Genomic DNA, 72,089 nt, shown 5'->3' on the forward strand with positions numbered 1-72,089 from the left:
AGTAATATTCCATTGTATATATGTACCACATCTTCTTTATCCATTTGTCTGTCGATGGGCATTTAGGTTGCTTCCATGACCTGGCTATTGTAAATAGTGCTGCAATAAACACTGGGGTGCATGTGTCTTTTTGAATTGTGGTTTTCTCTGGGTATATGCCCAGTAGTGGGATTGCTGGATCATATGGTAATTCTATTTTTAGTTTTTTAAGGAACCTCCATACTGTTCTCCATAGTGGCTGTATCAGCTTACATTCCCACCAACAGTGCAAGATGGTTCCCTTTTCTCCACACCCTCTCCAGCATTTGTTGTTTGTAGATGTTCTGATGAAGCCCATTCTAACTGGTGTGTAGAACAATGCAAATCATTGTAGTTTTGATTTGCATTTCTCTAATACTTAATGATGTTGAGCAGCTTTCCATGTGCTTCTTGGCCATCTGTATGCCTTCTTTGGAGAAATGTCTGTTTAGGTCTTCTGCCCATTTTTGGATTGGGTTGTTTGTTTCTTGAATATTGAGCTGCATGGGCTGTTTATATATTTTAGAGATTAATCCTTTGTCCATTGATTCATTTGCAAATATTTTCTCCCATTCTGAGGGCTGTCTTTTCATCTTGTTTATGGTTTCCTTTGCTGTGCAAAAGCTTTGAAGTTTCATTAGGTTCCATTTGTTTATTTTTGTTTTTATTTCCATTACTCTAGGAGGTGGATCAAAAAAGATCTTGCTGTGATTTATGTCAAAGAGTGTTCTTCCTATGTTTTCCTCTAAGAGTTTTATAGTGTCCGGTCTTACATAGGTCTCGAATCCATTTTGCGTTTATTTTTGTGTATGGTGTTAGGGAGTGTTCTAATTTCATTCTTTTACATGTAGCTGTCCAGTTTTCCCAGCACCACTTATTGAAGAGCCTGTCTTTTCTCCATTGTATATCCATGCCTCCTTTGTCATAGATTAGTTGACCATAGGTGTGTGGGTTTATCTCTGGGCTTTCTATCTTGTTCCATTGATCTATGTTTCTGTTTTTATGCCAGTACCATATTGTCTTGATTACTGCAGCTTTGTAGTATAGTCTGAAGTCAGGGAGTCTGATTCCTCCAGTTCCGTTTTTTTCCCTCAACACTGCTTTGGCTATTTGGGGTCTTTTATGTCTCCATACAAATTTTAAGATTTTTTGTTCTAGTTCCATAAAAAATGCCTTTGGTAATTTGATAGGGATTGCATTGAATCTGTAGATTGCTTTGGGTAGTATAGTCATTTTCACAATATTGATTCTTCCAATCCAAGAACATGGTGTATCTCTCCATCTGTTGGTATCATCTTTAATTTCTTTCATCAGTGTCTTATAGTTTTCTGCATACAGGTCTTTTGTCTCCCTAGGTAGGTTTATTCCTAAGTATTTTATTCTTTTTGTTGCAATGGTAAATGGGAGTGTTTCCTTAATTTCTCTTTCAGATGCTTCATCATTAGTGTATAGGAGTGCAAGAGATTTCTGTGCATTAATTTTTTATCCTACAACTTTACCAGATTCATTGATTAGCTCTAGAAGTTTTCTGGTGGCATCTTTAGGATTCTCTATGTATAGTATCATGTCATCTGCAAACAGTGACAGTCTTACTTCTTCTTTTCCAGTTTGTATTCCTTTGATTTCTTTTTCTTCTCTGATTGCCGAGGCTAGGACTTCCAAAACTATGCTGAATAATGGTGGTGAGAGTAGACATCTTTGTCTTGTTCCTGATCTTAGGGGAAATGTTTTCAGTTTCTCACCATTGAGAATGATGTCTGCTGTGGGTTTCTCATATATGGCCTTTATTATGTTGAGGTAGGTTCCCTCTATGCCCACTTTCTGGAGAGTTTTCATCACAAATGGGTATTGAATTTTGTCAAAAACTTTTTCTGCATCTATTGAGATGATCATATGGTTTTTATTCTTCAATTTGTTAATATGGTGGATCACATTGATTGATTTGCGTATACTGAAGAAACCTTGCATCCCTGGGATAAATCCCACTTGATCATGGTGTATAATCCTTTTAATGTGTTGTTGGATTCTGTTTGCTAGTATTTTGTTGAGGATTTTTGCATCTTTATTCATCAGTGATATTGGTCTGTAATTTTCTTTTTTTTGTAGTATCTTTGTCAGGTTTTGGTATCAGGGTGATGGTGGCCTCATAGAATGAGTGTGGGAGTGTTCCTTCCTCCACAATTTTTTGGAAGAGTTTGAGAAGGATGGGTGTTAGCTCTTCTCTAAATGTTTGATAGAATTCACCTGTGAAGCCATCTGGTCCTGGACTTTTGTTTGTTGGAAGATTTTTAATCACAGTTTCAATTTCACTGCTTGTGATTGGTCTGTTTATATTTTCTATTTCTTCCTGGTTCAGCCTCAGAAGGTTATGCTTTTCTAAGAATTTGTCCATTTCTTCCAGGTTTTCCATTTTATTGGCATATATTTGCTTGTAGTAACCTCTCATGATCCTTTGTATTTCTGCAGTGTCAGTTTTTACTTCTCCTTTTTCACTTCTAATTCTATTGATTTGAGTCTTCTCCCTTTTTTTCTTGATAACTCTGGCTAATGGTTCATCAACTTTATTTATCTTCTCCAAGAACCAGCTTTTAGTTTTATTGATCTTTGCTATTGTTTCCTTCATTTCTTTTTCATTTATTTCTGATCTGATATTTATGATTTCTTTCCTCCTGCTAACTTTGGGGTTTTTTTTTTTGTTCTTCTTCCTCTAGTTGCTTTAGGTGTAAGGTTAGGTTGTTTATTTGAGATTTTTCTTGTTTCTTGAGGTAGGATTGTATTGCTATAAACTTCCCTATTAGAACTGCTTTTGCTGCATCCCATAGGTTTGGTTTGTCGTGTTTTCATTGTCATTTGTTTCTAGGTATTTTTTGATTTTCTCTTTGATTTCTTCAGTGATTTCTTGGTTATTAAGTAGTGTATTGTTTAGCCTCCATGTGTTTGTTTTTTTTACAGATTTTTTCCTGTAATTGATATCTAGTCTCATAGCATTGTGGTCGGAAATGATACTTGATACAGTTTCAATTTTCTTAAATTTACCAAGGCTTGGTTTGTGACCCAAGATATGATCTATCCTGGAAAATGTTCCATGAGCACTTGAGAAGAAAGTGTATTTTGTGGTTTGGGATGGAATATCCTATAAATATCAATTAAGTCATCTTGTCTAATGTGTCATTTAAAGTTTGTGTTTCCTTATTTATTTTCATTTTGGATGATCTGTCCATTGGTGAACGTGGGGTGTTAAAGTTCCCTACTATTTTTGTGTTACTGTCAATTTCCCTTTTTATGGCTGTTAGCATTTGCCTTATGTATTGAGGTGCTCCTATGCTGGGTGCATAAATATTTACAATTGTTATATCTTCTTCTCGGATCGATCCCTTGATCATTATGTAGTGTCCTTCTATGTCTCTTCTAATAGTCTTTATTTTAAAGTCTATTTTGTCTGATATGAGAATTGCTACTCCAGCTTTCTTTTGATTTCCATTTGCATGGAATATCTTTTTCCATCCCCTCGCTTTCAGTCTGTTTGTGTCCCTAGGTCTGAAGTGAGTCTCTTGTAGGCAGCATATATACAGGTCTTGTTTTTGTATCCTTTCAACCAGTCTATGTCTTTTGGTTGGAGCAATTAATCCATTTACATTTAAGGTAATTATCTATATGTATGTTCCTATTACCATTTTCTTAATTGTTTTGGGTTTGTTATGGTAGGTCTTTTCCTTCTCTTGTGTTTCGTGCCTAGAGAAGCTCCTTTAGCATTTGTTGTAAAGCTGGTTTGGTGGTTCTGAATTCTCTTAATTTTTGCTTGTCTGTAAAGGTTTTAGTTTCTCCATCAAATCTGAATGAGATCCTTGCTAGGTAGAGTAATCTTGGTTGTAGGTTTTTCCCTTTCATCACTTTAAATTTGTCTTGCCACTCCCTTCCGGCTTGCAGCATTTCTGCTGAAAGATCAGCTATTAACCTTATGGGGATTTCCTTGTTGTTATTTGTTGTTTTCCCCTTACTGCTTTTAATATTTTTTCTTTGTAGTTAATTTCTGATAGTTTGATTAATATGTGTCTTGGCACCTTTCTCCTTGGACTTATCCTGTATGGGACTCTCTGTGCTTCCTGGACTTGATTGACTCTTTCCTTTCCCATATTAGGGAAGTTCTCAACTATAATCTCTTCAAATATTTTCTCAGTCCCTTTCTTTTTCTCTTCTGCTGGGACCCCTATAATTTGAATGTTGGTGCATTTAATGTTGTCCCAGAGGTCTCTAATCCTGTTCTCAATTCTTTTCATTCTTTTTTCTTTATTCTGCTCTGCAGTAGTTATTTCCACTATTTTATCTTCCAGGTCACTTATCCGTTCTTTTGCCTCAGTTATTCTGCTATTGATCCCTTCTAGAGAATTTTTTATTTCATTTATTGTGTTGTTCATCATTTTTTGTTTGCTCTTTAGTTCTTCTAGGTCCTTGTTAAACGATTTTTATATTTTCTCTGTTCTAGTTCCAAGATTTTGGATCATCTTTACTATCATTACTCTGAATTCTTTTTCAGGTAGACTGCCTATTTCCTCTTCATTTGTTTGGTCTGGTGGGTTTTTACCGTGCTCCTTCATCTGCTGTGTGTTTCTCTGTCTTCTCATTTTGCTTACCTTACTGTGTTTGGGGTCTCCTTTTCACAGGCTGCAGGTTTGTAGTTCCCGTTGTTTGTGGTGTCTGTCCCCAGTGGCTAAGGTTGGTTCAGGGGATTGTGTAGGCTTCCTGATGAGGGGTCTAGTTCCTGTTTTCTGATGGATGAGGCTGGATTTTGTCTTTCAGGGGGGCAGGACCACTTCTGGTGGTGTGTTTTGGGGTGTCTGTGACCTTATGATTTTAGGCAGCCTCTCTGCTAATGTGCGTGATCGTGTTCCTATCTTGCTAGCTGTTTGGCATGGTGTCCAGCACTGTGGCTTGCTGGTTGTTGAGTGGAGCTGGGTCTTGGCGTTGAGACGGAGATCTCTGGGAGAGCTTTCACCTTTTGATATTACGTGAAGCTGGGAGGTCTCTGGTGGACCAATGTCCTGAACTCAGTTCTCCCACCTCAGAGGCTCAGGCAAGACACCCAGCCTGAGCATCAAGACCCTGTCAGCCACACAGTCAAATTTGCCTCTCTAGGTGAACTTCAGCAATTCACTTAAGCTCTCTGGGACTCCATTTCCTCACCTGTAAATATCTGAGTTACAGAAACACAACTGGAGAGTCATGGTTTTCTCCCATTCCACAGTCTTTCCCATGGTTAAAATCAGCAAGTGTCTAATGAGGCCTTAAGGAAGCCTTCAGCCAAACAGAAAACCTGCTACTGTTGGAGGGTCTCCTGCAGAGGCAGGGCATGGCTGTGGCTGACCACGGAGACAATGACACAGGCAGCAGAAACTCTAGGAAGTACTCCTTGTCGTGAGCCTTCACGGAGTCCCTCTAGTGTATACTTTAAAATTTGCTAAGACAGTAGATCTTATCTTAAGTGTTCTTATCACAAAATAATAATCATAATAATAGTAATAAATAAAGAGGGTGGTAGGAAACTTCTGAAGGTAATGGATCTGTTTATAGCATAGCAAGAGATTTATGATAAGGTATTGACCCACACGATTTCTTTTATGGATGCTAAGCATTCCCGCAATCAGGAAACCTAGGAAACAGCGGTGTAGTCCAGGGCTCAAGAACCAGGGAACTTGACTGTGTAAATCCCAGTCCAAGTTCAGAAGAAAACTGCTGTTCCAGTTCAAGCAGTCAGGCAGAGGAGAAAGAATGAATTCCCCTTTCCTCTGCCTTTTGTTCTATTCAAGCCCTCAAGCTTGGGTGGCGCCCACCCACACTGGGGAGGGAAACCTGCTTTACTGAGCAGATGCTTATCTCATCTGGAAGCATCCTCACACCCAGAAATAATGTTTAGCCAAATATCTGGCTCCCCATGACCCAGTCAGATTGGCACATAAAATCAACCCTCCTAGGATCCCATTTTCTAAAAGATTATGTATAGAATGAGGCCTGTCAATGAGATAAGTGAAAATTCCTGGCACAGAGCCTGCCACACATTAGGTAATTAATGAATGTTTTCATTCATTTATTAATATATGTAAGCGGAAATTCAACATAAATGTCATTTCCTCTGCTCCCTTCTCTCATCACCAGAAGATGGTCCCCTAAAACACACTAAAACTTCATTTTATTTTTATTCACTTGGTGCATCCCTTAAGCAATTGTTTATACATCAAATACTGTATCAAAGGGCATTCATTTATAGGCAAAGTTTGTTGCCACTCACCAAGTAGAAGGGTTGAGAAGTGTGAGGCAGCTCCCACCACAAATAAAATAGCACACTCATTGTCTAGTGTTTTCCCCATTTATTTATTTTTTTAAGTAGAAGGTTTCTCCTGACTTAAAAGAATTCCTCCAAGGGACACAAGAACTCCTCCAAAGGAGGATTTCTTCAGCCCATTAACACAGCCTGGCATATAGTAGGAGTCACTGAAAATGTGTTGCCCTCTTAAGAAGTAGTTATTGGTTATTTTGATGAACAGACACAGGGTGAATACCTGAACGTATCTTAGTTAGGTGCTCAATTCAGGGAATTAAAGGTATACCAATGAAAAAGTATACCAAAATGGATGTCTCCAAAAGTACATTTCCCCAATTTCACCATTTTTCCAAGAATCAGTCCTCTACCAATAGCATGGTCATACACCTACCTGTTAGCTTTCTCTGGCCTAATATGTGTTCTACAATGAAGCATACAGTATTGTGTGGCAATCAAGCACCTTGCCTTGGGATACACCATTTGTTGTTTCTTAGATGAAGTGGGCCTGTTTCCCTCCATCTCCACTACCAAGAACCCCCGTTCCGCCATCACACTGCAGTCAAAGGGATCTTCTTAAAATTCAGATACAATCATTTCATCCCTTGCTCTTGGAGTGAAGCCCACAAGTCCCTAAATGAGCCTGCAAGGTTCTCTGTGACCTGGTTTCTCTTGAATTCACCAGCTGCCTTTCACACTAATCCTCTCACTCCTTATGCTGCAGCCACTCTGGCTTCTCAGTTCCTCAAGGCATCCTGTTTCACAGACCCTTGCATTTGCAACTCTTTCTATCTGGAATGGTGTCCCCATCCCATGATTATGACATATTTACTCTTTAAGCCTCAGTTTAAATGTTAGTTCCTTAAGGAAGGCTTTCCTGACCACACCAAACTAGGTCAGAACCCTACCATTCAGGATAACAATACCCTGTGTGCTTCTTTTCTTCCACTTACCAAAATCGTACAAAGAAATCAATTAGCTATGTAATGGTTCAATATCTGTCTATGCCCCAGGTTCTAATCTCCATAAAGGAGGAACTGTGTCTATCTTACTTATTACTATATTCCTGAGCCTAGTGTTATTTCTGATACATAGCTGATCATCAGTAAATATTTGCTGAATTGATGAATAAGATTGTGGAATCTCCATGGAGTTGTTTCCCAAGTAATATTTCTAGCAGATGTGAAGGTCATTAAAAGGTGGAGGTCAGATTCATAGTTATCTGTCTTCGGGTAAAGTAAATGTCCTACAGGAGATGGAAGTAGATAGTGGTTTTCATTACTGAAGAATAGAAAATAACTTGAGTTAACTGAGGCAGGTGGTCCATGAACAATGCTTCAGAAATAAAACAGAGATTCTGAACTTTGGTGATCAAGATATATTTCAAAAGTTATATATCGGGCTCACTTCAGCCCTACGTCAAGATCAAACTCTTTTCAGTAATTAATGCATATCACTATACCTTTCTTTCGTTCTACAGTGTCTCGGTCCTCTACATTATCTCAGGAAATAAACTAACTTTTTCTACTTGAACATTTCCTAGTTCATATCTCCTTTTCCTCTATTTTTTCTTCCTCTCTTTAGCTACTTGTATTTTCCATGACAAATACCTAAATTATATACGATTGAATGTTGAGGAAAGTTTTCTTTGGTCAAGGCTGATTTCTACCCCACTACCCACAACCAAAGAAGGTGCCTGCCCTTACTATGTAAGCAACAAGCTATTGTTTTGTAATTATTCAAGATACAAATATTAGCTTAGTGGGAAAAAAATATGTAGCTGAGAAAACACTAAACAATATCCAGGACAGGTCAGAAAAATGAATGTTACATTTTATAGCATGTTATTACTTATAAAACCCTTTGCCATTCCATCTCTCTTGATCCTGGATTTAATCATAGCAAGGCAATTTTTACTGATGTGATAACTGAGGAAGGGAATATCTGGCTCAAAGTCATAGAGCTAATAAAGAAATCCCTGGAAACTAAATCTACATTTTTTTGCCTCAGTATGTTTTTGTAATTATGAGATCTGGTTCCTGGGTTAAGAGGACAAGCCAAAAGCCCAAAGGATGATTTACAGGAACTTCTGAATTGATGGAGCTCAAGTCTTACTCTACTTGGGAAACCTTCATCCTGTTGAGAACTCTCTTCAGAGCCTCCTTCACTTCCTTGTTCCTCAGGCTGGAGATCATTGGGTTCAGCATAGGGATGACCACAGTGTAAAATGCTGATGCAATATTGTCCTCTCCAAGGGATTTTCCCATGTTACCCTTCAGGTATATGAATATCAGTGTCCCAAAGAAAAGAGCCACTGCAGTTATGTGAGAAGCACAGGTAGAGAAAGGCTTGGCTTTGCCACCAGCTGAACAAATCTTCAGAATAGCCTGAATGATGAACAGGTAGGATATAAAAATCACTGAAACGCTGGTTGTAATGACCAAGAAAGCTAAGAGGTAGATCACCCGTTCTCGTGGTCTGCTCTCACTACAGGCAAGCTTCAGCAGAGGTGGGAGGTCACAAAAGAAGAAATCCATATGGTTGGACTTACAGAAGGAGATGGAAAAGGTACACCCAGTGCGGATGACAGAATTGACCCATGGCACCACCATATGCCCTAGCCACCAGCCGCAGGCGGGCCTGAGGTGGCATGGCAGTGGCATAGAGAAGAGGGTTACACACGGTCACATAGAGGTCATAGCCCATCACGGCCGAAAGGAAACATTCAGTACTAGCACAGAGTGTGAAAAAGAAGAACTGGGTGGTACAGCGCTCAAAGGTGATGACCATCTTATCAGTACCCAAGGTCTCCAGCAACTGAGGGACAATAACAGAAGAGTAGCAAATGTCCAGGAAGGAAAGGTGGCTGAGGAAGAAGTACATGGAGGTCTGGAGGCGACAGTCACTCTGAATCAACACTATCATCCCCAGGTTACCTCCTATGGTGATGAGATAAATGACCAGAAACACAAAGAAGAGACCCATCTGCAGCTCTGCCCACAGCGGGAGCACCATCAAAATGAATTCTGTCACCACAGTGCCATTTTCTGCCATGAATCCTAAATTGCCCACTGAAATAAAAAAATTAAATCTCATTGAAGATAAAATAAGGTGAGCGTGGCTTGATTTGATCATTTTCAGTAATGATAATAATCTTTGAGATTTGTAACTCATTTTACATTTTTTACAAACTTTATTGCATTTGATCTTTCAGAGATCCTTGGAAGCACATATTGTTAATCCCACTTTTGAGAGAAGAATATGAGGGTCAAAGAGGTAAAGTGACTAGTGCATGACTTCATAGTAAAGAGGCAAAGTCAGAGCTAGAACTCAAATCCTTAGACATTTTCTAGCTTCTTACAGGTGGCAAATTGGAAACCTTCATTAGTCTCACTGAAAAGCCAGAAAATACCACTTTGTTGGAGAAAACCTAATGGTATAGAACTAAGGACATGGGCTTTGATATCAGACCAAGGTTCCCACCCCTTGAGACCTTGGGCAAGTTAATTCAACTTTCTGAACCTCAGTCTCCTTGTTGGCTTAATGAGAATGTCAATGCCAATGTCACAATATTACTGTGAAGGACATCACTTATATACTGTACCTAACACTTGGTCCAATTCACACACTTAGAATTATTTTTTTCTAAATTCTGCAATAATGTAACATGCTTCTAGGTTCATGCATACTCTGGAATCTTCTTATCTCCAAGTCCACAGCCCCCTGGAGTCCCAATATCAACTCTTTCTTTGTGGTTGTTTTGATGTGCACGTGAACCCAATGGGCTTGGATACAAGACAGAGCTGTGAAGAGCAAGCACTGTTGGAATTTCTACAGCCTGTTGCCTGCCAAGTGTCTTCTTCCTCTCTCTTTCTGCCAAGCAACATGGCCTGGTTTCCAGGTTCACTTATTCCAAAGGAACAGTCCCATTATTTTAAAATGCCAGATCATTATCAGTCAGTAAGAATCACGAATCAAGCCATTCCAGAATTAGCGGACAAAGCTCCTTAAGAGACAAAGCCATCACATCGAGTTTAGAATTCTAATAGAGATGAAGCTCTTGCCAGGCATTTAGACAATCTTGTCTCAGTACCTTTGGATGCTGATCAGTTGGGGTAATGGAAATACTGAATGTGGACTTCAAAGGTGATTGTTTTTGTCCTCCTTCCATCCTTGAAACAAAAACTGAATTTGAGAAAGATCTCATAGGATTTTAGATAAATAAGAAAATGAAACTTTCACCAATGTTTGGCAAAACCTGATCTAATGATGAAATAAACGTCAACATCTGGTGTTTACCCCTCCCCCACTGAGTTCCTGATAATGTAAATATTTAGGAGTTTTTTTTTACCTTAGGGCCCAATATAATACTGACTTTCAACCACAACAATAACTCGCTGTGTTCTTGGAATTCACACAAATCATCTTGACCAAAGGGGGAGAAAAAGAGACAGAGAGTATGTTCATTTAATTATTCAATAAGAATCTGTTGAGAACTTACAATGCATTAGGCACTCTTCTGGTTGCTTGGAACAAAACACAAACAATGATCTTTCCCTTGTGGTGTGGTCATTCTAGCAGAAGAGCAAGGCATATACAAAATATGTTTGCTTTTTTTTTTAAAAAAGAAGTATATTTTTTACCATGATAGAAGATAAGTGCTATGAAACACACACACACACACACACACACACACACACACACACACACACAGAGCTTTGGGAGATCCAAAGTATGGAGAGGGGTATTAAATAGGATCATCAGGGAAGGTTCATTGAAAAGGTGATATTTCATCAGATATGATAGGGATCAGGTAACTATTCATGCTTATTTGCACACATCATTTATCCACAAACAATAGAAAATGAAGACACCAGCAATGGATCACTCCACTTCCATTACACAACCTACAGAGTTCTTCCGGTCCTTGTGAAACACTCTCAAGGCAACTTTGTTCAGAAGTGTCAACCTCCTAATACAGAGAGAAGTCCCTAAGGCGTTAGAGGCTCAGTAATCAGCCTACCATCACTCAATGTAAAGGGAAGACTGGAATCCCAACAATATAGCACAGTGGCTAAGAAAATGGGCCCTGAAGACAGACAGAGCTTGTTCCAAACTCAGTCATTTCTGTTTGTATGACCTTGGGCAAGGTGCTTGACCTCTAGCATCTTAGACTAAATACCCATGCAACAGCAATAACAGTACTGCTGTGCTATGGGAGGTAAAGAGATAACTCATGGAAATACAAGCTGTGCTTAGTACAGGGTAAATACTCAATACATGTAACTGTTACAAAAATGAGCTTTCAGCCACTAGTTTGTTCTGACATTCAGAAATTTCATTGATGCTCATTTTGTTACCGAGTCCAATGAGGCTCAAATGGTTAAACCAACTGTCCCAAGACCGCACCAGGACTTTGGCTCTAAATGCATTGTGCTTCCATGAACCGACATACGGCTCATGACCCTGACCCAGGAAGTGAGACACTAGCCGAGTTCCAGGCAACCCCAGCTAGAGAGGCACAAGCCGGGAGACCCACCTCAACCTACCACTCCCCTAAGAGACACTTTTAGATCTCCTCTGAAAGAGCGGGACTAGTCTCCTTCGGAGCAGAGTGTCATGGTGGGGGAGGGGCCGCTGATTATGGTGAGCCAGGGAGAGTATATGGTAGGAAGGCTGGAAGCAGCACCTGGAGGCCCGAAGTTACATCTGCTGTCTGCCACTGATGTACTATGTAAACTCAAGCAACTATCTTCCCATCTACGGGCCCGTGTCCTCACGTGAGAAGGCTGCGCTCACCAACCTCAAACACTGCATCTTGCTCTACAACTTGGTGGTTCTCTTCTTTTCTTAAAAGTCCCGTGAGAGAGGGAAAGGGCATGTATTAATAACAATAATGAAGAATGGCACTAAAACAGCACTCCCTTTGGGTGAGCTACTGTTCTAGGCGTTTTACATAAACGGCCTCATTGACTTTTCACAATCCCCCAATGCCAGATATTGTTATTATCCTTATTTATAGACTGGAAAATAGAGGCTTGCAGAGGTTAAGTAATTTGGTTAATCAAATTACTTAATTTGTAATTTGGTGCTAGGTAAACCACCAGGCTGGGATTTGAACCAAGGTCTGTTGGACTCCAAGGCCATGCTCCCAACAGCTATCGCACTTCTCACAAGTATGGTAATAATGAGTTAACTTCTAGTGAGTACCAGAAATTTTTCAAGGCTTTAGATACATTACTCTCTGTGTTTTGGCAAAGAGGAGAGTAAACATAAGTTAAATATAGATTTTGGAAAATGACCCCAGTTCTGAAAACACTGCACATGTTCTCCTTTTTGCAGCGTCATCTTTATTGGTCTTGTCTCACCTGCAGGGATGGGAGGGTAGAAGAGGTGCACAGGGCTACCATCAGAATCAAACTCTAATCAAGAGTGTACATGAGGTGGATAGACCTAGAGTCTGTCATACAGAGTGAAGTAAGTCAGAAAGAGAAAGACAAATACCATATGCTAACACATATATATGGAATTTAAGGGAAAAAAAATGTCATGAAGAACCTAGGGGTAAGACAGGAATAAAGACACAGACCTACTAGAGAATGGACTTGAAGATATGGGGAGGGGGAAGGGTAAGCTGGGACAAAGCGAGAGAGAGGCATGGACATATATACACTACCAAACGTAAAATAGAGAGCTAGTGGGAAGCAGCCGCATAGCACAGGGAGATCAGCTCCGTGCTTTGTGACCGCCTGGACAGGTGGGATAGGGAGGGTGGGAGGGAGGGAGATGCAAGAGGGAAGAGATATGGGAACATATGTATAGGTATAATTGATTCACTTTGTTATAAAGCAGAAACTAACACACCATTGTAAAGCAATTATACTCCAATAAAAATGTAAAAAAAAAAAAAGAAAAAAAGAGTGTGCAGCCAAGAAGGAACCATCACCTCCAGTACAGGTTTGAGTGTCAAGACAAAAGTCACGTGAAACAACCTTGCTCCTGGTTCCTCATCATTTCCCATCTGTACTTTCCCTTTGTCCAAGTCTCACTCCTCAGTTTTTATTTATTTTATCTTGTTGCATGTCATGCATTTTTATAAGCCACTTGAAGTCTCTTTTGGAAAGAGATATCGATGAATAAATCAGGACAAAATAAAATCACCTGTTTGCCCAAAGCCAGGATCATCTGAATGATCAGCCGTATCCGCATCAGACCAATCACAGTGCTGCCAGAGGACTTTGCCAAATGGGTTCAGGAAAGGCAGCGCACGAACAGTGGGTCAGCCTAAATCAGACCCATCTGTGGATGATGAAGGAAGGCAGATGCTCAAGGGAGAAAGTGGAAAGCTCGGGGTGGGGGGGGTCTCAAGGTCTTTGCTACTGTAGCCAGTTCCTGAAATCTTCATAAACCCAAATTCTAAGTTAGTGACCTGGGACTGCATTTTGAGGCACAGTGAGAAGCGTGCAGGGTCTCCTAACCCATAACGCACATTAACGTGATCCTTTTTAGCATCAGGTACATCCATTTTTCAATAGGCAAAGGAAAATGTTAAAGAAAATCAAGGTTGCCAAGTGTTCGCTGATCTTCAGAGGAGCCGGAAAATTCGTTCTCTCCAAGAAGAGTTCCAACTTGCCTTGTGATACCTTGTCTAAACTCCTGAACTGGTCCAAAAGAATTGATGATTCTAGATAGAACAGCCAATCAGCTTCCTAATAATTATGATTAAAGAAAACCAACAGTGGCTGCACAAAGTCTCTAGGCAGGGAGAAGAACCATGGAGATCGGTGTGGCCGCAGAGGAAAATATTTAGTCCCAGGCAATTTAGATAAGCTAAGTTGCTGGGGAAATATGAATGGGACACTGAAGCAGCAGTTTCCTGTTTTTGAAGCCCACAGAACAGTTGAAATTGCTGGGTTTTAAGGATGCACAGGAAGAAAGGGAATCCTTAATGGCATCATTAATGCCACAGTACTGATCAATGTCAGCATTTCGCATTCTCAGTGTTCTGTTATCCAACTGTCATGTTTTTTTAAATAAATTTATTTATTTTTATTTTTGGCTGCGTTGAGTCCTTGTTGCTGCACGCGGGCTTTCTCTAGTTGTGGCGAGCGGGGGCTCCTCTTTGTTGTGGCGCACGGGCTTCTCACTGCGGTGGCTTCTCTTGTTGTGGAGCACGGGCTCTAGGACATGCGGGCTTCAGTAGTTGTGGCACGCGGGCTCAGTAGTTGTGGTGCACGGGCTTAGATGCTCCACAGCACGTGGGATCTTCCAGGACCAGGGATCGAACCCATGTCCCCTGCGTTGGCAGGCAGATTCTTAACCGCTGTGCCACCAGGGAAGCCCTGTTATCTAATTGTTGATTGGGCACAGAAATATTTCACTTCCAGACACTTCCTGGTGAACCACTAACTCTAGGTTATCTTTCCCCCACATTAGTCATGTCTGCTCAAGACCCACAGCTTCATTTTTATGTCAGTCAATAGTAAACACACATAGACATCTAATTCACACATTCCAAAGCTGAAGGAGAAAGACCATGAGACTGTTTGCTCTTTGGGATTTTATTAGCCTCCCCAAAACCACCACTAAATTTCAGAAAACTAAGGAGGGTTTCAGAAGAGAAGAAGTCCGGCAGATGCTCCACCTGTATCTCAGAGCAGAGAAAACACTGGACTAGGGGCCAAGAGGCTAAGTATGGATTAATCGAGAAAAATCTATGGGAAGATGATTCTCAAAGTAATAAGTTTGCACTTGGAAGGGATTGTTATAAGGGCCCAGACACCAGCTTTATCATAGCACATACTGTGGAAAATACAGAGCCATGGATCTGAAAAGTATTTATATAGCTCCACAAAACTAATCCACTTAGATCCTCCAAGTCAGGGTTAAAGATATTTTAAAATGGTAAGATATAAAAGTTTGTATGATGTGCCTAAAATTGTGTAGCCTTTGTTCTCAGCTGGAAATATGCAACAAAGGTTTCTGAAGGACCTGCCTTTATATTCTGTGCCCAGCATTACACTGTCCACTGGGGATGCAGTGATGTACACATAGAGCTAAGCAGACATTAGATGACAGTGATCCTCCCTGTGCCCCTAGAACAGAGCCAGCATCATCTGTCTGTGGTAACTTGAAGAGGAAAAAGGAATAAAGGAACGAGGCACAAGGTGCTTTGCCACTCCAAGTGTCAGGGTGGACTCGGGTCCTAAGGATGCTTGAGTGGTGAAAAAAAAAAAAAAAAAAGTAGTTTCTTCCACCAACACTCTGTGTTCAGGTAAAAAGTAGCTCAATGTAGAGATAAAAATAGACTATTCAAGAGCTCCCCTTTTCCCCAGAAACTTGTTTGGCGGAAAACTTTAATAGGTCATTTATTAGTTGAATTTAAACTTAGAAATACATAGGAAAGTATTCTCCAGCAAGGCCCATTGAAAATAGCAGAAAGGCAGGACCAGCATGGTGTCATGGAACCAGAATATTTTGAAGTTCTAGCACAGTGAGGTCAAGTTCCAGCCAGCCATGTAAATTATCTGGACTTCAGCTGTTTCACCTCTAAGATGGACATGACTACTACCCAAGTCACAGGAGCGCTGCGAGGACGAAATGAGAAGGCCTGTGTTCTCAACAAACATTGGTTCTGTTGCATATAATGGAAGGTGTGAACTCCTCCCTCCCCCGAATTACACATGACTTTCATGATCCCTCACTTTAAAACATTGTACTCCTATTATCCCATCTGACTCTCACATAACCCATTTTGAGGTGAGGAAAGTGGGGACTCAGAGAGGTCAACAGATTTGTCCAAAGGTCACATAGCTAGAAAGAAAAGCAGCCACAACTGAGATCCAGAGCCCTTTCCACCGCACCACCCAATCCCTCAGCTTGGGGGTTATAGTGATACAGATGCCCTGCCTGAAGACGGGAGGTGGAGGCGTGGGGAGATCTGAAAAGTTGAAATCTCGAGATCATCCTCACTTTGTGATCCTACAAGAAACTTCCAGAATGGCATATAAATTCTGTCCAAACACTGACCTCAAATCTTTTACTCTTCTCCTTCACCAACGCCTGCTCACTCGGCCTCATCTGCTCACTGGACAGAGTGTGCGGTAGAATCCTGCAACTTGAAGGTGTTTCTAAAGGTCACGGTTCTGCCCTTTTGCCTTCAGGCAGATGAAGTAGAGATGGGGGAAAAAAGGCCCCAAGGTGAGGAGGGTCTTTCCCAGAAGCAAACACCAATGCAAAATGTTGGGAGTGACGGATCTCCTGCAGCCTGACAAGACACTCTTTCTACTGCTCAAGCTGCTTCACCTTTTTGGAGTCTTACACAGCTTTTCTGTCGCCCAGAAGTACTCAAGCCCTCTGCCTCTCAGACAGTGGTGAGAATAGGTGAACTGTGCCCGCCCCCTTAAAGGGATTGGGAGGGGAGAGGAGTTCTGGTGACGGGAATGCCTGGACAGAACCAGCCTTACAAAGCGTGAGGTCTCTTTAGCTCTGGATGGGTTTTTTTTTGTTTTTTTGTTTTTTTGTTTGTTTCTTGCGGTACGCGGGCCTCTCACTGTCGCGGCCTCCCGTTGCGGAGCACAGGCTCCGGACGCGTAGGCTCAGCGGCCATGGCTCACGGGCCCAGCCGCTCCGAGGCATGTGGGATCTTCCCGGACCGGGGCACGAACCCGTGTCCCCTGCATCGGCAGGCGGACTCTCAACCACTGCGCCACCAAGGAAGCCCTGGATGGGGTTTTTACACCTCCTAACATCCTTAGAGCTTCTCCCAAAGTCAGTGCCCAGCTGACCAGTCCTAAAAGAAAGACCTCAGTTCTCTATGCTTTCGTGGGGCTTAGTGAGCACTCATAGAAAGTAGTTTCACGATCTCTCAACTGCAGGAATCTGAGATTTACCTCCCACCCACAGCAGAAATCCTGTCTCGGGCATCTCTGATGGCTGGCCTTTGAGCTAATGGTGACCCTTTCTGACCAATCTTTATGGAGCTGGAACAATTCCAATGATGGGGAAATTATTCTCCCACAAAGGAGCTCATTCTGTTTTAGAGCCTACCTGCAGTTTCCAACTTTCTCTGTAATGTCAATACCATCACATTCCAAATACCTGCCAGAATTTTACAAATTTCTTAGAGATTCAACAAGAGTTGCTTCTTGCTCTTTCCCTTTTCTCAGTGTAAGCCCTTACTTGAAATAGCCTCCATAGTCTTCCATATAGTCTCACCTACCTTGTCTCTTCTGATCCTAAAAACAGTCACCTGAAGCAGGTATGCGATGCATTTTCAGTGCCATGGTATAAATGAGGAAACTGAGACCCAGAGATGCTAAGTGTCTTGCATCACCGCAAGAGGAAGCAAAACTAATAACTCCCGGTACATTGTGCTCCCTCACAAACCACACTAGCTTTGACCCTACTGTCTAAAGAAAAAAAAAGAGATAAACCCTTTTTAGATGAGAGGAAACCAACGTTCAGCTTGTCAAGTACTTTTCGAATCTGGACTGTGGTTCATTTTCTGTCTGATCTAACTTGGCCACACTTACCTTCAGCAGAGCCAAGAGGTCCCTCCCTGGATGACTAGGCTGGGTGGGAGTACATGCGATGTCCAAATGGTGCTTTGGGGGCATGAGAGGAATAAACAGCTTCAGCCCCTGCGGCTCATAAGCTCCAACATCCACAGCAGCACCCGTTCATAGGTGCCTGGATCTCTGTCCTAGGCTGGGTGCTCCGTGAAGGCAATTAGAAAACCGGGGCAGGGGGATTAGCCACTGACTGAGGTGCTCTAATCGGGCCCTAAGCTTCTAATCAGTCTTCTCTGAGTCCCAGAAGAGAGAAACCTTCGGAAAAGGGCCCCTGCAGAGTTAGCTTTCTCAGTTTCTTCCCACTCAAACTTTGTCCTGTCTGGCAGCTCCAACCATAATTTAATCTCATTCGGGGGATGGGAGTAGATAGTTCTATGTTCTTCTCTCTGAAAAGTTGTCAACCACCCAAGGAGATCCCTTCTGAACAATCTCATTTATGGGGCACAAGTGAAGTTAGTGATTGTGTGAAGTCTCGGCAGCCTGCTTACTCATTTACTCAACTAATATTGATAATCTGCGTATAAAGTACTTAGGGAGTACCTAGCACACCATATTAGTTTTATCCAAGTTTAACCCATTGGCTCCTCACAACAATCCCGTGAGGTAGATAGTATTATTATTCTATTCTACCAGTGAGGAAACTGAGGCCCAGAGAGGTGAAATAACCACCCATGGTCACACAGGTAGTAAGGGGAAAAGCTGAGTTTGGAACCAGGGAAGCCTGGCATGACATCTCCAGACACCTCGCTCTTAACCAGCATCCTGTACTTCTTGATGTCAGTTAGCTGATTATAAATACGGCTTTTTAGGGTAGAAAATTTGGGCAGTGTCCAAAAACCGTAAATGAAGACATTGAAACCACTATAATCACACCACTCCAATAAGTGCTGTTAGCAGTTGGAGGGAAACGCACTAGACCATAGTTATTTGGCACATAAACTCCGGCAGTAGACTGTGTGGGTCTGAACCTCCTTCTCTACCTTTGGAATTTAAGTAAGTTATGTCACTTCTCTAAACCCACCTCCTGAGATGGACATGGAGGTTAAAGAAGATACATATGAAACACACAGAACAGGGTCTGGTACTATTAATATCCTTCCTATAGACATTTATATACATTTTTTAAAAAATCAGGATTGAAGTTCATACACTATTTTTATACTGTTCCACTGGGGCGAGTTAACAAGAGAAATGTAGCTATTGTAAGTTACTCAAGTGGGAGGAAACTATTCCACTGGAAAGCCCTGGAAAATGGTGAGACCTCTTGCGGGACAGCTCATGGTGTTGGGCCATCAAACACTATACACCCTGAAAGCCTAGGTGACCACAAGAAAAGAAAAACTAGCTCCCAAACTCGTCACAAAGTTGGTGAGATTGCCCTCATCTGTTATACCGCCTGCACTTGAACGATCACAAGGGTAGTCATGATAACCCGAATGCAAAAGCCATCCCCCAGTTTTCTGGAATACAGGAATCCTCAAAACTCTTTGGTAAAGGAAAGGCCCTACAGGGAAAAAATATATATTTTTTTAATTATATATATATATATATATATTTCTGAGATTTAATATCCTTCTAATCTTGATAGAAAGGTAATTGAAACAGATTTACATAATTTTGAAAACATTAATAAGGATTTGTGGTATTTCTCATTGTTACACACAGGACACACCCTTATAACTCTAAGCCTATACCAATCTATGAGATAGGAGACCTCCCTTCCATTCATTCAGTCCCTTCATTAGACCTTTAGTTTTCCCTTTCATTGTTTTATTGATCACTGCTCATGTAGAGAAAGGCTATCTATTTTTTAACTTTTTAAATTATTTTTTATTGAAGTATAGTTGATTTACAATGATTCAGGTATACAACAAAATAATGTAGTTATACATATATATGTACTTTTTTTTTCAGCTTCTTCTTCATTATAGGTTTTTACAAGATATTGTATATAGTTCCCTGTGCTCTACAGTAGGTCCTTGTTGTTTATCTATTTTATACATGGTAGTGTGTATCTGTTAATCCTGAATTCCCAATTTACCCCTCCCCACTCATTTCCCCTTTGGTAACCATAAGTTTGTCTTCTATGTCTGTGAGTCCATTTCTGTTTTGTAAATAAATTCATTTGTATCACTTTTTTAGATTCCATGTATAAGTGATAACGTATGATATTTGTCGAGATAGTTATTTATGTAGGTCCTCTTACCTTGAATACTTGCTGAACTCTAATAATTGTGAATTCATTAGTCTGGACTTTCAATATAAATAAAATTTTCTGTGCATACTTTTAAAAAAAGATGTATGGGATTCCTTATCCTCACATGTGATGGAGAAAATGCATATTGCAAACACTTAGCATTTTATCCTGAGCATTCTCCACCTCGGTGGTCACATGAGGTCACATTTACATTCGTACTCCACCTCATCTCAATGTTTCCTAGAACCACTGCCCATTCCACAGAGTTGCCCTAGTGTTGAGTCACCATTTTGCCCTTCTAGCCTGCTCCAGGGTTAATGAGGCAGCCCCACAGTAAATGGGCTTCTACCCCAAGGCGCTAAACTCTCAAATCACTGCCCGCCTCTGCCACCATCCACCAGCACAGTGGATGGAGATGAGCTCTTCATCTGCTACTTTGTCCATCTGACAGTAACACCCACCACAAATGATGTGGCCCTGCCTGCCGGGAAGACGTGGCCTTCAGTCCCTTATGGTGGGTTCCTCACGGGTTCACCCCAACCCAGGCCAACTGAGATATTTTATATCCCTGAGCCTCTGTGGAGATCTAAGTTTGAACGCCTTATCTCGGGAAATCCCTCAGCATCCTGCATAGATCAGTGGTCCTTGTCAACTCCACCCACGCAGCATCCAAGAGCGAGGAGCAAGTGTGTGCGCTGGGAGATGCTTACATGTGAACCCCAGCTCCTCACGTCCAAAATATCCTATTACACCTAAATAAGTTGGGTCAATTTGATATTTTCCATTTTTTATTATGAAATAACAGTAGCATGATCATACATTTCCATAGATAGTAATGATTATTTCCTTGGGATAAATTTTTAGAAGCAGAACTGTGGGGGGAAGGGCATTCTCATTTTTAAGGGTCTTCGTACGTGCTTCTGATGTTAAACATTTTTCCTGTGTTAGTTAGCCACTTTATTTCTTTTTTGTAAATTTAGCATTCGTATTCTTTGCCTTGTTTTTCTAATGAGGTGTTTGACTTTTCTGAGTGAACTATAGAAACATTAAGGATCTCTCCTTTCATTTGTTTGAGAAATATTTATTGTGTTCCTATTATATGCCGGGAACTGGGCACTAAAGATATGATAATGAACCAAACAGATGAAATATCTGCCCTCATGGAGTTTACATTCTAATAGGTAGAGACAGAGAAAATAGTGTTATAAAGAAATAGAGTAGGGTGATGTGATAGTAAATGTCTGGTGTGGTGACAGAGAAAGGGGACTCCTGGAAGTCAGAAAAGGCCTCTCTGATGTGGCGTTTACACTGAGATCTGCATGAAAAAAAGACACAAGAGCATCTTCTTATGTGAAAAACATTCCAGACAGCAGGAAACACAAGTGCAAAGGCCCTGAGTCAGGAATAAGCTGGGCTCTCAAGGAACAGTTAGAAAGGCAGCAGAAGGGCTCCTATTGTCAGCTAAGGCTGGGGGAGGCTGTAGGTGTCCTGGCTGCCAAGCGGCAGACCCTCTGGCCTTGCAAGATGATACCATGCAAGTGGTAGCCATTAAACTTTGACCCCTGCCAAAGCCCACCTCTCCCATCAAGTGCAATTTGAGTAAGCCCTCCAGGCGGGAAGTGAGCTGGGAGAAAATCCCTGGGCACCCAGGGTCATCCCCCGTGGGGGTTTTTTCCAAGACCTCCATTTCTGGAGCAGCTAGATCCCACATGCTCCTTCTTGTACATGGCACTCACACCACTGGACATCAAAAATGAAAAGTTTTGTGGGCTGCTCAGATACCAAAGAATATCCTTGGATAACCTTTATAATTTTATTTAAGGTTAATTCGAGTATGCAGAAAACACCCACCCATCCCACTCTTATGCTCTTTGGACATGTCAGGAAAAAGAATAAAAGGTCTGAAGACAGACTAATCCCAGACAACTCTGATCCCTGTGCTGGTTACTATCTTTTTGCCTCTCCAGGTCCATCCACCCTCAGCATTCTCTATCTTTCCTTATCCTGATCTGTCCAGGCAAGGCTGACTTTTCCCCACTAAAAAAGAAAAAAGAAAGGCAGTAGGAGATGAAGAATGGAGATATGTATGGGGCAGATCACACATGGTCTCATAAGCTAGAATAAGAAATAAAACTTTTTTCCTAAGTGCAATGGGAAGCCAGTGAAGGGTTTTTAAAAGGGAAGTTATAGAATCTGATGTCATTTTTAAACAATTTCTCCAGATTCTGTGAAGAATATGGATTATAAGGAGGCAAGAACATGTGATACGTATATAATGGAATATTATTCAGCCATGAGAAGGAAGGAAGAAAATTCTGCCATTTGCAACAACATGGATGGACCTTAAGGGCATTATGCTAAGTTAAATAAGTCAGAGAAAGACACATACTGTATGATATCACTTATATGTGGGCTCTACAAAATCCTTATCCTCTATTCTCTTCCGCTGGCCTATGTGACTATTTTTATGCTGGTACCATACTGTTTTGCTATGCGTGTTGGCTGCTAATGACTGATAACTACTGCCTTCTATGGGGTATTGCCCTCAGCCAAGAGATCCACTTGTCCCAGAAATGCCTAGGGGGTCCCATCCCCACCTCTTGGGGGAAGCCCTCAGTCAGTAGATAATTGACATGGCCTGCAAAAGGCCAAATCCCTTGCCTAGAGGCAGAACTGAGCCCACAGTATAATTCATTCTCCAGAGGTCCCCTAAGGATCAGGCCAAAGCTACACTCCAACTGAAACTACATCTTCGCTCAGCTATTTTCTGTTTCTTTCACTCCCTTACAGGTTTCTTCTATAATCACTCCCTCACTGAAACACTGGCCCCAAAATCCTTGTCTCAGGTCTTTAAGGAACCCAACTTAAGACACATCTCTTCCCAAAATTCCGAACAAAAGTTCTAGGCTTAATATTAATAACAACAACAACAATAATAATTGTGGGGCTTCCCTGGTGGCGCAGTGGTTGAGAGTCCGCCTGCCGATGCAGGGGACACGGGTTCGTGCCCCGGTCCGGGAAGATCCCACATGCCGCGGAGTGGCTGGGCCCGTGAGCCATGGCCGCTGAGCCTGCGCGTCCGGAGCCTGTGCTCCGCAACGGGAGAGGCCGCAAGAGTGAGAGGCCCGCGTACCGCAAAAAAAAAAAATAATAATAATAATAATTGTGTAATACATCAAAGCTCTCCAGATCCTCCCAATATGTCACAAAGGGAAAAAAGTAATAATTACTCTACAATCACTCATTTCACAAGTTCCCCAGGGGACGTTTAATGGAATATTATCATGACTGGCTTATTTCCCTCTTTTTTCTCTACTTTGTCCCAGCTGTCACTCTACCCTCTCTGCCACTCCAGAAAACATTCCCAATACAGTGCACATACTCTTACCGCACAGTTATTTCAATAAGTATTTAATTACAGGAAAAGATCATAAATATTATCTGAAGTGCACTGGAAAATAGAATTCCCCGTGCTGCCAGAGGTCCTGGTCTGTGGCTGCTTTCCCTCTTCGTAATATTTTCTTGCATCATCTGGCATCTGCAATTGCAAAAGTCACCCTGGCTGGGCTGAATGCTTGCTAATTATCAAAGGATTTTATTCCAGCCATGTTACTTTGGAGTGATGGGGCACATGGCGTCTCCAAAACTCTCCCGCTGGAAGAGCTCTGATCCTACATTAATGAGTGGATGAAAGCCTACAGGGCAGAGGAGTGATTCTACTGATGCAGGACACAAGTTATCAGAAAGAAGTAAGATGGGGTCTCCAGAAACCTGTCATCTAGCTGGAGAGATGAGACTAACCACCAAGGAACAGTCATAAACAATGTAAGACAAGCAGAATTAAGTGCCAAATTGTGTGGGTCTAACAAAGGGAGTGTGGGTTTCAGAGAACCAGGGAAGAGATGAGAGCTGGAATAACCAGAGAAAGCTGCCCATAGAAACTCTGGAAATGGATCTTTAAGGAAAGTGGTATACTCACGATAGAGATTCAAATGAAGCATGTTTAGACCGCCCTAGCCTCATTCCCTCCTGAATCAGTAAACAACCCTCCTAATGAAATTCTGAGCAGACAATGCAGCTAGGTTTCAGCCCCTGAGCTGAGAGCTGACCTCAAGTTTAAGGATGGACACAGTGTAGAAAAGCTCGCCAGGAGTCCTCAGAGCTGAGTTCCAGTCCTGACACCACCCCTAACTGGGACAGCAGGACATTGAGGGCCAGTGGCAAAGAACCAAATTCATTCCTTATAGAAACTGCAAATGAGCTTTGGAGCTAACAAGACTCAGGAGTTGCCATGAAATCCCACAAGATTTGTTTTTATCCTCTCTGATGCGTGGAGACAGATAATGAGCCCCTTCCCTAGTCTGTTCTCGCTGACAAGGCTGCCTTTTCCAGGGAGCCCTGGGGGCTGTCCCAGGTTGCTGATTCGTGATTCAGGGACAACCTTTGTGCTTACTGTGTCCCTCTCACAAAACCATCCCCAGAAGTATTTTTAAAACCCCACTGGTTCGCTTAACAAGAAGAAACCTAAAATCTGTCAGCTACATACATCTATTTGAGTAATCTGAGCTGCTTTCTACAAAATGCTTAAATGACCTTCAATTAGTTTGATTCCAAACCTAAGATGAACCCAATTAGATTATTCCACCAGGTAAGTAGGATGTAATTGTTACCTTGACAACATTGATAGGGTACCAGCTCTGAAGTAAGGTCCACACAAACTGGGGAAGATGCAACTGGACAGAGATTCTGACCATTGTCATCAAAACTTCTCCCCTGTTGGGACCATGTCCAGTCTGAGATTTCAGCTCTTATATGAAATACACAAGTCAGTCTGGGTCTTTTTTTTTTTTTTTTTTTTTTGGAAAACTACAGCTGCAGTCTATTCAGGCTTATGTGTGTGTCACTAGGTAAATTTTAGAAAATATGAATAGCTTTATGAGGCAGGGGTGGGGTACTGTACTGCATAGCTTAAACCAGAGAATTCACTGTAAATTACTGTACTTCGTATAATTATGCTGTAGGTGGGATTAATCATACGTACTGGAGCTTTGGCTTTGCAACCTCAGTTAGAATCCGGGCTTTTCATTGACTAGTCATGTGACCTTGAACAAGTTACTGAACTATTCAGAGTCTTAGTGCCTTCCAGGACAAAATAATACCTCTATCACAGGGTCATTGTGAGGATTATACGAGATAATGTGTGTAGGATGTTTAACATCCTGGCTGACACATAGTAGATGCTCAATGAATGGCTACCAGTATTAGGAAGGACACACAGCACCCCAACACTGGGATCAGGGAGGCCAGGGTTGACATCTAAACATCTTTTCTTTCTAGCCTGAAACCTCAAGCGAAATACTTAATATTTCTAAGCCTCAGTTTCCTCAACCATAAAATAAAGGAAAGTATTCCTCTCTCATAATGTTATTGTCAGCTTTAAATGAAAGAAAGCCTTTACAGTGCTTAGCACATGGGCAAGAGCTCTCTAAATGTTGACAATAATGTTTTGAGATACCAAATCCCATAAGGTGAGGAGGGTTAACTTTGTTAATCTCCTTCATTGTCCCCAAGGGACTCAACCCTCGGAAGAAAGAGAAGGAAGAGTTTGGGAGAAGATTCCAAGTTAAAGTAAGCACACCTCTTCTCTGAAGTGTTGCTCCAGGCTAAGACTCTCTCTCTTTCCCTATCCCCTCCAGAGACTGCATATTCTTCTACATTACATATTATAATCAAAACATATTACAAGTAATAAGGTCAACTCATAAGTGTCCCTAAGACTTTTTAAAATGTCAACTGGCCACAAACCTTTGTTTTCCCACTTATGAGCTGTTGGGTTCAGGGAATCTATAGCTGTCCTCTACTCTGGACCCAATCTAAGCTGCTGGTACCCCCAAGCCCCTTCTTAAATAACATCTTCAAAACTGGGTGTCAACAGCCTGGTCTTGAAAAGTTTCCTTCTGGGAAATATTCTGGAAATTGCTTTTCTGGAAAATAAGCAAACTCTATCACATTAGGTAAAAACCCATTCTAAGTTTTCAAAAATTATTATTATGTTCCCCTTTTTTTTTTTTTTTTTTTTGCGGTGCGTGGGCCTCTCACTATTGTGGCCTCTCCCGTTGCGGAGCACAGGCTCCGGACGTGCAGGCTCAGCGGCCATGGCTCACGGGCCCAGCCACTCCACGGCATGTGGGATCTTCCTGGACTGGGGCACGAACCCGTGTCCCCTGCATCGGTAGGCGGACTCTCAACCACTGTGCCACCAGGGAGGCCCCAATTATTTTCCCATTTTATTATTGAGAAAGTTGAGATTCTAATTGGGTAAGCAATTTTCCCAAGAACGTACCAAAGGAGGGATATGGGCCAACTAAGTCTGTCTTAACCCAAAAACAAGGAAAAAGAAGAAAAGATGTGGACCACCAAGAAACTCCAAAACCGAACTTAACCCTTTTCTCCCCTAGAAGTTGAGTATTTGCATAATAGTCTTAGAGGTGCTACCATTTAAAAGTTGAGACTTGGGTCTGAAGAAAAGGTAATTCTGCTCCCCTATGAAGAGAGCACAATGAGGCAGAAAGAGCACCACATTTGGAGTTAGAAAGTCCCAGATTGAAATGTTGATTTTCTTTCTTCCTAGGTGTGTGGCAAGTTGGGCAACCTCCTTAACATCTCTGAGCCTCCTTTTACTCTTCCATCAAATAGTCATGGCTATACCCAACTTAAAGGGCTGCCGGAAGGATTAGGGCTAAATTATGAGTTGGGTATTGCCTGTGGCACAAACCCTGTGTGACTGCATTTGTACCCAGATGATCTGCCACCTAATCTCTGGTCGTGTGCATCGAACAATCTTGTCCCTAAATCAGAGGGAACCCTGGGATCTCACCATGAGATGGATCGAAAATGGACTATGACAATTTCAGAATTAGAGGTTGAGAAAGATATTGAAATTAACCAAGTTTACTCATGACTTGAAAGTAGGAAGGATCTGATTATCTAAAGAACTGCAGGTAGATTTCTTTGATTCCATAAATCATAAATATGTAGTTAAATGTAGGAAGGCGGCAAAACAAATTCATAGCAAAAGAGCAGAGAATTTGCCATCAAACCAATATTGTTCGGAACACACATCTTCCACTTATTAAACTGGGTGACCTTAGACAAATTAATCTCCCAGAAGTTCAAATTCCTCATTAGTGAAAAATAAGATAACAGCCCTTGAAGGACTATTTCCAGGATTAAACAAGATAATATATGCAAAGCTCCAAAGTTTTTAGTGGAAAGGGTAAGTAAGTGGGCTGTAAGCACACAAGAAAACCATAATAAAATCAGAAATAACAAACTAGATTTACCTACATAACATGGATAAATCACAAAGATGTGCTATATGTGGGAAAAGACACAAAAAAGATCATGCATGTAAAATTTAAAACACACTAAAATCACTATATTTTTTTAAAGATACACATATTTCTGGGACTTCCCTGCTGGAGCAGTGGTTAAGACTCTGAGCTCCCAATGCAGGGGGCCCAGGTTCGATCCCTGGTCAGGGAACTAAATCTCACATGCATGCCACAACTAAAGAGTTCGCATGCCACAACTAAGGAGCCAGCGAGCCGCAACCAAGGAACCCACCTGCCACAACTAAGACCCGGCACAACCAAATAACTAAATAAAATAAATATTAAAAAAAATAAAGATACACATATTTCTAAATAAATATAAAAGGAATAAACATGGGATGATATATATTTCACATATACTAAAGTAGATCCCTATGAGGGGTTGGGGAAGGATTGAGGACGGAGGGATAGGAGGGAAAATAATATGAAGAAAGACCTTGCCCTGTTCAATAATGATGGTTTATCAGGAACTGGGGAATATGGTTACTTTGCCCCAGTTCCTGATTCAAGGAACTGGGAAATATTCAAGATTTCCTTGAATCTTTGGATTCAAGATTCCATGATATGTTTAAGTATCTATCAATCACTTGAAATCGTGCCTGCATATTTAATATACTCAGTAATTAGTAGCTAGAGTATACACATTACATAGTACAGATGTTAGGAAAATTCTTTCAGGAGCCTCATTTAGCCCATACACCTAGACATACAAATCATGGACTGTGAGAGCAAAAGAACTTTAATGATCATATAATCTAGCCCTACCATTTTTCAGGACAGAAAGTAAAGCCCAAGGAGGGAAAGTGAACTTCTGAAGGTTATTCAGCTAGTCAGTGTTTGTCCTAGAGACGGCAGCCATGGATCTTGACCATACCAAAAGGGCCTTCCAAAGAACATAACTCATCCCCAGGCCAGGCTGCTGGAGTGGGGTGGAGGGAACAGCTCAAGGAGGCTATGTTTTACATGATATGTCAGTGTCTCCCTCCCACTAGTGACCACTGATGAGAGCTAGAGGAAAGATTAAAGTGGTAAAGATTAAAATGGAGAAAAAGACTTTCAGTTTTTTTATTGATGCTGAGATGTAATTGACATATAACAGTGTGTAAGTTTAAGTTGTACAATGTGTTGGTTTGATACACATATATTGCAATATGATTGCCACCATAGCATAAGCTAACACCTCTATCATGTCCCATAACTATCACGTCTTCTTCGTGGTGAGAACAATCAAGTCTCTCAGCAACTTTGACGTTTACAACACAGTATTTCAACTATAATCACTGTGCTGTGGCCTAGATCTCCAGAACTTATTTATCTACTAGTTGCTAGTTTGTACCCTTAAACATCTTTTAATACCAACTGACTAAGCAATTTTTGACCACACGCTGAATTAGATAATAAGAAAAATATATATCAATGGGTAATATGAGAGAATAGTTCACATAAAGAGCAGAGTTGTCATCCTCCAACTTCTGAAACGCTTTCCTGAGAAAAAGGGATTAGAACAGCTGTGTCTGGAAGAGGCGAAACTAAAGCCAATGCATAGAATATAAAGAGAAAGAATCCAGATACAAAAAGAGAACTAACAGGTAGAGCTGTCCACAGATAGAAGCTCACAAGGCAACCGTACAAGCACGTGGAGGGTGTGCAGCAGAGAAGACTCCAATCTCGGAGTCTATGTGTCTCTTATCTTCACAGGAATTTCCAAATATAAACCAGAGTTAATTTGAATTAGAAACACCCGCTCATGGCTCAGCTTCCAAAAAATGCAGGATGCCGGAGAAGACTCAGCCGGGTGTAAGATTTCTCAGAAACAATCTCTGTACATTTGCCCAGAAATATAAACCTAACTTCTACCAGAGAGAAAACATCAGTCTTTCGATTCTGGGATTTTTTTTTTTTCATTTCATTCTCAGCCTCAGATCAACAGTCTATGTGGAATCCATGGCCAAGAATAATTTCACCATAGTAACTGAGTTCATCCTTATGGGCTTTTACTGGCTACCTTAAGCTGGAGATTCCCCTCTTCCTGGTGTTTCTGAGTTTCTATCTAGTCACCCTTCTGGGGAATATAGGGATGATGATTCTGATCCAAGAGGATGTCCAACTCCACACCCAACGTACTTCCTTCTGAGTCACCTCTCCCTGCTAGACATCTGCTACACCTCGGCCATCACCCCTCAGATCCTGGCCACACTCGCCACAGGCAGGACAGTCATCTCCTATGGCCAGTGTGCTTCCCAGTTCTTTTTCTTCACCATTTGTGCAGGCACAGAGTGTTCCCTGCTGGCTGTGATGGCCTGTGATCGCTATGTGGCTATTAGCAACCCACTGCTCTACACTGTGGTCATGCATCCCAGGATCTGCTGGAGTCTAGTGCTGGGAGCCTAAGTCTACGGGGTAGCGAGGTCCATCCTGCGTACCATGTGTACTTTCACCCTCTCCTTCTGTGATAACAATCAGATCAACTTCTTCTTCCGAAGCTTGCCTGCAGTGACACAACAAACACTGAGACTGTCGTCGTCTTCTTTGGCAACTTTGTGATTTTGGCCAATGCCTTGGTCATCCTGATTTCCTACCTGCTTAGCATCAAGACCATTTTGAGGGTGAACTCTTCAGGTGGCAGGGTTAAGGCTTTCTCCACATGCTCCTCCCACCTCACTGCTGTGGCCGTTTTCTTTGGGACCCTCATCTTCATGTATCTGCAGAGTGGTTCAGGCAAATCCCTTGAGGAAGACAAGGTAGTGTCTGTCTTCTACAGTGTGGTCATCCCCATGCTGAGCCCTGTGATATACAGCCTGAGAAATAAGGATGTGAAAGCGGCCTTCAGAAAGGTCACTGGTAGATTCCAAGTGTCACAGAGTGTGTAGATCTGGGTGTAAGGACCTCTCATCTTGGTCCATTTTTTTTCCCGTATTAATATATCCTAATAGGCACCAGCAGTATATGCAACCGGTACCCACAAACAAAAAGAAGGTAGAGAGGTACCACAGGCACACAAGAAAAGCTGCAAATCTACAGCAACATGGTTGGAACTAGAGATTATCATACAAAGTGAGGTAAGTCAGAAAGAGAAAGACAAATACCATATGATATCACTTATATGTGGAATGTAAAATATGACACACATGAACTTATCTACGAAACAGAAACAGACTCACAGACATAGAGAGCAGACTTGTGGTGGCCAAGGGTGAGGAAGGGTGGGGGAGGGATGGAGTGGGAGTTTGGGGTTGGTAGATGCAAACTATTGTATATAGGATGGATAAACAACAAGGTCCTACTGTGTAGCACAGGGAACTATATTTAATATCCTGTGATAAACCATCATGGAAAAGAACATGAAAAAAGAATGTATATTGATGTATAAGTGAATCACTTTGCTGTACAGCAGAAATTAACACTACTTTGTAAATCAACTATACTTCAGTAAAAGATCTTTTTAAAAACTTTTAACTGCAAATGTGATAACATTGATTTCCAGCAATTCAAATATACTTTCTTCCCCCTCTCCCACCTCCAGTCCATTCCTAAGAACCCAGAAGTCTCATACTGCTCACTGACATCATAATTTACAGAATCTCAGAGTCCCCAGAGGTCTTCAATTAATCTCAATCCAGCCCAATACTCTTTGCATGCTTGGGTTTCCCATCCTTTCTCTCTCAGTTTTGCTCTCATCAATACTGCCTTTTTTTCTGGGACAAGGATTATATCAGGAGATCCCTGTGGATAAAACTAAATAGTCTTTTTTTTTTTTTTTTAAATGCGTGAGTGACTGATCACCTCAGTAAGGGAGGAGTGTTGTGTAAGACAAAACTGAGTCTCTTAATGGCCAAGGGAAGGGAGTGTTTAAGAAATGAGCCTTCAGGCTTCCCTGGTGGCTCAGTGGTTGAGAGTCCGCCTGCCGATGCAGGGGACACGGGTTCGTGCCCCGGTCCGGGAGGATCCCACATGCCGCGGAGTGGCTGGGCCCGTGAGCCATGGCCACTGAGCCTGCGCATCTGGAGCCTGTGCTCCAACAACGGGAGAGGCCAAAACAGTGAGAGGCCCACGTACCGCAAAAAAAAAAAAAAAAAAATGAGCCTTCATCTTCACCATTCTAGACATTCCTGTCTCCCCTTGGAAAGCTCACTCCAGAACAGTGAAATTTGCAAATTCCAAATTTACAAATTGCCTTCCCACTTAATCACTTAATCAGGTTTTGTTATTCTTGCTTTGTTGTTACTCTGATATCTTCAAGGTGAATTAAGCCTTTGGGGATGTTTCTGAAGGATATGGTGCATTGCCTCTCCTCTCCACTCGCATAGCCTGCCTCATGAACTATTTTCTCCTACCAAGCATCCTATTTCCAGGAATGGCAAAGTCAGAGAGCAAAGGTAGGTATAAGGCAGGTATAAGGAAAACCCTGAACCACATATTATCTTCTCTGGCAAAAGATGTGGTAAGAGGGGAAAGTAACTGAAACTCCTGCACAAGGCTGCAAAACCCTTCAGGGCAGAGTCTGTTTTCTTTGTTGCTGAACTCGTCTCCAAGTCCAGAGTTCGGACCAGATGAGTTCTCAATAATTGTTTTTGAACACATTTTTATGGCACATGCATGGTCTCATTTGAGCCTCACGGAAGCGGCAAATAGCGAAGACGTGGTTAGGTAGAAGATCCCACCTTGCAATTCAGAAAACACTTTCTCATAGTCCCTTTGGGCCTTTGCTCAAAGTCCCTTTGTTCAGAGTTTACAGCCGCATAGGCAAGGAATGTCAGGCTTGTATCTGAATCCCAATTCTACCACTAATTCACTGTGAAACCTAGGGTAAATGGTTTAATTTCTCAGATCCTAAATTTCCTCGTCTAAAACAAATGTAACAACTCCTAATTTAAGAGTGTATGGTAAAAATTAAATAAGGTGATGACTAAGAAATCTAGCACCAATTAATTGCTCAATATATATTTTTCTCTTCCCTTCCCTTTCCCTCACTTTCCGATATCAACCCTGGGCCTTGCCACAATTCCATGGCCGTGAACAAATAGTAAGGAGATCATGAACAAATGATAGGGCAAGAGAATGAAATCGGGAAGGTGAATATAAATCCTTTTCACCCAAGAAATAAAATCAATATGGGTGTTTAACTTGGGGGATGGAAGGGGAGAGTGCATTTGTTTACATCCCACATAGTCAAGGGTAGCCAAATGATGTCTTTTTCACTGAATGTCTTGTTGTGTGCCCAATGAACCCCTCTAACCAATCTTGAATTTATGAGAAGTTGATCCTCCATGCCCTTCTATATGTGAACAACCATTTTATTAAGATGGCCCTTCACCCTACCTACAGCTGATTTGTTCAGAAGTGAGCACCTGACCCACGTTAGGTTTAATAAAAATTTTTCCATGGGCATTATGAAGTTCAACATGTAAAAGAGATTTAGCATAGGAGACCCGATTGTCCAAAGTAGAGAAGTCAAGAGAGGGGCAAAAATGAAGTCGTTATTCAAAGAGAATCTGCAACAAAAAAGACTAAGAGCTCTAACAGTTTCTATTTCCTACTTCCCATTTGTACTAAGAAGCAGCCACAGTTATTTTCTTGCTTCCTTAAGGCACGTTGGAATCCTACAATAAATTCCCCTTTGGGGACTAGTTCAAGCTTGGTCATCAGGGCCAAAGGATTCCATACTTATAGAACTCTAATGGAAAGGAGTTCTCCAGTATGTTACAGCAGATCTGCCCTCATTGGCACTGATTATATCTATACTCTTTGAATAAAGAAAGGACTGGGTCTCATTATGAGACTCAGTAAATAAAGTAAATGAAGAGTGTGTCTATACTTCTATCATTTTCTCATTGCAGGAGAAACTTCCCCACTCACAGCTTAGGTAACCACTGTTGTAGCACTTGACCTTCCCCTTCAAGTGATCAGACTAGAATAAGCCCCTGACCCAGGTTTCATCAATGCGTGAACAGAGTAGAGAGCCATGAGATGCTCTAGAGCCGTAAGATTACTAAGCAAGAGCAATAAAAATATCTCCCCCTTGGGCTTCCCTGGTGGCACAGTGGTTGAGAATCCACCTGCCTATGCAGGGGACACATGTTCGAGCCCTGGTCCGGGAAGATCCCACATGCCACAGAGCAACTAAGCCCCTGCACCACAACTACTGAGCCTGTGCTCTAGAGCCCGCGAGCCACAACTACTGAGCCCACGTGCCACAACTACTGAAGCCCGCGCACCTAGAACCCGTGTTCCGCAACAAGAGAAGCCACCGCAATAAGTCCGCGCACCACAATGAAGAGTAGCCCCTGCTCGCCACAACTAAAAAGAAAGTCGTGCGCAGCAACGAGGACCCAACGCAACCAAAAATTAATTAATTAATTATTTTTTTAAAAAAAGTATCTCCCCCTTGAGGATTTAAACTGAAAAATATGGGAAAAGACTAAGTTAGCTGAGAAATGAGACTCACAAATGATGATAAGCTATGGAGAGAATGGCTGAGTCATGTTTACGGACAGACCAGAGAGGAAATGAGCAAATGTCAGACATAGGCATAGGAGGCAGCCATATAAACCAGTCCCTAGTGCTACACTAGATCTTTCCAAATCTTGAGTTATGTTCCAGACTGAGTTCTAGCACTCCCAATAGGTCCCCCCCAAGAAACCCCTGTCTCCTTTTTGGAGCATAAAAGTCTTAACCATAGACGCATATTCTACTAGATAATCCGAATGGTCTCTTTTACAACCTAAAGAACCTAATAACTCATTGTCCTAGCTCCTAATAAAATATTATTATTATTATTATTATTAATACAGCTAAGAGTAACAGAGCACCTATTATATGTCAGACACTATTCTGAAAACTTTTAGATGTATTTAACAACTCTATGATCCCTTAGCAACCCTATGGTGTAGGTGCAATTATTATCCCCACGTAGGGGTGGGGAAAATAAGACACAGAGAAGATAAGTTGTCCAGGGTCACGGAAGCAAGCCTCTTGATTTGAGCTCAGGGACTCAGGTCCCAGAAACTCTAGTCTTATCTACTCTCTTATATCACCTTTGAACACCGTTTTATAAACAATTGTCCCTTCTCTGGTACAGAGTGACTTAAGGCAAAATGGCCCCTGAATCATTTTGCAGGACACCTGAAACTAAAACAACACTGTGAATCAACCGTACTCCAATATAAAATAAAAATTAAATTATAAATAAATAAATAAATTTCTCCCAACAACAACAAAAAAATAGCCTTATTCATTAGGCTCTTTCTCCAGGAATCATAAAAGATGGTTTTTCCTGCTTAGGAACTTGGGAGTCATGTGAAGAGACATTCAAAGGTCATAGGTAAGAGAAGACAAAATAAATAAAATAAAAGACCTATTTAACAAGGAGAGAACTTTACTCAGCCTCAATCCCTATACACTTGCCAGTTCTTGGCTAAGCAGCTGGATAGATAGAAGCTGGAAGAGATTGCATGTAATGGTTATTCAATAAAAATTTATTCAGAACGTACACGGACCCTATTCTCTGTGATGGCTAAGATAGGACCTGGGCCTTTAAGTCAGCATCAGCCATGGGGCTTGTCCCAGATAAGACAGCTCTATTGATGTCTGAGAGACTGAGAGCAACAATGATTCTCAGATCCACAATCCACCAAGCGGTGTCCAAGTTCCCTACATTCAACCGCTCTGAAATAAAAGGAATGAGAGATCCATGCCTGCTTCCCAGCATCCTCTGCAGACCTACAAAGGAGAAACTCTCTACACAAGCATTCTCCTCGTCCCCCCAACCCATTATCAACCTACAAGACCCATTCATTTACTTTATTCATGTCTCTGCGGAAATGTTGCCTCATTTGGGAGAAACCTTTCTTGACCACCATATCTAGAACAACAGTTCCCCTACTGCATGTCACTGTCTATCCCCCTACCCTGCTATTTTATTCTTCAAGACGCAACAACGCCTGATATGTAACTGCATGTTTGTTTTTTATCCCCACCCCCAGTAAAATGTACGTTCCATGGAGGCAAGAATTGCTATTTTTAGTGCACCTCCTGAATCACAGTAGGTGCTCAAGAAAGATCTATTGAAAAGCAGAAAGATTTAAATGAACAGGACTTCTATTTCTGGCAATACGGGGGACTAGGATTTTCTGACCAAGCTGGCTCCTGAAAAACATGTAAAAAGATAAAATAAAAAGGTGAAAAGATACTAAGAAATCAAAGGCTAAACATCCAAGGGGAAAAAAGAACCCCAAGACGTAAGCAGAGTATGGAAGCTCTGTTTGCCATCGATAGCATCTCCCCGTGAGCCTATAGAACAACAGTTCCCCTACTGCATGTCACTGTCTATTGTTGTCTATTGTTGTCCACTTTGCAGCTTAAAGCAGCAAACCTTTCCTATTGCAGCTTCTGTAGGGGCAGGAATCCAGACACAGGTTAGCTGGATGTCTTTGGCTCAGGGTCTCTCACAAAGCTGTAATTAACATGTTGGCAAGGGCTGAAAGTTAAGGCATGGATTTGGGAAGACTTGGATCCTTCCCCACTGATAGCCAAATATGTCAGTTCCTTGCTACGTGGACCTCCCCGTGAGGCAGCTCACAACATGACAGATGACTTTCCTCTGAACGAATTGCCCACCACAGTCTTCTTGAAACTTAATCTCAAAAGTAACATCCCACCACATCTTATTTACTAAAGGTGAGTCACTAAATCCAGGCCATTCCCAAGAGAGGGAAATTACTCAAAGACGTGAATACCAGAGGGCAGGAATCATCAGGAGCCATCTAAGGGGCTGCCTACCACAGTTTGCCCTCTGACCCCAAATGATTCATGTTATTCAGCTAGGACTGGTTAAAAAACTAGACTTTTAACCAGCCTCCTTTGCAGCTAAGTATAGACATGTAGCTGAGAGTTTAGCCAATAGGATGTTTGAATAAATGGTGTAGACCATTTCCAACAAGCCATGCTCCTTCCCATTCTGCTGGCTTGAGGCAATTGAACACAGTGATGTTGGAAGTTGCCGGTTGAAGGTCAAAAAGCCACAATATGGATGACGACTTGTAAGACTGGTAATGGTTTCCCTCTGTTACTAGCTGTGAGGTACCGCATCATCCCATCTTGGTTTTCTTAAATCTTGTCCACACCTTTTTTAAATAGTGACTTTACTAGACATTATCCAAGTTGAATGTGCCATCTGTTACTTGTAAGTACCCTAACTGATACAGACCTCTACCTCTCACCACACACAAAAATGAATTCATAGTAGACTAAAGAACTAAATATAAAAGGGAAGTTAATAAAAGTTTTATAAAATAATAGAGGAGAATATTCTCATAACCTCATTATGTGGAAGAATTTCATATATGTAAAAAAAAAAGCATTAATCATAAATTTATCCCTAAATGTGTCAGTATTCATTAAAGAGGTTCTGTTCATTAAAACACATGATTAAGAAGATGAAAGGTCAAAACACAGAATAGGAAAAGATCTTTTTAAGACACACAATCAACAAGGACTATTATATTGTGTGTGTGTGTGTGTGTGTGCGCACGCACACGCACATGCCCGTGCGTGTACTTAAAAATCACTAAGAAAAGATGGCTCAAACAGGTAATTCACAAAAGAGACTATCCAAATAGCCAATAAACCTATGAAGAGATGTTTCTTCTCGTTAGTAATCAGGAAAATGCCAATTGAAACCACAGTACGCTCGTTAGATTAGCAAAAATTAAAGAGTATGACAGCACTATATTGACAAGGATATGGAAAATGGGTAGTATAAATTAGCCTAACAATTTTGTTAAACAGTTTGGCATTATCCTTTAAAAATCAAAGATACACATAACCAGTGACTCAGCTATTTCAGTGACCTAAGTATGCACAATGGTGAAACTCTTGCCCATGCCTACCAGGGTGCAGGTGCAAGAATGTTCATAAAGCATTGTTATAATAGCACAAAACTCAAAACACTTGCCTCTAGGTTTTTATTCTTCTGATCTGGAGTGTGGATGTGATGGCTGGGGCCCTGGCTGCCATTCAGCTACCAAGGTGACCTTGAAGCTACAAGCCACGCATAGAAAACAGCAGAGCAGAAAGGGCCTAAGCCCCTGATGACATTTCTAATCCACCATACCAGCCATGGGCTGCCTATCTCCAGGCTTCTTTTATGTGGAAAAAGAATTAATGTTTATCTTATTCAAGAAAACAACCAACTAGAAATAACTAGAAAACAAATATACATACAAAGAGAGAGAGATCAAAAATAAGCCAAACTAAGACATATGATTTAGTGACATATAGACAGACGATGTGCCTCCCCACTTTCCTTGGCAACAACAAAATGGGAATCGAGCGGCCCTAGGAGGCCCCTTCTCAGTTATGACTTTTCCCAGCTCTGTTGTTATTACTGATTTAACACCATTAAAGTGATCTTCCTTTATTTCAAAATTAAATAGGCTGATAAAAAGGAATGAAATAACGCCATTTGCAGCAACATGGATGGACCTAGAGATTATCATACTAAGTGAAGTAAGTCAGACAAAGAAAGAAAAATACCATATGATATCACTTATATCTGGAATCTTAAAAAATGGTACAAACGAACTTACTTACAAAACAGAAAGAGACTCACAGACGTAGAAAACAAACTTACGGTTAGCACAGGGGAAAGGTGGGGGGATGGATAAATTAGGAGTTTGGGATTAACATATACACACTACTATATATAAAATAAATAATTAATAAGGACTTACTGTATAGCACATGGAACTCTACTCAATATTTTATAACAACCTATATGGGAAAAGAATCTGAAAAAGAGTGGATATATGTATAACTGAATCACTTTGCTGTACACCTGAAACTAACACAACATTGTAAATTAACTATACTCCAATATAAAATAAAATTTTTTTTAAAAAAATAGATAGGCTAAAGGACTGAACCCTTCTCCCACAGAATATTTTGTGAGGCAGACGTTTAAACTAAAGAAGACCTGATGCTCCAGACTCTGCCACAATATAGAATGGAAAGCAAATCCAGGTACAGTTCACTGAGGGCTGGGAATATCTATATTGGGTTTAGCCAGCTTTCCCAGAAGTGGGAAGACTTGAACTGGGTCTGGAAGGAAGCAGAATCCTTGAGCAGACCAGACTAATGGGTGAGACTGTGGTTTCACGGTCCTAGTCTCCTCGCCCTGACCATAGCCATCCTCCACCATCATTTCTGATCAGCCCTCCAGCTGGCAGCTGAGAAGCTATGTGACCTCGGATAAGACATGCACCACCACCCCCGGGTCTGTACCTTCATCTGTAATGTATCAAAGTAGGTCTGGATTGTCTCTCCGTTTCTTTCCAGCCCTGGAGAAAGTGGCATGGAAGTGACGATGTTCAGTCCCTGACGAGCACAGAGAGGAACATGGGAAATTATGTCATTTAGGATCTACCACTTACCCTCCTGAGCTTTTTAATCCCCAGACCCATTGTTTTCTTACCTACTGAGAGCCCTGAGTCAGCTCTAATTGAAGGCAGAAGACTTCTCCCAGAAACATAAAGCCCTGTCCCATTCATTTTGTGATTTGCAGGCAAGTCTGGACTCACGTAACCCCCACTGCAGGCAGGTGAATTATCACAGTGAATCATAGAGAAATCTTGATTTCTCTATGAATTTGATTTCTCTATGAATATGAATTTCTCTAGTGAATCTTTCGTTTAGCATTACCATCTTCATACCAGAAGCATCACCTTAGGTGACACCTGTAAGATGTTAAAAACACCAAAGGATTCAATTGGATCAGAAAACTCAACGATTCAGAAACAAGGCAATCTGAATTGGGCAGGAAGGCAAAACAGTTAGACACCTGGAGAACCTGGAGGTTGCAAGCTTTGAATGTTGCCCAGGAACTCTGGATAAAACTGCGTGCACAGCCTGGTCTTGCTACCTGCTGCGAGTTTATTCAAAAGTGGGTTTCCGCACATCCATAAAATCAGCCCAAGGAAGATTAGGTAATTGCATTTACTATGGCTTTCAGATCGCCACAGCAGCAATCTCCTTGGATCTGCTCAGAAGACAAAAATATCATCAGTGTTTCACAGAAGTTCCTCGCGGGAACAAAAGGACCAGTTCTTTCCCTATGAGGTAACGTAAATCTTGTAACTATGTTGGGAGATCATATATTTTCCAGAGACTATTAAGTGTGCTTTCCAAAAGTCTGAAAAAATTTAAATGTCACCTGTGTGACCGTTTGCACAGGTTATTTCCCCAAGGCTTTAATTCTGTCTTCTGTGAAACAAGCATAGACCTGCGTACTTACTGATGGCTGCAGCAGTTAGCAACAGATATGTCAAGTGCAGGGAACAGTAATTGGCCTCGAGATATTACTACTCCCCTGTCACCCACATGGTTGAATAACTAGGTATTCAGAGCATGTGCCAAGGATGAGGCCCATCCCTCTGAGGAGGTTGTCTCAGCTGGTGAGGTCAGAGAGAAAGACCCTTGAAAGAAGCTTTTGAAAAGATAATGTAGAAATGGATGTTACAGGAGGGGATGTGCAGTGAGGAAGGTGATGAGATGGAAACCTCCGTGACCTGGCCTCTGAGTGTCCTGACTACGTCGTAGCAATCCTCCCATCCCTGTGGCTCCATCCCGGACTGCTTTGTTCTTTCACAACTCCATGGCCTCTCCTAAGGCACCAAATAAGATGCTCGTGTTGAGGCCCCATCAAGATAAATTTGGGAGGGAATGTTTTCTGACACATCAGGTAAAAGTTAACTTCTTCTCCGAGGTTCAATATTCTCTTCTGCTAAATGAAAAGAACATGTTGGACCAGATGTTAATCTTTTTTTAACACTGGAACGCCCTTTTCAAACAAAATGAAATGAAGCACCTGTTTGTTTACCAGCGTTAAAAGAAACTCTGCTTTGTTTGAAGCTGGGGCTGAGTTGGCAGCTCCCCACCTGGTCAGCCTCCCGTTTACTTCCCACTGCTGTGTCCCTTGAGGCATCTCCACAAAGGCTGAGGCCTCTGACAAGCACAGCAGGAAAATCACAGAACTGCCTCACAGGGTCCTTTCCGACTCCAGGGTTCTGTGTGAGGGTCATAGGTATTTCCAACCAGTGTGGAGAAGAGCATATGAGCCCATCCTGAGGGTCATGTGCACAGTAACTATGGAGCCTCCCAAATCCTGGAGAGAAAGAGAAACCAGTCACCCAGATGCTCTTCTAACATAATGTCAGACATTGGACAGACATGGACACAGAAATTACCAGACAACAGCTAATGACTCACAGTTTCAAGGAATGTTCTCATTGTGAGGTTTACCCATTGAGACAATGTTTTGAATAGGTACACGTGTTAGCTACCACCATCCAGAAGAAAGCTGACAGATGAATATTTCTTTTTAGGTCAACGAGGGCATGATGGTGTCTATTCTCAGGCCGTGTGAACTAAGTTATGCAAATGTTGTGGAACATGTCCAAGGGCTGGACTGAAAGGTCATGACTGTTCTGAAAAAAGATGGTGGGATTGGCCAGTCCAAATCCTACTAAGCAGGGGGATGCTGCTATAAGTCTCTAAAGCATATGGTTGTTTAGCAATCTGAATGTGCTGGCTGTCTAGTCCAAATATTGAAATATTCAGAGTAATCTTTTAAAAGCTTCAAAGAAACTTATATTTATAATCTTGAGCTTCAGATATAAGCATAGCAAAAAAATTGTTAGAGGACATCTAGTTAAGTGCGTCCTAAAGCATGGGTTCCATGTCTCTAAATTTCCATCTCTGTGGAAAGAAGGAAGAGAAGATTCTGTGGCTAAATAAGGATAAAGAATTCTGCTTTGAAAGAAGGATGTATTGAGCCATGGAACAGAACAATAGATGTGAGTGCAAATTCAGGATGCCTATACCAGTAGGTTCCAAACTGAGTTTTCGAGACTCGGGTCTCAAAGAGATGTCACAATGCCGGTGCTTTCCACAACCCACCTGAAGGCTTGAAGCTATGTTTTGTATCACGTAACTGACCCTTTGGACACAGCAGACAGTTAATATGTAGGCTGGCTATATAATTTCAACTTTTTAACTTTTGGACTAGCTCTCAAAAAGGCAGCTGGATAAATGAAATTCCCTTTTTAAAGTATTTGAACTAAAAAAAAACTGAAATAATTTTTCAGTTTTTCAATAGAGCTAAAGATGATGAACTTTCATGGGGTGAATAGCCACAACGATGTATAAGTCAAAGTTATGAGGAAGCAGAGAAGAGAAAAATGATGGGAAACATTTAACAGAGGGACAGAAAGAAGCAGGTGGTTGGAGCACAGAAATATCACAGTAACAGCAGTGTTCTGGAAGAAAGATGTTTAAGATCAAAGAAGATGGGAGCAATGGAATAAACCAGGGTGGTCCATACTCAAGCTACCGCTAATCAGTACATTTGGTAGGCATCCGTCTCCATACCTTACTTTGATAAGTTAATTGTTAGAAACTTGGTGGACTTGGTATTCTGTGTCTGAAACACCAGGATTTTGATTTTGCCTATGAGCCATGGAATTCTCAGGATCAAAACTGAAATGTTCCGTGGAAGTTCTACGGCTAGTGAGAACCCCATAGTTCACAAACAAGTCTTTAACCCTGACTCCAACCAGCCTCCCCATGAGTCTCAGAATCCCTGATGGAGCAGCCTCCACCCTCAACCCCTAGAGGTAACATCCTGGAGAACAGAGCCCAGAGCAATCAATAGCTAACAAAAGAACTCATTCCACCACCAGAAAGTGAAGAATCAACCTGATTTCTACAGGAAACTGGTTCTATCAAATTCTATAAACCCCCTCTCTGTGAGCTACTTCTAGACTACAAAGGCTAAAAATTAATGAAACAAGCAGTGCCCTAGGGTTGTGACACCATAGCTTAAATCCTGGCTTCTGCACTTGCAATTTATTCTTTGACAAAAGCCACTTTAAGTTCCTGACCCTCAGCTTACACATTTCAAGCGTGAAATTCATAACGGCTATTTCAGGATTATTGACAGAAATCAGCCAATTAATGTGGAAATGTCCAACACAGAATAAGGGCTCCATAAATCTAATGGTTTTCACAGAATCACTTTCTCTCAAGGACCCTCAAGAAAGAGATCCAAGACAGACGATAACCTTGTTCACAGGAGAGCAGAAATGGATTATGAAAGGGCTCACCAGGAGTTGCTGAAATGACTGCAAATGTTTGACTTGGAGAATAGGAGACTAGATACGAGTAGGTATAATAACTGTCTTGGGAGAGAGGGGTTTTACTCAACGTGCAGAATCGAGCATAATACTAATGTGTAGAAGATACAGAAAGAAAAAAAAATGTCATGAAGAACCTGGGGTAAGACAGGAATAAAGACACAGACCTACTAGAGAATGGACTTGACGATACGGGGAGGGGGAGGGGTAAGCTGTGACAAAGCGAGAGAGTGGCATGGACATATATACACTACCAGACATAAGGTAGATAGCTAGTGGGAAGCAGCCGCATAGCACAGGGAGATAAGCTCGGTGCTTTGTGACCACCTAGAGGGGTGGGATAGGGAGGGTGGGGGGGAGGGAGACACAAGAGGGAAGAGATATGGGAACATATGTATATGTATAACTGATTCACTTTGTTATAAAGCAGAAACTAACACACCATTGTAAAGCAATTATACTCCAAAAAAGATGTAAAAAAAATAAAAATAAAAAAGAAGATGCAGAAAGAGCACTGTGGCTTTCCCAACAGGGAGAATATTCCAAAGGCAGAGTGCCCAGAAAGACCCCATCACGTAACACAGGATTCTGCATCTGACCACTCTGGAGGCATCATTCACATCACAGTCTATACAAATGGCCCTGCCAGGAGTTAACAGGGCACAGCCTTAGAATCCATATGTGTCAGCCCTGGTGTACACCTGGGCTACATGACAATTTGTTGGGAATATTCTAAAAGAGAGAGACTCCAGATTGGTCCCTTCCAGTCTTGATAGTCTAAAGTTCTCTGTTCTGAAAGAAAGTCACAGACAATAAGCAAGTGAACCTGAAGAAATACCTACCCAAATTCCATTTTCAGGAGGGATGCAGAGATAGGCAAACACTCTCCATAGTCACTGCCAGTTGTAGATTCTTAAAATGATAACATTCTCTTCTCTCTCTGAGCAGAAAAATATCTGAGGTTTTCACCTAAGGTCTGACACTGAAGAGGACAAAGGCCTTCAGCTCTGGAATCTCTACTTCCATTCTCCTCAGGCCACCCAGCCATGTGGAGCCTACGGCCAAAAGATATCTCACCACTGTGACAGAGTTCATTCTTGTGGGTTTCACATATCACCCTGAACCGGCCGTTCCACTCTTCCTGATGTTCCTCGTCTTCTATCTTGTCACCCATCTGGGAAATGTGGGAATGTTTATTCTAATCCAAATGGACACTCAACTCCACACCCCAGTGTACTTCTGCATGAGCCATCTTGCCCTGCCAGATGCCTGCTATACCTCGGTCATCACCCTTCAGGTCCCAGCCACACTGACCACAAGCCAAACGGTCATCTCCTGTGGCCCAGTTCTTCTTCTTCACCATCTGTGCAGGCACAGAGTGTTACCTGCTGGCAGTAATGGCCTATGACCGCTTTGTTGCCATTAGCAACCCATCGCTCTATAACGTAGCAATTACTTGGGCACCTGTAGGGGCTTTTTGGCCGGGCCTATGTCTGTGGGGTATCGGGAGCCATCCTGCATACCATGTGCATCTTTACCCTCTCCTCCTGTGATGACAGTCAGATCAACTTCTTCTTCTGCGATCTCCCACCACTGCTGAAGCTTGCCTGCAGCAAAATGACACAAAGTGAGATTGTCATCCTCTTTTTTGCCAAACTCATGTTCCGGCCAATGCCGTGATCATTCTGGTCTCCTACATGCTCATCATCAGGACAATCCTGAGAGTGAAGTCTGCTGGTGGGAGAGCCAAGACCTTCCCTACCTGCGCCTCTGCTGTTCTCTTCTTCGGGACACTTGCCTTCATGTACCAGAGAAGTAACTCAGACAAATCCCCAGAGAAGGACAAGACTGTGTCTGTCTTTTACACTGTGGTCATCCCCATGCTGAACGCTTTGATCTACAGTTTGAGGAACAAAGACGTAAAAGCTGCAATCAGAAAAGTCATTTGTAAAATCCAGTTCCTGAGGGAGGTAGCTTAGATGAGGGTCCTTCATCCTGACCCATATTCTCCCCAGATCTTCAGGCTCTGATAAGCATCAATACCATATGGTGCTTGCCCTCAAGAATGAAGGGTAGGTGCCTTTCGCTGGCACCTGAGAAGTGAGCAAGAACTACCAGCTCTGCAAGGAAAACTGTAAGTTTGGTGACATTTTTTGGATGGCTCCCTCTGCCTCTCTTTTCTTCCCCTCTTCCTCTTTAGTCCATCCGCCAAACCCTCAGGGCCAGAGTGCTACTCTCTGATATCACAGAGCCAAAAGATAGCATAGTCATAGTAAACTGGCCACCATATCCAGCCTCCCATTCCCCAACTCAACCATGCTTGAGTTTTCCAGTTTCCCCTTTTTTATCTTTTTTGTCTCTGTGCTCATTAATATTGACTTTTACTCTTTATGGAAGCTCATAGCTGGGAATCATACTAATGAAAGAATAAGGGGTTTTCTTATGGTATGGATAACCTGCCAACTCATTATGAGGAAGGTAATGAAAAGAACTGTGAACCCAGTGGAATTTCCAATTGGTACAGATTAGAGTTGTAGAGGGAGAGGTGCTTCCTTTTAGCTACTCTTCCACTTACATCTTCCCAAGTGGTTCTTAATATCTCCGGGATGCTAATATCTACCTTTCAAGTGGCAATCCTCTACATCCTGGATCTCCAATTCCTTGGTTTCTCCCCCCAAAATCAGTGGCTGACTCACGACAATTACTGCTCTCAATAAGCTCATTCCTGGGGTCTGCAAAGTCAGCAATGAGAGATCTATAGCAAACATTCATAAATGGTATTACCTTCTAAGGTGAAAGCTTATCCTCTTAGAATATGTTTCCTCAAATCAAAAAAAAAATAAATTACTATTTCCTATTTGAAAGAATTGTTGTAAGGATTAAAGAAGATGATGAAAATCAATTTGGTGGTTTGGATTATAGTCAGAATAGGCTGGGTTTGCTGTGGCAACCCTCAGTTCCAATGCAAAGGTTTTATTCTAGTTAACGATTCTTTTCTTGTGCAAATTGGCAGGGGGCTCTGCTCCATGTAGTCATTCAGAGAACCAGGCTTAAAATGGTCCCACCATTTTGTAGTTGCACCATCTAGAACATGAAAACTCCTAGTCACAGGAGCAGGGGATAAAAGACTACAGAATTATACATGGACGTTATGCTTCAGCCCACCGGTTAGAACTGGTCACACAGTCCTGCCTCACTAGATGGGGACCATTAAAGGTGAAAGAGCAAATGGAATATTTGCTAAGCAATATTGACTCTGCAACAGGGATTACCTATGGCTGTGATCTCGGGTGGCCTTGGCCCGCAGCGGCTTGAAGCAGGGTTTTGGTTCCCAGCCAGTGATTGAGGTCAGGTCACGGCAGTGAGAGCGCTGAATCCTAGCCACTAGACCAGTGGTCAGTGACAAGGACCTGGCCCTACAGCTTTGCAGAAAAAGAATTCCCACTAAGACGGAAAGTAGTGAAACAAGTAAAGTATTTAAGTACAGTACGTGTGGATAGATAACACAGGCAGGCTCAGAAATAGAGTCGCACCTCATGGGCAGTTTGAGTCACTTTTATGGGGCATTACTTCCGTGTTTCCTTTGACCAATCATTTTGATTTGCCTGGTTCAGAGTCCATATTTGGTGTATCTCAGGATTTTCCCATGTGGGCACATGCATCTCTTAGCCAAGATGGATTCTACCAAAGAGGCCTATGGGTAGTTGGCATCACTCCCCTTTTGACCTCCAAGGAACCTTTCTGCACTTGTGTAGTCAGGAAGGTCTCCTGACTTCAAGAATAAGGAATATGTGGTCTCTTATCTTCTATCTGGGCGGGGACCAGATAGAAGACCAATTGTCTTGTTATTAATTACCAATTAATAACCAATTAATAACCAATTGTCCTGTTATTCCTGTCTCAGAGTACCCGGTCCACAGGGAATGAACTCAAACTGTTTGCCCCGAAGGCCTATCTATCTCCTGCCTCTGTTGCAACTACCAGCATCCTAAAAAATCCCGAATAAGTAGATTACTTTTTCATTGTCCAGATTATTTTCTACAAATCACCCCTCTCATACTTGGAAAAATGGTCCCCTCCTTCATATGTTTACTGCAAGAGTAGTTGTTTTGTACAAAATAGCACATTCTACCTGGTCCAATTTCGTTGGAACGCACATGGGCTTCTCAACAAAACTCAATCAGAGTCCTCTGGGAACTATACTCATAAAATGAGAAGTACCCTAAAATACTCTAACTGAAGCCAAAAATATTTTGTAGGAAGCCATGACTCCAGCCATATTAACAGGAGGAGTAGGAGAGAGAGAAGAAAGAAGCCCACGTGTAAAGAGGAGGAAGGATGAGAGAGGAAGAGAAAGGCCTAATCCCAGTTGGCTAATAGATTTTTCAAACATATCATACCCAAAAGAGGAGCCTTGATTCCCCACCCCTAAGATTGTTGCAGGCAATAAACTATCAGAGAAATTGAAGAAATCAAGGTATATTAGATACAGATATATTAACTATAGATATTGTATGTATATATAAATATATATATATCGAGAGAGACAGACAGAGACAGAGAGACACAGAGAAAGAGATTTATTATAAAAAATTGGCTCATATAATTATGGGAGCTGAGAAGTCTCATGATCTGCAGGCAGCAAGCTGGAGACCCCGAGGGCCAATGGTGTACATTCCAGTTTGAATCCAAATCTGAAGACAGGAGAAAACCTCGAAAACAGTCAGGCAGAGAGAGCAAATTCTCCCTCACTGAGACTTTTGTTTTATTTAGGCCTTCAACAGATTGGATGAGGCCCACCCACACTGAGGAGGGCAATCTGTTTCACTCATCTACCAATTCAAATGTTACCTTATCCAGAAACACTCTCACCCAGACACACCCAGAATAATATTTAACAAGTATCTGAATACCCCATGGCCCAGTCAGATTGAAAAATAAAATTAGTCATCACAGGACGATTGGCTATCTTGCCTGAATGAGACTGAAACAGTGAGAATATATCTAGTATTATGAAATAGGATGCAGACTGGTACTCTTGCATCCCATAGCTCACAATAGTGAAACAACCAATAGGGTATGGTCTCCTGAAATGTGATCTCTGGTAAAGGCAAAGCTTTGGGAACTATAATCTCTCTGTAACATGGTGAGTGATATGTAAGTCATGAGTAATTCAAGACTGTGTTGTGGGTGGTTGCTTCTATAGCCACTGGATAGTTTAAAGAAACTGAGTGGCCTGAGATTTCCTAAAGTATTGGTCAAAACACAGAATAAAAACCAGGGACTAGGGCTTCCCTGGTGGCGCAGTGGTTGAGAGTCCGCCTGCCGATGAAGGGGACACGGGATCGTGCCCCGGTCTGGGAAGATCCCACATGCCGCGGAGCGGCTGGGCCCGTGAGCCATGGCCGCTGAGCCTGCGTGTCCGGAGCCTGTGCTCCGCAACGGGAGAGGCCACAGCAGTGAGAGGCCCGCGTACCACCAAAAAAAAAAAAAAAAAAAACAGGGACTATAAATTATTATGCTTTAAAAAATATCTTTTGACACATACACACTACTATGTATAAAATAGGTAACTAATAAGGACCTACTGTGTAGCACAGGGAACTCTACTCAATACTCTGTAATGGCCTGTACAGGAAAGACTCTAAAAAAGAGTGGATATATGTATATGTATAACTGATTCACTTTGCTGTACACCTGAAACTAATAAAAAATTATATATCAACTATATCCCAATAAAAATTTTTTAAAAATACAAAATAAAAATAAATTAAAAATAAAAATGTCTTAACTTTTTCATGATTAGTGCTGAGATAATGAAAAAAAGAAGTCCAACTTTTGAACTGTGGTATGCCAACTTATAATGCCAGTTGGATTTACTGCCCCTTGCCCAGAACTGAGAAGGTTTTTTTTCCTTTTTCTTTTCTTAAACATTTTATTCATGTTATAGAGGGATTTCTTTTTTGTTTGCTTTTTTTCAATCACTAGGAAAGTGGTAGAGGAGCACTGAATCCATCACTACTTTGATGACACAGTTAGGCTTCCAGATTCACATTTTCAGGTACCAAGAGTTCCCTCTAAATACCACAAACGAGTCAGCTTTCATATACATTTCTTTCTACTGAACACAGCACTGCGCATTGGTATCTTTGAAGTGTAATTGCACCTTAGGTCCGTATTTCTCCAGGTAAAGCAGCTTTTTGGAATTGAATGTTCCCCTTCTTTTTTGTCTTATAAACTGAACTGCATCTTTGTACTTCATTCCACATTCAATCAAAGCAAATGCAGCCAGCACAGATGCCTTACTCAATCCTGCAACACGATGCACTGCAATACAGTGTAGAGAAATACCAGAAAAAGCCTAGCAGCCCACTGGCATCACAAGCACACCTGATATGACTCAAAAATTAGTATAAGTAAATAAATGCATGTTGTTTTAAGCCACTAAGTATTGAGGTAGTTGATTACTCACCAAAGTGATGCTTATTGTAACTTTAGAGCAACTGCTTTAAAAAATTATACCAACAGATATGGCAAAAGCCAAAAAAAGAAATAAAATAGAATACTAAAAGAAAAAAAAATTAGTGCAAAATAAGTCAGGAAAAGAAAAACAGGAAACAAAAAGCAGACATGAGAAATAGAAAAGTTATAATATAAAAAACTTAAACCAAAACATATCAGTTATTGTCTTAGATGTAAATGGGCAAAGCACCCTAATCAAAAGACAGAGATTGCCACACTATTAAAATTCAAATAGTAATAAAATACATCCATATGCCATTTACAGAGGACACTCTTTAAAGATAAGGGCATAGATAGGCTGAAAGTAAAAGAATGAAAAATGATATGCCATGGAAACACTAAGCATAAAAAAGCTAGGATGTCTATGTTATTATTGAACAAGAGATTTCAAGACAAGGAAAACAACCAGAGATAAAGAAAAACATGAATTTATCAGGAGGACATAGCAATCTTACATCACTATGCACCCAATAACATAGCTTCAAAATACATGAAGAAAATACATAGTTGGATATGTTAACACTTCTCTTCAGTAATATGAAGAAAAAGTAGGCAAAAATATCAGTAAGAATAGATATTTGAATGCCACTAACCAACTTGATCTAATTGATATATGTGGAATGCTACACACCCAAAGCCCGCAGAATCCAAATTCCATTCAAGTTTATGTGGAACATTCACCAAAATGGATCTTATGTTAGTCAGGTCTCAGTAAATCACAAAGGATTGAAATGAAACCAAACAAGTTCTCTTACCACAGTGGATTTAAACTAGTAATACTAGTAATTAATAACTAGAAGAAATGAAAGAATACACTCCTAAATAACATGTGCAGGAAACATAAATTAAAATGGGGATAAGGAAATATCTTCAACTGAACACTAATGAAATAAACATGTAAAAACTTGGGGATGATGTTAAAACAGTGCATAGAGTTCTAAATGACTATACTAGGGGGCAAAGTTCTAGAATCAATGACCTAAGCTTCCACCTCAAGAACCTAGAAAAAGAAGATTGAATTAAACACCCCCCCCAAAAAAATAGAACAAAAAAAGTAGTAAAGATGAAGAAAAAAATCAATGAAATAGAAATAGATGAATGTCAATTATACCTCAACAAAGCTGTTAATAAAAATAGATTTTTAAAAATTCAACAAAGTCAAATTTTGCTTCCTTGAAAAGATTAACAGAAGTCATAAATACCAATAAAATAAATTTAAAAGAGCGTTACTACAGATTCTATGGATATCATAAAATAGAATAAAGAGATATTAAAACCAGCATTATGCCAATAAATGTTATAACTTAGAGAAAATAGACAAATTCCTTAATAAACATAAGTTCACAAACTAAAATAATAATAAATAAAATTTGAATCATCCTATATTTGTTGGAGGAATTGAATGTGTAATTAAGAACCATCCCCCCCCCAAAAAAAAGGGAAAAATTAAAAACAACCTCCAGATGCTAATGATTTCTCTCAAACATTTAAGGAAAAAATGCCACTTCTACACATACTTCTCCAGGAAATGTAAGAGAAATGAACAATTTCCAACTTTTTAAAGTTAGCTTTATTGAGGTTTAAGTGATGTAAAATAAACTGTACATATTTAACGTGTACAATGTGATGAGTTTTGCCATATGTATAAACTATTACCACAATCAATACAAAGAACATATCCATTACCACAAAAAGTTTCTTCGTGCATATTTGTAATCCATGTCTCCAAACCTCCATTCCCACACAAACATTTATTTGCTTTGTGTTATTATAGATTAGCTTGCATTTGCTAGAACTTTACATAAATTGGATCAAAAGCATGTACTCTTTTTTGTCTGGCTTTATTCACCATAACTATTTTGAGATTCATCCATGTTGTTGCATTTACTATTAGTTCCTTTTTATTGCTGAGCAGCATTCTATTAAATGGATACACCAGAATTTTGTATCCATTCACCTGTTGATAAACATTAACTTGTTTCCAGTTTTGCCTGATACAAATAAAGCTGCTATGAACATTTGTGCACAAGTCTTTGTGTGAACGTATTCATTTCATTTCTCTTGAGCAAATATCTGGGAGTAGAATGGCTGGGGTTTATGGTAGGTGTATGTTTAAAGTTTTAAACAACTACCAAGACATTTCCACCTGCAATGTATGAGAACTCCAGTTTCTCCATATGCTTTCTGACACTTGGCATGGTCAGTATAAAATTATATGACTTTGGAAAATCATTTTCCAGTTTCTTATAAAGTTAAAGGTACACCTACCCTATGTCCCAGTAATAGCTTCTCCTAGTAGGTACTCATGAGAATGAATGCCTGTGTTCACCCAAAACAACTTTTACAACAATGTCCACTGCAGCTTTATTCACAGAAACTCAATGCTGAAAACAACCCAAAATGTGTAAAGACAGAAGAACGGATAAATAAATTGTAGTATATTCATACTCAGAAGTTTTTTAAAGAAATGAACTATTGATACATACAACAGCATGGACAAATCTCAAAGAAAAAAGATTATGATGAATGAAAGAAGCCAGACAGAATGATTTCATTTCTATGAAGTTCAAATAGACAAACTAACCTGTGGTAATAGAAACTAGATAGTGGTTGCTTCTGAAGGATGGGGGAAGAATGATGGTCTGGAAAGGGACAGGAGGGATCTTCTGGGGTATGGAAATCTTCTATACCTTGATCTGTGTGATGGTTATATGTGTACTTGTATATTGAAAAATTCATTAATCTGCACATGTAAGTTGCAAAGATTAGTGTATTTTACTGTTTAAATTATACTTCAATAAAGTGTTGCTAACATAAAACCAAAACCCTATATTTAATAATCAGTTATCTTAAAGGAAAGAAAGGCTTTACTGCTTCAAAAAGAAAAAGAGAAAGAAAAAGGGAGGAAACAATAAAAGAGGGAAGGAAGGAAGGGAGGGTGGGAGGGAGGGAGGGAGGAAAAGAAAAGCACATTTACAACTTAAAGGTTTTCCCAGGACAGTCTCTATTTATACCTGTCGTCCTGGCATCCTAGTCAGTGTAGCATTTGTCCCAGATTTTTCACTTTTTTATTAGTTTGATAGACTTCCATTTTTGTACTTCCACCTTCTACCATGGTCAATCGAACAGTGTTTGGGACATGTATAGCGTGAGCAGGGCTGTCACTTTGACATGTATTTAAATCTGAAAGACTACTCAGCCAAATCTTCTCTCTCTTTTCCTGATTTTTTCCAGAATGAAATCTCTTGTCCAAGGACAACAAACAAGGTGCCCCCTGCTTTAAAAAAATAAAAATAAAAAAATCACCTAGACACAAGAATCTGGAGACAGGTCATTTCTCAGGTCTGAGGTGGTGGAGAGAGAAATGTTCAACTCTGCTGCCCCTGGCAGCTACCGTTGTACTAGCCAGTTGTATTGTGGTCCATGCCACAGCACAAGAAGCCAACAGGTTGTCCATTGGGCAGGCTCCTAGGTATAAATGAAGCGCTGCTGTAGAGCGTACAGAGAGCAGTCTAAAAGCTTCTGCTGCAGTAATTTGGTCCATTTTTGTACAGTACGAAGCCAGACCAATATATTTTATTCTTTGGTATCATTTTCGTATTTTGCAACAAGCCCTTTTGGTAGCAAAAAACCTCAAAACACAGAAGTACATGTTACTCAAGACAGTTGATGATGAACATATATTTTGTACAAAATGTTTGTCGTCATTTATCATCCACGTGGGAGTCTTAGTAGTGTCCATGAGGATTTGAAAAGTAGAAGATACAAATCAGCTGAAAATGAATTAACCCTTGCTTTCAAAGGCTGTGCCTGATGAGAACAATTTAAAACAGCAGGTGTGTTTGCATTTCATTCTGCAAAGCGTGACTTTTCATTCTCATCAAAGGTAACTTAACTCATTTCTTTAATTCCAATTTTTTGTACACAAAGAAAAAGTAAAGCAGTACTTGGTAATGTATTGTCTCCAACAGAAAAGAACCATTTTACACAGAGTGAAATGATGACAGTTTTATGTCAGTGTCATTAAATGCTTCAAACAGAAAATCTACTCCAATAATTTGATTTTTTCATCCAATTCTTCATAGTAAAGCTGTTGAAAGTTCATTCTGTCAAATATGAAATATCCAACATTATTATGAATGCTGTTATAAATTCCACATAAAACATCAATCTTGAAGACAACACTCCTTGTTTGTGTGGTGATAAAACAAATACAAATTTTACCGAAGCACAAAATCATGAAAAAAAGAATGTTCGCATTGAATTTCAAAAACTATGGCACAGACATATATTTTCAGTCAGTTGTGGTACAAATAATTTAGAATCACATCCAAACAAGTTACGATGGATTTTCCATCAAAATAGAAGCTATAGTTGTTAACATTTACAAGCATTTTCATAGAGACGCAATTAGAGAAATGGAGTACAAAATGTTTTGATCAAGATGGGATTGAACAGCAAAAAACAAAACAAACAAAGACTCTCCTGCATGGCACCAACATTTCTTTCCTGCTTCTTATCCACAGCATCGTAGAAGTAGGTAAGCCTTTGAAATGCTTTTTTTTTTTAAATAAATTTATTTATTTATTTTTGGCTGCATTAGGTCTTCATTGCTGCCCACGGGCTTTCTTTAGCTGCGGCGAGCGGGGGCTACTCTTCATTGTGGTGAGTGGGCTTCTCATTGTGGCGGCTTCTCTTGTTGCAGAGCACGGGTTCTAGGCGTGCGGGCTTCAGTAGTTGTGGCACACGAGCTTAGTTGCTCTGCGGCATGTGGAATCTTCCCAGACCAGGGCTCGAACCCATGTCTCCCGCATTGGCAGGCAGATTCCTAACCTCTGCGCCACCAGGAAAGTCCTGAAATGTTCTTTTTTAATCAACCTGATCTACAATAATATTGAGCTCATTTGTTTAAATGTTCCCAAAATTTTTATTGTATTTATTTAAAATCAGAAGTTTTGTGTCTTCAATCAAAGCATGTAATGAATAGAGTACAAGAAACTTCAACTTTTGAAGGTGTTAGCAAGTTCCAAGTACTGAAAACAAATCTTGCAAACTGGAAGGCATTGAAATTTATCCATTCCATTGGAAAGGAAAAACTAAACAAAATAAACAAGCAAATCTGTGTACAAGATGTAATTCTGAAATTACATAATTGTGGCTTGGAGTATATTGACTTGTGACAAGACTCTTTTTGGTGGAGTCCCTGATTTCAATTGGCTAAATTTCTATTCTAAACTGGAGTGAAATAATAAAGTCAATCATTTTTCATTCAGCATTTAAATTTGATGAAACATTCAAGGTATCATAATTTTATGATTTTTGACATAAAAATTGTCAAAGAAAGATATTCTAACTGGAGGCAAAAATGCACAAGTGGAAATGCTTATTTTCATTGAAATGTTCAGTTCAAAGTGAAAAAAATATAATTAAGAACATCCTTCATTTAGCAAAATTCTCTTAAAGTGTGTTAGATACCTCTATGAAGAAAAAGCAGTGATTCCTTCAAAAATATTATAGTTTACTGCAACAGTCTAGATGAATCTCACTAACATAACGTTGAATAGAAAGAATGAGACACAAATGACAATATGCTGTGCGATTCCAGATGTATGATTTGTTATAGCAGAAATTGGTTAAGGCTGCTTCCAATATGCTAGGCCTTCTTCCTTTAGCCCACTCTACCATTTTCACAGAAATGTTTCTCTTTTTTACTTAATCACATTTTGAAAATGATTACTTTCTAATCAGAGCTGTACCATGCACCTGGTGTTTGCTTCTCTGAGGAAGAACTCCCTAACATTCCCTTTGTGAGCCTTCTTTATTCCAGAAAGAAAGTTACGGTGTGATAACCTCAAGGACCACCGGAACCCTCCCAAGACTGCCTGACACCAACTTTGACCATGTAGAAGTTTTCCAAGAGGAAAGAAGAATGCAAGCTTGCATCTGCCCTGCTCCTTATCTGCAGTACTCCCTTCCCCTCCTGAGCTATAAGACCCCTTCCTATTTTCTCCCAAGGGAGGGCACAGTCTTGAGGGTGCTAGCCTACTGTGGCCTCCTTTGCGTGGCAAAGCAATGAAAGCTACTCTTTGCTACTTCACCCCAAACTCTGTCTCTGCATTTCGATTTGGCACCGGAGGACAGAGGCTGGGATTTCATCAACAAAAGAACAAAGACAAGCACTCTAATCAATGCTATTAGAATTGGGGGGGGGGTGATCGGAACGGTACACAGAAGGGTTTCAGGGATTGGTGATGTATTGGTGATGTATTGATCTGGTGCTAATAATTCAGGTCTTCTAAGACTGAAAATTCATGGACGATATTAATTTTTCTGAATGTGTGTTATACTTCAAAGACGTTTAAAAATATTATGACTATTAAGGATATCTTCTACATGACTATAATATTATAATGCCACTACCAGATGTAAGAAAGTGGACAGTTACCCCATCACATAACTTAATATTTAATCCTCATTCATATTTTCTTTAGTTACCCAAGAATGTTTCTTTTAATTTTTATTAGTTTTAATCCAGATCCGATCTACATTGAAGCACTGCATTTGACTGTTACATTTTTTACATTCTTTTAATCTCATACAGTCCTCCTTCCTTTTCATTTGTTTCAAGGCACATAGCTGTGCTCTAAATATTCTGCATTCTAGATCTGTCTGATTGGCTGGGATAGGCAGAATTCGAAGATGGCTTCCATTGACAGATGCTTTGTATAATCCCCTCCCCTAGGAAGAATATGATGTGGATAGCGCTTCCATTATTAGGGTACCAGATTTTTGAGAATATAAGTAGGGTCTCTAATTAGTTGACTCTGAGTTCATTAAAAGGGAAGTTATCCTGGGTGGGTCTGACCTTATGGAGTAAGCCGAAAAGAGAAATTCAAAACAGCAGAGACATCCTCTTACATACCGTGAAGAAGTAAGTTACCATGTGGTGAGAGGAGAGGCCAAGTGGCAAGGACCTGAGGGTGGGCTCAAGACCAGCCCCTGGCCTGCAGCTACTAAGGAAATGGACACTTACAATCACAAAGCAATGAATTCTACCAACAACCTGATGGGACTTGTAAGAGAACTTTGAGGGGCTTCCTTCCCTGGTGGCGCAGTGGTTGAGAGTCCGCCTGCCGATGCAGGTGACATGGGTTCGTGCCCCGGTCCGGGAAGGTCCCACATGCCGCGGAGCGGCTGGGCCCGTGAGCCATGGTCGCTAAGCCTGCGCGTCCAGAACCTGTGCTCCGCAACGGGAGAGGCCACAACAGGGAGAGGCCCGCGTACCGCAAAAAAAAAAAAAAAAAAAATCTAATTAGATGCAAATATTTAATTCTCAATAGCTATTCTTGAGTAACGTACAGCTATTGTCAGTTATTCACATCCTAATATAAATTCACATCCTATCTTATCATATGCTTTCTTCTACAATATTGGCTGAGAGTGACTTAATAATGACGATATCTATCATTTATTGGATAATAACCATTAGTGGAAACTGCTTTTTAGATACTTTGCATGTATCAAAATTCTTACGAAGATTAAATGAGTTAATACATGTAAAACACTTAGAAAAATGCCTGAGTTACGGTGTTATGTCCGTATTTCCTATTATTATAATATTCATTTTATTATCTCATTTAATTCTCACAACTCATGAGGTAGATATTATCATTATTCCCATTTTACAGAGGATGAAATTGAGGCTCAAAGAGGAAATGTCACTTGCCCAAAATCACACAGCTACTAAGTAGTAATTTGGGATTCAAAATCAGGCAATTCAACTCCAGGGTAGAAGAAACAAGGAGGAGGGAACCTCAGCTAAATAAAAATGCTGCCTATGGTGGAGCTGGTTATTCTTTCCAAATTTTTATTGTGCACACTACTTAGGGTGTAGAGCACTGCGCTACAACCACATGTACCGTGAGGCACATGTGAGGCCATGGCCTTATCCTCAGAAACACTCACCCTCTGGGCAAGAAGGCAAGCATGAACCCAGACGGCGATAACACCATGGCACCCACATGGCTTTCGAAGCGTCAACCATGGGAGAACAGCCTCAAGGTTCCAAGCTGGAATGTTGGGTTAGAGTGACCTTAGCTTCTGAGTCAGACATCAGGACACTTGGCTGACAGAGACTTGCTTTTCCTAGTCTTTTATTTATGAGAAAAGTCTTAAAAAGTAGTTTAAAAATTACTTTACTAGGCCTTCATTGCTTTAATTGAAAAAAGTTAAAGTGCACGGTATCAGTCCAGTCATCATGGTTACAGGCTGCTTTGAGGTCCCACTCCAGCACGGTGGGGGCCATTAGGACCATCCTCCCCACAGTGCCACCCCCCTCCCCACCTGGGCCTCTATCTCCAGCCTCATGGTCCACACGAGACTGGGATAGCAACCATCACTCTTGGGTCAGGTGTCCCAGTGACAGGGAAAAAATAGCTTCCTGATACATTCAGCATTGAGGTGCTGGTTACTACATTCTCAGCTTTGGAGCTCTAAAAATAGCACGGTTCACACCCATTCAATAGATGTTTTCTGAACAACAGCTACAGGCCAGATCATAATCCCCCCAGACACTAATATGAGTAAGCTCCAGCTGCCAACGTCAAAGAGCTCATAGGTGAGTGGAGCACAGACAATGGGATGATATCATAGTTCCAGGAAAGAAGTGCTCACCCAGAAATGCCTGGTATGGGTGGGGCCGGCTCAAGCGGCCCAAAATCATTGTCAAAGTCAGACATCACTTATTAACTGAGTGAGAAATGTGATTTCCAACACGACCAACAGCCTCGAATTGTCTGCTCAGCGTACTCTCTCCCTGCAGAAAAGCCTCTATCTGAAGCCAACTTCTTCTCGGAAGGATTATCCATGAGCCAAGAATTGGAGCATAAGGAAGAAACCAGACTATTGTCTCTATGAAATCAGAGCTGCCCAGGCAACCAGAATGCTCAGCTCGGCTGAGACATTCTCTTCCTGTGTTTCGCTCAGGCAGGTTGAGTCTTTCTTCAGTTGATTGTATTGTCACCCGTCTGGTTAGTTACATTCCAGCCCTGAGGATACACGTGGCCCACCGCCTAGGTCTCCCCAGCATCACAGCCCAATGGGTCACTTGGGATGAGGTTAACCTCTGTCAATTTAAGTTAGTTTTCATCAGGATCAGCCTTGGAGGCCACATACTCCCAGGTCCACTGAACTCAGAGTGTCTGCGTAGCCTCTGTAACACTAGGAACCCCACTCCTGTTGGGTGGTATCTTTATTTTACTAAAATTCAAGGAGCTCCAAATTGACTACACCTTCCTTGCTTGTGCCGACTCTGGTTTTGCAAAACCCCATAGTTCATAAAATCAAAGGACCCAGTAGAAACTCTCCTTGTTTCACATAAATCCCAGAATGCACAATCAGTGGAGGGACAGAGATGGGCTGGGAAGCAGAAGCAGTAGAAATGATGAAGGACACCGGCTGGAAAGTGAGTAAACCTGGATTCGAATCTAAACAACACTTCTTATTAATTATGTGATCCAGAAAAATTAAGACATCCCTTTTGAGCTTCACATTCCTCACCTACAAAATGAAGGTAACAAAGATGAACGGTGATGCATCTACTTCTTAGAGTCATTGTGGGTGTTAACCATGGAATAACCAGTGCCTGGTATATAACAAATGCTCATAACTGTTAGTTGTTATTGCTATTGACAATAATGATAACAATGTAAACCTGGAAGGAGCAGTTATCTTTTGAGAACGAGATACCCAAGTCCTCAGTATCATTTTGCCCAGTCTAGGATGAGAGAGTCACCAAGGACTTTGAAGTAAAGGAACTTGTCTGCATATCCCTGGTGGGACAGCTTCCCTAACAGACTGGAGAAAGTCTGGGACAGCAAACCCTTGCACTGAGTAACTTGGGGAACCGGCAGGAGGAGGGGAGAGGGCGGAAGATGAGAAGGAAGAGAGAGAAGAGCATGCATTCATTCATGCACTCAACAGCTAAGACCAATTAAATGCTGAAAATCTAATTGGAGGGGAAAAGACGTGAGCTCAACCAATCTGCAGTAGAAAGAACTCAGTGATGATGTGATGATGGGGAGGGTCCTAGGACTGGCAGGGACAGAAGCAAGAACTGGAGCCCAGCCTTAGGAGCAAGACTCTTGTCAGGGAAGGCTTTATAGGGTGGAACTCAATAGACAAGCCATATTTTGTTTAGTCTTTATGGTTCTCTATGAAAAAAAGAAAGTCTTTTAATTCTATGACCATTTCTTAGCTTTAATATTCACTTAACCAGAACGCTATCCTGTCATCGTCCTGAGAAGTTTTTGCTAATCATTGGGTTGAAGAAAGCTTAGCAGGACTTATGGACACTCACATGGTCTGTCTGCCCACCAGAAATCACACTCTGCAATGACTTAACCCCTCACCCCTTTGTTCCAAAAGCCTCTCATTCTTCCCTAGGTCCCGAGGACTGGAGAACCTCCAGGGCAAGTGGAATCATTTAAGGCTTTAATGTTACCCATTCCTATTATTGCTTTAGATGCATCTCTTCTAAATAGCAAATAGATGACTTCGGCTTTTCACGCAATTTGGAAGTGTCTATACTAGTCAAAATCTTTCCTCCGGCTACCTGTGTCCGAACTGCTCAATCCTCCCCGCTTTGACCTTGGAAAGGCAAAACACAGATGGCACACTCCCATGGGAATGTGATGAAGGAGTTCTTTCCAAAGGAGTAGGCAGGGTTAAGGGTGAAACATCCAGGGGACAGCCACAGTAAGAAGCCCCTCCTCCCCATGCACGGAGGGGAGGAAGTAGTAGGAGGGGTCCTCCCCACTAGAGCCATGGCCTTTCTCAGATGAAGGCAGCCACTGACAACCCACGGTTGAGCAGAGAGGCATCTGGGGGCATGAATACTCGAACCTCACTCTCCTCCCACCCCCAGTCTCACGTCAAGCCTCCGACCAGAAGAGAGAGGGCAGGGCAGCCCTTAGACAAGGTCCATAGACATCAGAATACTGGCACCCAAAGGATATAGATGGCTGGAGAGTTCATCCAGACAGGAAGTAGTGAACCCAGCACACTCTCCTTTTTTTTTTTCTCTTAATTTTTATTGGAGTACAGTTGATTTACAATGTTGTGTTAGTTTCAGGCATACAGCAAAGTGAATCAGTTATACATATACATATATCCACTCTGTTTTAGATTTTTTTTCCATTACAGAGTATTGAATAGAGTTGCCTGTGCTATACAGTAGGTCCTTATTAGTTATCTATCCTATATATAGTAGTGTGACACAGCACTCTTCTTAACTAGAGTAATTTAACCTTTCACATTTACTCTGATTCACATTTACTCTTACTAGTTATCTATTTATATATAGTACTGTGACACAGCACTCTTAACTAGAGTAATTTAACCCTTCACATTTACTCTAACGTGTTTGATGTTATTCCACCGTCTTATAAAATTTTCCCTTTCATATGCTTCGTCATAACTTTTTATTAATAACTAATAAACCATAATGATAGAAATAATAAGTAGAAGGCCCTTTCATTTGTTATTTAGTTAGAAGGCATGTCTATGCTTTCATTTACGATTGCTATTATTATAGTTTTCTATTTATTATACTTTTTTCTTGTTTTCTCCTGTCTTGAAATTTCCTGATTTTTGAAATCTATTTTCCTTACAGTGCTTTGGAAGTTCTATATCCTGTTTCAACTCTTCTAATGATAACTCAAGTTTTTAATTCACTTGAACCTTTATTTCTCAAACAGTGTAAAGAAATATACAATATAGAATGACAAAACACTTAGCCTATCTTTCTTTCACCAGCACCCTAAGATATGTTCTTTAGTCTATTGCAGTGAGGTGAATTGGCCTCTCGGGCCTGAGCCTATAGGCTTTGGAACGACCTGGACATAATGTGTAACATATATCAAAGGCCAGAGAAGCTGCCACGTCATCGTCTGTGACTGTTACCACTTCCACCTCAGGCTCCTGGCCGAAGCCATTTGGAAGAATGTGACCGGGAGAACGTGGATCTTCACCTCCTTCTACAGTCCCTTGGTGCCGGGCCCCACGGCTCTGGGCTTGCTGAACGGCAGCTTGACCCTGAGTGTACACTCAGGAGTGATGCCCGGCTTTGAGGATTTACTGTCGGCGCTGCGCCCAGCCACCTACGCAAGCAACCGTCTGGTGAGGAAGCTGTGGGAGCAGCTGCAGGGATGCAGGTGGTCTGGATGAGGGGCTTCCACCCCAAGTGCCAGAGAAGGGGCTCAGAACTGCACGGGGCTTGAGAACGTGACAGCTGTCCATCTGTCTGCCTTCAAACTTCCTGATCTGACGGCCACTTACCAAGCCTACCTGGCCGCCAAAGCCCTGCTGGCTGCCTATCAGAAACTGATGGACTGCTCCCCAAGAGATAAGGACCCTTCCTGGGAGGCACTTGTGCTAATTCACAGAACGCCAGGCCTTGGCAGGTGGTCAGCCAAGACCCTCGCCCAGTCCCTGTTCATCCCAGAGACTAGCAGATGGGTGGTGTGGTCTAATGAAAGGTGAACTGAATTTAGGGCCAAAGTGACTATGGCTCAGATACCTTATTATTAAAGACATCAAGGGTTTAGATGAAGAAGAGAGAGCTGGCTCCTACTGGCAATGAGAGTCTTTGTAAAATTTTCAGGAATTATGCAAATTGTTTGTTAAACCATGGAAATCAGCAAACACTAAAATCCTGGCTTTTTTCCCCAGAGCCAGTTGTTAAACATTTAACAACACACCACTGCAAATATCCAAGCAAAGTTATAGAAACAAATTCAGAATAGAAGAGAAATCCTCTTAATTTTAAAAGAATGTCTTCAAACCAGGCACAGCTTCTTTAAGATAGGTTTTAGGCAATTTTATCAGTATTTATATCATGTGAGCTCTTATAAGGCTATAAGAGTAATAATAGTTAATTAACCCTTTTTGAGTGCTATTCTATCCAAGTAATGTTCCAAGCACTTTATATGTATTAATACATTTCATGACCCTATGAGGTAGGTCCCCTTTTTACAAATGAGAATACTGAGAGGTAGAAAAACATATCTAAAGTCCACACAGCTGGTTCAGGTAGAGTTGGAAATCACACCAGGCAACCTGGCTCCAGAGTCTGGGCACTGCCTCTCAAAGCTGAAGAATTCCAGGAATCTTTCACGATTCTAGACCCAACTCTGCCCCCAGCAAAGTGATTTGTTCAAAGTCCGTCCTGTAGTCTTACAGGGCTTCCATAGCTTAATTCAACAAATATGTGTTCAGGGGCTTCCCCCGTGGCGCAGTGGTTAAGAATCCACCTGCCAATGCAGGGGACACGGGTTCGAGCCCTGGTCCGGGAAGATCTCACATGCCGCGGAGCAACTAAGCCTGTGCACCACAACTACTGAAGCCCGTGCGCCTAGAGCTCAGGCTCTACAACAAGAGAAGTCACGACAATGAGAAGCCTGTGCACCGCAACGAAGAGTAGCCCCCGCTAGCTGCAAATAGAGAAAGCCCGTGTGCAGCAACCAAGACCCAACACAGCCAAAATTAAGAAAAAATTAATTAATTAATTAAAAAAATATATATGTGTTCATGCCACAAGTATTTACAAAGCAACCTTCATTCACCTTGGAGCAATGGGGGTACAGAAATGTGCAAAATGCGTGCTTGCCTTCAAAGTGTTTACACTTTAGTTGTAAAGAGTAATAAACAAGCACAGATACCAGATATTGGAGGGTATGGCATGTGCAGGAGTGGGAAAGTGATCTAGCTGGTTCAAAGCATGGAACAGACTAAGGAAAAAGAAAAGAAACAGTGAAAAGAAAAGGTCGGAAAGGCAAGAGGGAGCTCTATTATAAAGAACCACAGAGGTTTTCTTAAAGAGTTCCAGGTTTCTGGAAAAGATCACAACCTAATCACAGAATCAAAGTTAATTCCATCTTCTCCAAAGGTGTTAAAAGATCCCAAAGCACACACTCTACAGACCCTGGTGGGCTCCTAAAGGAACTTTGCCTGACCTGCCTTTTTTACTACTTAAGCTATTCCCAGAAGGGAATGATAATGGGGCTTTGATAGTCACAGAAGCTGAGATTCTCCCAGCTATGGAGTGTTTGGGATGCATTGAAACATTCACAATCCTTGGTCTATAACACCTTTTAATCAGAAGCATTCCCTAATTAGCCACACTGCAGAGATGAACATGGTGACGCTTTGAAGGCAGGACTGAGCTTTTGTGTCCTAGCTACCAATCATGTCTGGCACGAAGAAGGAAGCTTAGTAATTTGTATGGACAGATGGTGCAAAATTGGATGGATAGAGACCCATGTTCATAAGACCATCCTATGAGTGAATTTAGCTTAGGCAAGACCCAATACTGCCAGCTTTCCATTGACTCAACTTTCACTCCCCTGCTTATCACAGGTTAGCACAAACTTGGGAGATGAGAAAGCAGAGTTCTTTTTTCATAAAATGTACAGAGATAAGGTGCCTTCCTCCAAGGGCTGACAAGCACAGATGTGGGAGGACAGTCCATGATGTGAAGGAAGCCCCCTGTGCCTCTTCTGCTCCTAACCAGCTTCCCTCCTTCTACCTTCTGTCTCTGTCTCAGATGCTCCATTACACCCAAAAGGTTCGCTTCACCACCAAAGCCCAGGAAGAGGTTTGCTTCACTAAAGAGGGGGAGATGCTGGCAACGTTTGACATTCAAAACATCTACATCCTCCCAGACCAGAGAGAACAGACCCTGACTGTTGGACATTCTGACTTGAGGTTACCTCCTGGAAAAGAGCTGCTGATAAATGACAGTGCTATTATCTGAAGGGCGCTTAAAGGTGAGAGCAGAGAGCTCCCTAAGGACCAAGCCCACAAGCACCTCTCACCCCCAAGCACCCAGCAGGGTTTGTTATGTTGAACTGACAGAGTACTTGGTAGGGTAGACCATTGACCTACACAACTCTGAGGCTGTTCAGCAAACAAAACCTTCCACAACCATTCTCTGGCTCCAAAAGCAAAGGAGTTTGCTAAAGACAAAGGTGATTAATGAACAAATAGCAAAATAAATTATATATATATATATATATAATCCCAATAAATGCCGCGTTATATATCTTCAGAAGCATGATTGCATAATATTAAACAATACAGATTAAGAAGATGTTTAAATATTTTTGTTATTAGACATTACAATGTTTTCTAATTGTTGCAATTTAAATACCTCTGTTGTGTTATAACTTGTGCATACATATTTAAGATTACCTCTGATTTCCTATAAGTATACTAAGTACTTAGAAGTAGAATTTGGGATCAAAGAATATGATATTTTTAAGAGTCTTATACGGTACTTATTGCTGAATTACATGGCTTCTTATCAGAGGAAACATTAAAAATTGGACTTAGAAAACACAGGCTTGAATCTCAAATTGCCACTTATTAGCTGTATGATCACAGGCAAATTCTTTTGTTTCTTGACTTAATGTGGAAAATGAAAACAATGCCTACCTTATAAGAATGAAATAGAATTAATATTTAAATAACTTAGCAAAAAATTGTATATGATTGCCAACTCAAGTTTATCCTGAGATAGCTAGTGTGTCTACCTGGAGTTGCTCGGTTGTAGCCTTGTAGCCTTTTGTCAGGAAATAGACAATTGATGCCAAGGTTTTTTACACAATGGAAAACAGCCCATAGAGCCCCATTTGTCCTTTCCCAGACCCCTAAGTATCGAAGGTCGCCAGGTGGGGGCCTTCTAATTTAAGTGCAGTTGCATCTCAACTATCATGCCGTGCTTCTTGCCGTTTCTTCCCACTCATCCAGGCCGGGTTTATCATTCCCTTCTCTAAACATCCATAGCATTTTCCACATGGTTGTGAAATCAGAAAGAGTAAGAAAATTACTGTAACAAGTATAGATGTTTTGTCCCCATCCTCAAGGATTTTAACCTAGTTCCCTCTGATCTCACCTTAGCCTTGCATGTCTTTTTTCTGTTCCCATGACTGTCACACCTCAATGGCCAAATTCCCCCATCCTGGGAGAAAGAAACAAGGGAGCCAATGAGCAAGGGAGCAGAGTATTGGGGCTGGTAGATGCAAACTATTACATTTAGAATGGATAAACAACAAGGTCCTACTGTATAGCACAGGGAACTATATCCAATCTCCTGGGATAAAGCATAATGGAAAAGAATATTTTAAAAGGCTGTGTATATATATATATATATATATATATGTATGTATGTATGTATGTATAACTGGGTCACTTTGCTGTACAGCAGAGATTGGTACAGCATTGTAAATCAACTATACTTCAAAAAAATAAAACAAGGGAGCAGAGTAGAGCTCCAGGGGAGAAATGAGCATTGCTTCCCATCGCTTTGGGGTCATCATTGAGGACTATTTCAGGTATCTTCCCCTCACTTCTCCTTCCCCAGACTAAAGAATCCTTTTATCAGATCTTTCCAAGAAAATTCATTCTGCAAGCATGATTTGAATCTCAGTTGTTCTCAATTCAGAGTGACTTTGCTTCCCAGGGGACATTAGCAATGTCTGGAGACATTTCTGGTTGTCACAACTTGGGGGAATGCTACTGGCATTCAGTGGATAGAGGCCAGGGATGCTGCTAAACCTCCTATGATGCACAGGACAGCCCTTCACAACAAGTATCTAGCACCTAAGGTCGGTAATGCTGAGGGTTGAGAAACTGTAAATTAGTTGCCTGGCTAGTGTGTGTAGTCTTTGCTTCTGATTCACTATTGATTGGTCTCCCAATTCTGTTTGGGCTCAGGGGGAAAATAAGTCCCTTGAGATAAAAGCTAAGGGATTTGATGAGCCCAGAATGGAGGACAAACTTCCCAGAACATTCAGATTATCCTATTCACTAGCATTTATTATACATTCACAGTGTTCTGGGCACTGTAGTAAGGGCTTCACTGCATCACCTCATTTAATCCTCACACAATCTTCAAAATAGATATAATTGCTACCCCCATTTTATCGAAGAGAAAACTAAAGGTTAGAGAGGTTAAGCCCCAGGCCACCCTGCCTATAAATGGCAGAACCAGAATTCCAGCCCAACACCCAGGGGCCAGCCCTTTGTCTGTAGAGCAATGTGCTCATATCTTTCTTCTCCTTGAGATTTCTTGGTTCCCCCCAGACTGTGACATCTTAAGAACTCATCTTTACCTGTTGTTCTCTCCCTAATACCCTACACAGTACTTAATGCATGGAATACATCGATAACAATTTGAACAAGAAAGGGAGGGAAGGAAAGAGGAAAGGGGTAAAGAAAGGAAAAAGGAGATAAATAGGGTTGTTAATTTTTTAAGGTGGGGGAGGAGAGGGAGAAAGAAAGAAGAGAGGGAGGGACCAGTAAGTGAGAATGATGCTGCAAATTCTTCTAAGACCTGATGGCACGGGTGCTATTCAGTCTCCCCTGCAGTCTCCCCAGTGCTCTCTCTCCTCCCTTGTGCAGGTCCCTACCTCCATCTGCAATGAAAAATGTCCTGCAGGAGCTAGGAAGCCAACCCTATCTGAGAAGTCAAACTGCTGCTACAGCTGCCTTCCCTGCCCCGGAAAAGAGATGTCCATGACACCTGGCAAAGAGGGAAGCTGGCCCTTGGTGAGCAGGTGGCCAGTCAGCACCCAAGGAAGGTTTCAGACGAGAGCTGATATTTCCATCAAGGGAAGATTCATTTAATGGGGAAAAAAATCCAGGGAAAAGGAGATCAAAAAGATGGTGTCAATATGCCCTTCCCACACGCTACCTTATAGCCATGTACGGCTATATATTCATTCTTTCTTTCGTCAACCATGAGTTTGCCCAAATTTTGTGCCTATTTTAATGTCTGGTACATGGTAGGCATTCCATAAATATTGGGGAAAAGCCTCCTAATGATTTAATCTATGTTTTACTAAGATGTCATTCATTCAGCAGATAGCAACTGGCACCTACTGTGTGTAGCTACTGTGATGGGTGCAAGGGTGGTAACAACAAATAAGGCACAGCCCCTGGCCCCACAGAGCTCATGATTTGCTAAAGGAGAATGGTCATTGTATAATAGAGAAACTAGGCTTAAAGTCAGTTGCTTTAATAAAAGCTCAAGCATTGAGTCATGAAAGCAGAGAGAAACGATTAATTCTAATGAAGGATATGTAGGCAGACTTTTCACTGGAGGGGGTGGCATGTGATATAGGCCTTGAACAACAAGTAGGGTCTCAAAGGCAATGAAGCATGATAAGGATAGTCCAGGCCAAGGAGTAAGTTAATGAAGCCTCAAGGCATGAAAGCAACAAGGAGCCTAGTGTGACTTGAGTCTAGACTGGGATGGGAGATGTAGGAAGCAGGTGGTCACATCACAGAAGACCTTACTTGCCAGACTCAGGAACATGAACCGTATTCCGTAGGACATGGGGAACCACTGAATTACTCAAGTAGAGAAGCCGTATGTGTTTCAATATGTGTTTGGGGGAGAGTAATAGGTGGTAGATGTACTGAAAAAGAAAGAGATTGTTTCAGGAAGACCAGGTTCAGAATCCAAATCAAAGAAAGAGGTTAAATGAGAATATATTACTGCTCCAGAACTCTAGCCACAAAGCCTTTCCTTAAAGTCACTACAGAAAGCAAGGCTCTGAAAAGTTCTATCGAAGGAGGGACTTAGAAAAGGGTGGCTCCATAAAAAAGGAGAGAGAGTCTGTGCACATATTAAGCATCCCCATAAACATTCCTTATATAAAATAGGCTGATGGATGAGTAAATGCACAAATAAATTAGCTGTGACTATGAATTACAACATTGCCACGATGGTTGTTCAATTCAAAAGGCCAAAGCCTAACCAGGAGTTAGAGCTTCCGTAGGTTGCCATGTCAACGTTATTCCACTATAGTCTGTTGCATGATAAGGAGCGACTATCAGGATTTCGGCCATGTGTGTTTTTGGCCCTAAATCTGAGGACATCAGGCAATCTGGAAGGCCCATCGTAACGAGACTGAAATACTCTGATTCTACTGGAAAAGCCATCAGAAGCCGTATAACCGCTTGACCATGGTAAAGTTTCCAGAAGCTTCCCCACTCTGTTCTCTGACCCAGTTTTTCTCTCTTCCTTTAGAGAGTGCTACATGTGAGAAGTGCCCTGAGGACCAGTGGCCCAACAGGGAGTTGTCAGTGCATCCCCCAAAACCCTCGACTACTTGCCCTACCACGAGCCCCTCGTCGCAGTGTTGGCTGTCTGCACAGCCCTGCTCTTCCTCCTTGCTCTGGCCACATCTTAGGCATCTTCGTCTGGCATCACCACACCCCCGTCGTCCAAGCCAATAATCACCAGCTCAGCTACCTTCTGCTGTGTCCTCCTTGGCCCTCTGTTTCCTCTGCCCCTTCATGTTCATTGGTCATCCAGAGCCCCTCACCTGTGCCATACACCAGGCAGCTTTAGGGGTCACCTTCACAATCTGCGTGTCCACTGTGCTGGCCAAGACCATTATGGTGGTGTCAGCCTTCCATGCCACCTGGCCTCACACCCGGATTAGGAAGTGGGTGGGGCCAGTTCTCCCTAGAACCATCCCCATGGCCTGTTCCCTGGTCCAGGCAACCTTATGTACACTCTGGGTGACCAGATGGCCCCCACAACCTGTGAACTCTACAGAGCCTGGGTCCACAGTGACTGTAAAGTGTGATGAGGGCTCCTTGGAACTGTTTTATGCTATGCTGGGTTACTTGGGTTTGCTAGGTCTGGTTAGCTTGCTGGTGGCCTTCCCAGCCCACCTAAGTGTCCTTCATCCCTGCGTACATGAGCGCCTGAAGCAAAGACGTAATAGTCATGCAGGTCTTTGCCATCTTGGCATCAGGAGCAAGCCTCACATGCTGCCTCTTCTTTCCCAAATGCTACATCATCCTTCTCCATCCTGAAAAAAACACAAAAGAACAAATGCTTGGCAGGCATCATCTCAAGTGAGAAAATCAGTAGTGAACAGTGAGGGGTTCCACCTTCTCAAGGATGCCTTCCCTAAGCTCATCAACAGGAAAATGCTCCTTCCTCTGAGCCCTATCACACTCATCTGGACCCCTCCTCTTCACTTAGCTGCTTCTATTTTGTATTTCATTCCATGAGAGAGAGATGAGACATGTTTGCAACTAATATCGTCCTAGATGGAAACATCTGGTCTAATTCATCCTGTGACCCTTCAGCAGCCAGCCAGTGCCTGGTGCAAAGAGGAGACAGAGTAGTTGTTTGATGAATGAATAAATCAACTTCTGCAAAGTTAGCATTGGAAGAGATCTTTGAGGGGAGGCAGCAAGGTAAGATGTTACAGAAAAACCCAAACGATCTTTTTGGCCAACCCAGTAGAATGGTCAAAAGAAGTCAAACAGACCTGGCTCAAATCCTCTGGGCTCCTCCATGTTGTAGTTATAGGGACCTGAGCATGTTGCTTAAGCTCTCTAAGCTTCAGTTTCCTCCAGTGTAAGATGAGACTACGCCTTTCTCTCTAGGTTGTTGTGATAATGAAATGAAACCAAAAAAAAATGCGTGAAGGTTCTCAGCACTTATTAAACACTCAAAAGGTAAGTATATAAAGTCATCAAGTCCATCCTGTCCTTTTACACATAAGGAACTGATGCCAAAAGTGGGGACCAGTTAATCCAAGGCATCATTGTGCAGATGTTAGGAGTCAGATGAGTAAGTTTCAAGCCATAGCACTTCCATTTACTTAGCTATGTGACTTTGGGCAAGTTACTTAACTTCTCTGTACCGCAGTTCCCTCGTGTGTAAAGGAAGATAACCATAGCCCTTACTTTGTGGGGTTATCACTGAGGAGTAAACGAATTAATATTTATAAGGCATGTAGAATATTACTCAGCAAATAGTAAGAGTATTTATTAAATAATTCAATTAAATTATACATAATGGCAAACCTGAATCTCTTGATGGATTGCTGAATAGCCGAAACTTTTATGAGACTGTTGCTAGAAACTAGGTCATGGGGAGGGAACTTCAAAATGGCTAAACTATGGTCTTTACAAGCAAAGAGCTTGTGAGCTAACATTTCCAACCTAACCTGATCAGAGTGTACTAAATGTATCTATTGTGAAACTGTTTATAAGAAGTAAATAGAGAGTGGCCAAGAATGCAGGGTGGGAAGATCCTGAGCTCACCTCCTCCCATGGGCATACCAAAATTACCACTATTTACAGAGCAACTATTGATGAGAAAGACATGAAGACTAGCAGAAAAGATCTTCTACAACTAAAGCTACAAGGAAGGAACCATGGCAACACAACTAGGAAGGGCAGAGACGTGGTATAATCAAGACCCCTACTCCCACGTAGCTGACCCACAAATGGGAGAATAATTACAACTGCAGAAATTCTCCCCAAGGAGTGAGGGGGTCCAAGCTCCACAGGGGTCCTGCACCAGGAAGATAAGCTCCCGGAACATTTAGCTTTGAAGGCCAACAGTACTTAACTTTCAGGAGAGTCAGAGGGCTGTAGGAAATAGAGACACCACTCCTAAAGGATGCACACAAAATCTCACATCCTCTGCGACCCAGGACAGAAGCAGTAATTTGAAAGGAGTCTGGTCAGACCCACCAGCTGTCTTGGAGGGTCTCTGAGACAGGTAGGAGGCAATTGGGTCTCACTCTGGGGACACAGACACTGGCAGCAGCCATTTTGGAAGCTCATCCAACCATGAAAACACTGGTGCTAGCAAGTGCCATTTTGGAATCCTTCCTCCAGCTTATTAGTGCCAGGATGCTGCCCCACCCACGAGCCAGGAAGCACCAGTCCTGGGACACCCCAGGCCAAGCAGATAGCTGGGCAGGGACACAGCCCCCTCTACCAGCAAGTCAGATGCCATAGGACCCTCTAACACCCCAGCTGCACTGGGACCCAGCCCCACCCACCAGTGGACCAGCACTAGTCCTGGGACCCCTGGGGCCCCATAGGCAGCCTTTGGACCCAGTCCAAATAAACAACCTAACATTATACCTAAAAGAATTAGAAAAAGAACAAACAAACCCCAAGTCTGTAGAAGGAAAGAAATCATAAAGATCAGAGCAGAAATAAGTGAAATAGAGACTAAAACAAACAATAGAAATGATCAATGAAACTAAGAGCCGGTTCTTTGAAAAAATAAACAAAACTGACAAACCATTAGACAGACTCCCCAAGAAAAAAAAGAGAGAGGGTTCAAATAAATAAATCAGAAATGAAAAAGAAGTTACAACCGATGCCACAGAAATATAAAGGATCATAAGAGATTACTAAAAGCAATTATACACCAATAAAATGGACAATGTAGAAGACATGGAAAAATCCCTAGAAATGTACAATCTCCTAAGGTAGAACCAGGAAGAAATAGAAAATATGAACAGACCAATTACCAGTAATGAAATTGAATCAATAATAAAACAACTCCCACAAATAAAAGTCCAGGACTAGATGGCTTCACAGATGAATTCTACTCAACATTTAAAGAAAAGTTAACACCCATCCTTCTCGAACTATTCCAAAAAATTGTAGAGGAAGGAATGCTTCCAAGTTCATTCTACAAGGCCAGTGTCACCCTCACACCAAAACAAGACAAAAGTATCACAAAAAAAGGAAATTACAGGCCAATATCACTAATGAACATGGATGCAAAAATCCTCAATAAAATATTAGCAAACTGAATTCAACAATACATTAAAGGATCATACACCATGATCAAGTAAGATGTATCCCATGGATGAAAGGATGGTTCAATATCTACAAATCCATCACTGTGATCCACCACATTAATAAATTGAAGAATAAAAACATGATTGTCTCAATAGGTGCAGAAAAAGCTTCTGACAAAATTCAACATCTATGTTGAATTTATGATAAAAAACTCTCAACAAAATGGGTATAGTGGGAACATAC

At 41.4% G+C, this 72,089-nt stretch overlaps 2 protein-coding genes and 1 pseudogene across 2 annotated transcripts; 2 read left to right on the plus strand and 1 right to left on the minus strand.

Moving 5' to 3' along the window:
* Positions 1–7,547: 7,547 nt before the first annotated feature.
* Positions 7,548–9,388, minus strand: LOC111184059 (olfactory receptor 9I1-like). The gene is given in 2 exon segments (XM_089914196.1): positions 7,548–8,928; positions 8,930–9,388. Coding segments are annotated over 2 exon segments (942 nt in total). The 5' UTR covers positions 9,386–9,388; the 3' UTR covers positions 7,548–8,442.
* An 18,845-nt stretch (positions 9,389–28,233) lies between these two features.
* Positions 28,234–30,365, plus strand: LOC111184102 (olfactory receptor 9I1-like). Its single transcript, XM_089914778.1, is given in 4 exon segments — positions 28,234–29,487; positions 29,489–29,606; positions 29,609–29,971; positions 29,974–30,365. Coding segments are annotated over 4 exon segments (1,092 nt in total). The 5' UTR covers positions 28,234–29,268.
* Positions 30,366–31,849: 1,484 nt separating this feature from the next.
* On the plus strand, positions 31,850–44,752 carry LOC111184060 (olfactory receptor 9I1-like; annotated as a pseudogene).
* The last annotated feature ends 27,337 nt before the right edge of the window (positions 44,753–72,089 follow it).

The sequence above is a fragment of the Delphinapterus leucas genome, chromosome 7 (genome assembly GCF_059928025.1).
Source record: "Delphinapterus leucas isolate spDelLeu-1000000601 "Yukka" chromosome 7, BTC_Dleu_Yukka2, whole genome shotgun sequence".
NCBI classification, from domain to species: domain Eukaryota; kingdom Metazoa; phylum Chordata; class Mammalia; order Artiodactyla; family Monodontidae; genus Delphinapterus; species Delphinapterus leucas.